The sequence below is a fragment of the Leucopleurus acutus genome, assembly GCF_964270905.1.
Source record: "Leucopleurus acutus genome assembly, chromosome: 6".
Classification (NCBI taxonomy): Eukaryota; Metazoa; Chordata; class Mammalia; order Artiodactyla; family Delphinidae; genus Leucopleurus; species Leucopleurus acutus.
Window position 1 is genome coordinate 11,503,435 of NC_139149.1, and position 72,089 is coordinate 11,575,523.

The window sequence follows — 72,089 nt, forward strand, 5'->3', positions numbered from 1 at the left end:
TGATACATCCTAGAATCTCTAAACTGATTTTCCACATCTTATTATGGCAGCAGATTTATCAAGATCCTGGAGAATAATGCTACTGCATTTGACATTTACAGTCACTATATTACCTATAATGGGAGCAAGCTTTTAAGAATAGATAAGGTGGGCTTCCCTGGTGGCGCAGTGGTTGAGAGTCCGCCTGCCAACGCAGACGATGCGGGCTCGTGCCCCGGTCCGGGAAGATCCCACATGCCGCAGAGCGGCTGGGCCCGTGAACAATGGCCACTGAGCCTGCGTGTCCGGAGCCTCTGCTCCGCAACGGGAGAGGCCACAACAGTGAGAGGCCCGCATACCGCAACAAAAAAACAAACAAACAAAAAGAATAGATAAGGTGACATAAAATAACATGAGCTGACAGGTTGCCCCAAACTGTCTCCCAATCCACTCTGCCATTATTTTGAACCTTTATTTTTTTAAATAAATTTATTTATTTATTTTTGGCTGGGTTGGGTCTTCATTGCTGTGTGCAGGCTTTCTCTAGTTGTGGCGAGCAGGGGCTACTCTTTTTTGCGGTGCACAGGCTTCTCACTGCAGTGGCTTCTCTTGTTGCAGAGCATGAGCTCTAGGTGCACAGGCTTCAGTAGTTGTGGCACATGGGCTCAGTAGTTGTGGCGCATGGGCTTAGTTGCTCTGCGGCATGTGGGATCTTCCAGGACCAGGGCTCAAACCCGAGTCCCCTGCATTGTCAGGAGGATTCTTAACGACTATGCTGCCAGGAAACTCCTATTTTGAATCTTAAAGCCTATTCAGTTTTCCAAATTTACAGAAATTTCATCAGGATTAAAATATGGCTGTTCATGTTGCGTTTTTAGTTCAGTGTGTAGGTGCTCAGTAAATTTAACACTTATTAAACACTATTTCTGAACCCTCTCTCTTAAAAATATGTATAAATAGAAATAGGAAGAGAATTCTTGAAATTACCAATTTAGTTAAGACATATATTTCCTCCATAATAGAAAGACCTTTATGTTGAAATCACTTAGTAAATTAAGATAGCTGTCTTTATAGACAGCTTTTATAGCTAGAGAGCTAGCTAGATGGTAAATATATGTTTGGTAGCATAATATTCCCAAATATTAACCCTCATGCTACCTCACTGATAAAAATCTCTTCTCATGTTCTCCTTTTATCATCTCAGGAAGCTGGACATGAATTAGCCACCGAGTTTGGAAGAATGGGTCACAGTAGGACCAAGGAATAAATCAGGCATACTTCAACTTAACTTTTAAAAGCATGGTCAAAGATCACCAAAATTTGTGTGTACAATTGGAGAGAGACTTTTTTTTTTTTTTAACCATTCTCTGACTCAATAGGAGCTGACAGAAGAGATCAGGAAGAAAAAGGGAGCCACACAAATGGAGACAGCAGGGAATACATGTGAAGATTCTGTGCACTGGGTGTGCCAGGGAGCTGTGCAGAGCTTAAGTGTCATCCAGTTTTCTTTCTGGACACTGTTAGATGGGGGAACACTAGGCAACAGCAACCACTTGATCTACTGGGGAACTCACAGAAGGCAATTAGGCTCCTCTGTTATCAAAGACTCATCCCCAGTGGACCGGCCTTCTATTTAATAGCAGAAGATACTTTAAGCTCTCTTGTGATAGAATCCAGGGTCTGAACACCTAGAGGTTCAGGTAGTAAAGAAAAAAAAAAAAAAAAGATTCTCTGCTCCATCTGAACAAAACTGGACAAAGCCAACTGCTGGAGACCTTTGCCAGGATAGTGATGGGTTGATTAATCCTACCGTGTATTCAAATCAGTGATATGGAGACTTCCAGAACAAGGAAATCTGCTCTCTTTTGGATTCATAAGCAGCGTGATCGTTTGGAACTCTAATTTTAATCACTTCTCAAAGAGTGGAAAAATAATGGATAAGGACCATAAATCCAAGGTTCAAGGTCCTCTATGGCTGCGTATTAACTGACTACTTGCAAACAAGAGGACTGTCATCACTAAATCTCCATTTCTTAAGTTCCTTTTCTGTAATTCATATGACTTCCTTACAAGATTAATAAAATATAAAGGAAAACTTTTAAAAAATATTTCTAAGATGTCTGTTCTCGGTGCTCCTGCGAGATGCTTCAGGAGGTGTGTGCTGAGATGAAGAGGCATCCCAGAGAATGGGGCTGGGATAGACCCCCACTCTTTTCACACTGCACGTGAGCACCCTGCTATTAGACTATCTATCCTGAGACTCCAAGTGAGATTATATATGAACAAGTTTCAAATCTAACCAACTCTGAAAATCATGGAAATAATATATGTGATATTATTAATTAGAGGACACTATGTAAAATGTGAGAAAATTTTATTTACATTTCTCTGTAAATGGGGAATCATAACAGTCCCACAAATTATCATGAGAGAATTTTATGGATGAAATAAAATAATGTGTTCAAAAGGTAAACTTTCCCTATAAATGTAAGGATTCTTTTACTGTGTTTTCTAGGCTCACTTAATGGTCACTAACAGTTACAACTGGTTGGTTTGGGATTACTTATGGCAATTATTTCAAAATGCTAGAATCTTAGGGGTTTTGTTTGTTTGTTTGTTTGATTTACTGGCAGATACTAGATGCAGATCTTCATATTTCTAACTTTTATGCTACTTAATTGAAGTCCCATAGCTAGGTCTCTACATACATAAGTGCACTTGTGTATGTGCGTGTCTCTGTGTGTGTCTCTGTGTGTCTATGTATGGTTGTCAAATTCCAACCATGCCATGTTAAGTGGAGCTCTGAACTTTAAAGAAAAGCCCTTTGTAGATACAAAGTAACATTATGAATCCATCTGGGGCTGTTATTTCAGTGGATCAGATTAGGTGTCTAATGAGACCAAGATCAAGTGTTTGCTCCTCTGGAGAGCTGTTAGCCTTGAACATCTGTGTTTATAGACTTGATCTTATCTGGAATTGCATTCAGCTGTCTCTAAACACTAATCAAAGAACCAGAACCCACAGACAGAAGAGGTGAGAGATTATGGCTTTCCAGATATAGTCAATTCCATTTGGTAAAGTTTTTTTTAAAAATACATGGTCCTGAGTGCTTCTATAGCATCACCTTTTCACATAAAATTAATACATTAAAATATAAACTCCTCATAACACTCTTATTGTGTCTGTAAAAAAAAAAAAGGAGGGGAGAACTAACTTAGCTAACGGTCATTATAATGTTTAAATAAAACCATGCATACAATGCACATAAAGACATTTTGATATCTCATCCACTCTAAAAATGCAAAGTATCCATATTATGATTACTTCTGACATAGTTATTGCTGTAACATAGTCATTTTCTAGTATAGTCTTTGGATTATAAGGCCAGAATTCAAATATTTATTAAATTATTAAATAAATTTATAATTCGATAAGCATTTAACTTCTCTTGAGGCTACTTATTAATATCCAATGTTACATACCTATAATGCTAACCAGGGTGTCCTCTGAAAGAACTGATTGTGCTACCCCAGTATCTGAGTTTATCCTCCAAATGGAAATGCTCAAGCACTATGTATGCCTTATCCTTAGAGCTTTCATATAACTTATCATTTGAATTAGGTTATTTTTGACATACTCTTGGTGAAAATATTAATAAAAAACTCCAGAACATCAGATGTAAACTGGAACTGTCTTGGGCAAAAAGAGACATGTGGTTTACCTAGTTAGAGCAGAAACTTCTGGAGTTCACTCTATTCCCTCTAAGGCTTGTTTGAAACTCTGGTCTGGATAAGCGAGAGGTGCTCTTGTGTCTAGCCTTGGTAATATAGAAACTAGACATTAGCCTTGGGAATACAGAACTGAATGACTGTAGCCGAGGAGCTAGACAAACAATTGTTAACGTTCCTGGGGAGAGTTGCCTAGTCACCAGAGTTATTCTCAGTGAAATGGTGACTTGCCCAGTCAATACGTTCCCTTTGAGTTTAGGCTCCTTTTTATTCACAGTCACTTCATAAGTCTGAGGTGGTAGAGAACAAACTCCTTGAACCTCCGAGCTTCAAAGTGCCACTCACTCTCCTTAAAACATCTCAGCAACAAAGTGGCCAATAGGTCTCTTTGTTGGTAGATAAGAAGTGGTTTGGAGAAGGCACAACAATAAAGTTTCCCAAGCAGAATATTTGGGCTGTGGCAAAGTGACCAAATATCCATACAAGTAAGGCTGGTCTTAAATCTGGGCCAAGTTCAGCTGTAGAGCCTGGGTCCTCTCCTCTACCTTCTATCATCCTCAGTGAAGACTAGCTTGTTCATGGTTTGGGCTTGGAAGATAACTCTGAACCAGTCATATGACTTTCAATCTCCACCAAGCCTGAGCTCCTGAAATCATAATTCTTAGCAATCAGTATTGGTTGCTACCATACACTGAAACCCCTCCAGACACAAGAGTACAGGCATACTGAATCCAAACTGGTTTGAATCTTACTACTTTGAAGACCTTAAGACACCTCCCAGGGACTCAGTTAGGGGGGACAAATTTTGTTTTCATTTATTCAGTCACTTATTCACTGGAAAAACAGTAATTGAGTGCTTTGTATGACTCAGACTTCATTCTATACACTGGAATACAGCAGTGACCAAAAATGCAAGATCTTTGCTATCATGGTACTTATATCTTATAGTAGAAGTCAGACAAAGAAAAATAAATAAATAAATGGATAATTAAATGAAAAGTAAATGAATATGTAAAAATGTTTCATTTGCTCTCATTAACAGCCATCTTCAACTCCTTTGGCTTTCCTCCCTACCTAAGAATTTGATGATGGAATGGCCTACAAAGACATTCATTTGAACAAATGACTGTTACATTCATGCCTAACCCTCCATTTCACTCCCCCTGTAAAACAGCATTTTGCATGAATTAAGATTAATTACTGGTTGGTTTGGATTTACATTTTTCCAAACTGAAGAAGACATTATTGGGATCTCTACTACATTCTCTCCTCACTTGGTCAATGTCAAGGACTATTTATCTGAGAATATTAAAAGGTCTATTTTGTGATCTAGTAGGTTATTTAATAACTTAGTTGTTTGTCTTTATTTTTATCATGAAGAAGAAATTGACTTTTTGTTGTGTATCCCTTTACTTTTCACAAGGAAACAATGTATTCTTCTTAGGTGGAAAGAATACTCTGCATTTCAGCAATTTTTCAAGAAGTGTTCCCACACATTTTGAATGATTAGTTAAACCAGGAAAAAGTTGGACTAATGTGAGGAAGACCTTTTTTTCATTGCCTTTAGTTATCACACAATGAAAAATACTACAGAGGATGCTGAGAAGGTTTAGGAAGAGCAAATAATCTTGAAAATGACTTATTTCATTATATGAAAAGACCCTTAACTTTTGTAGACCTAGATGTTTAAATAATTGTGAAACTTAAATTTGAAATGTATTCTACTCTTGGTAATTTCCTTCTCAGTGTGTTTGAAATGGTTGGGCTGTTATCTGTTCTTGCCACCTTTTTTGTTATGGCATAATACTCCATCCCCTAGCAAAGGAGTTTCATACCCTATTACCTTCCTTTCCAGTTTATTACATTGTTCACAGCAGTGAATGACATAGCTAGCGTTGCAATACTGTTTCTCTTATAACTTTTGGGGTTTGATTCTTCTCATGTGTGTTTTCTGCAAAAAGTGTGTTGTATGTACAGTTGACCCTTGAATAACATAGGTTTGAAATGCATGAGTCCACTTATACACAGATTGTTTTCAATAAATATATTGTAATTTTTTTATATTTGTGACAGTTTGAAAAAACTTTCAGACAAACTACATAACCTACAAATGTTGAAAATATTAAGAAAAAGTTCAGTATGTCATGAATGCATAAAATATTATAGATAATAGTTGATCACTTACTACCATAAAATATACACAAATCTATTATAAAAATTTAAAATATATCAAAATTTACACATACACTTACACACCATACATGGCACCATTCCCAGGTGAGGGAAATGTAAACAAATAAGATGCAGTATTAAATCATAACTAAATCAAATTAACTGCAGTACACACTGTACTACTGTAATGATTTTGTAGCCACTTCCTGTTGCTAATGCAGTGAGCTCAAGTGTTGGGAGTTTCTGATTAAAATACCATGTGACAGTAACCATCTCTGCATGAGCAGTTTCTCTCCAGTTAATTGCATATCACAGCAAAACGTGATGTCTCATGGTTCTTGTGTATTTTTCATTGTGTTCAGTGCAATACTGTAAACCTTATAACATAATGGGACCCAAACAAAGTGTCACTAGTGATGCTGAAAGTGACCCTAAGAAGCAGAGAAAAGTCATCACATGACAAGAAAAGTTGAATTACTTGATACATACCATAAATGAAGTCTACAACTGTGGTTGCTTATCATTTCAGAAGAAATAAATCCAGTGTAAGGACCACTGTAAACAAAGAAAAAGAAATTTATGAAGCTGTGGCCAGTAGGCACTTTAAAAGCCTTGCCCTTTTTGTGAAATACCTTTTTATCTCATATTGAAAATGTAGCTTTATGTGGGTGCAGGATTGTTATAAGAAAGGCAAACCTATAGACTCTCATATGATTTGAGAAAAAGCAAAGTCATTATATGAAAACTGATAGCAAAAGGAAGGTGAAGGATCTAAAGCTGGAGATTTAATGCCGGCAAAGGACGGTGTGATCATTTCAGACAGAGGTTTGGCTTTAAAAAATGTCTAGATAGGGCTTCCCTGGTGGCGCAGTGGTTGGGAGTCCACCTGTCGATGCGGGGGACGCGAGTTCGTGCCCCGGTCCGGGAAGATCCCACATGCCGCGAAGCGGCTGGGCCCGTGAGCCGTGGCCGCTGGGCCTGCGCATCTGAAGCCTGTGCTCCGCAACAGGAGAGGCCACAGCGGTGAGAGGCCCAAGTACTGCCAAAAAAAAAAAAAAAAAAGTCTAGATAACAGGAGAAGCAGATTCTGCCAATCAAGAGACAACATATAAGTTCCCAGACACCATTAAAAAAATCGTTGAAGAGGAAGGATATCTGCCTGAACAGATTTTTAATGCAGATGAAAGTGACTTATTCTTGGAAAAATAATGTCATGAAGGACATTTAATAGTAAGGAAGAGAAGTGAGCATTAGGATTTAAGGCAGGAAGGGATAGGATAATGCTACTGCTTTGTGAAAATGCAGTTGGGCTTATCATCAGGACTGTCCTTATATAAAGCTTCTAACCCCCGAGTCTTGAAGAGAAAATATAAACACCAGAAGCAAGTCTTTTGGTTGTACAATAAGAAGGCCTGGACAATGAGAGCCCCTTTTTTGGGTTGTTTGTATTGATGCTTTGTCTCTGTAAGGGACTGCTTTTTAAAAGTTCTTTTGATATTGGACAGTGCCCCTGACCACCCAGAAACCCATGAGTTCAACCCCAATGGCATCAAAGTGGTCTACCTACCCCCAAACACAATGTCTCTAATTCAGCCTCTAGATCAGGGGGTCATAAGGACCTGTAATGCTCACTACATATGGTGCTCTATGGAAAGGATTGACAACACTATGGAAGAGAACTCTGACAGAGAGAACATCATGGAAGTCTGGAAGGATTACACCAGTGAAGATGCCATTCTTGTCATCAAAAAAGGCATGGGGCTTCCCTGGTGGCACAGTGGTTGAGAGTCCGCCTGCCAATGCAGGGGACACCGGTTCGTACCCCGGTCTGGGAAGATCCCACATGCCGCGGAGCGGCTAGGCCCGTGAGCCATGGCCGCTAAGCCTGCGCGTCCGGACCCTGTGCTCCGCAACGGGAGAGGCCACAACAGTGAGAGGTCCGCGTACCGCAAAAAAAATAAATTAAATTAAATTTAAAAAGGCATGAAAGCCACTAAGCTCTGAACAATATATTCCTGCTGGAGAAAACTGTCCAGATGTTGCACATGACTTCACAGGATTTACGACAGAGCCAAGCAAAGAAATCATAAAGGAAATTGTAGATATGGCACAAAAGGTGGGGTTGGGTGGGTGAAGGGTTTCAAGATATAGATCTTGGAGAAATTCAAGAGTTGATAGACACCATGCCAGAGAAATTAACAGAAGACGACTGGTGGAGATGAGTGCTTCCCAACCAGTGACAGATGATGATGAGGAAACCTAGAAGAAGCAGTGCCAGGAAACAAATTGGCATCAGACAATCTAGCAGAAGGATTATGATTTTTCATGACTGCTTTTAACTTCTTTAAGGACATGGACCCTCCTTCTGATACAGACACTAAAACTAAAGCAAACAGTGGAAGAAGGATTGGTTCTGTATAGGAACATTGTTAGAGAAATGAAAAAGCAAAAAAAGTCAGAGAGGTTACATGTATTTTGATAAAGTTACACCAAGTGCACCTGCCTCTCCTGCTTCCCCTTCCCACTCTACCTCTTCTGCCTCTGCCACGCCTGAGACAGCAAGACCAACCCCTCCCCCTCCTCCTGAGCCTATTCAAGGTGAAGACAATGAAGATAAATACCTTTATGATGATCCACTTCACTTAACTAATAGTAAATAATCATCAGATCGTACACTTAAAAAACTTACCTGTCGTGTGTGTGTGTGTGTGTGTGTGTGTGTGTGTGGGTGTGGGTGTGGGTGTGGGTGTGGGTGTGTGTGTGTGAATGTCTTTGTGCGAAAATCTAATAACTATATGGCAAGAACTGTGTTAAATGTTTTCCTGTGTCATCATCATTATTACTGCCTAAGTATTTATCATGTAGAACACCGTGTGCCGGACTTGTACTGGAGTGGATAGCTTACCATTGCATAGGCATGAGTGACATTTAATATTTATAAAATTATTTAATAAATTTAATAAAGTTAAATGTGTTAGTTTTATTGCTCTTTCATAACTTTGCTTTCAAAGAATTACTTTACCATACAGTATTCTTTCTGTGTCAATTTCCCTCTCTTATAACTGGAGAAACTGTGTATCAGCCTATCATCAGAGGTAAGTTTTATTTTTAATGTAACAACGTTTCTAATAGTTTATTATGAATATGATTGTAATACTGTATGCCATAAAAATTTTAGTAACAATTCATTTATTAGTGTGTAGCCTAGGCTACTATGAAGCAATTGTATCGATTACACTAGGTGACCATAAAGCAGTCATATTGCTGCTTCTTTGTTATCAATGCATGAATTGCTATGCCTGTAAATAAACATGAATTTCTTTTTCACATTATCTTTTCATTTTTGATGTCTAGTGTTAGTAATACATATAATATCCACATTGTTTTGTATTATATAAGACAATATTGATGTAGGTACTGACAGACAATTCATCTGTAAACAGACCACATAAACTTATGGTATTGATAAATGCAGTACAGCACTATAAATGTATTTTCTCTTCCTTATGATTTTCTTAATAACATTTTCTTTTCTTTAGCTTACTTTATTGTAAGAATACAGTATTTAATGCATATAACATACAAAATGTATGTTAATTGACTGTTTATGGTATCGGTAAGCCTTCCAGTCAACAGTAGGCTATCAGCAGTTAAGTTGTTTGGAAGTCAAAAGTTGTACATGTATTTTTGACTGCACGGGGATGTTGGCACCCCTAACCCCTACATTGTTCAAAAACCAACTATATATTTAAGAACAATTTGGCAAATTCTTCAAATTATGAAGAGATCAAAAATCAAAGGGACAAATTTTTATCACTGCTAACCATAATCCTTCAATTTGTAGAAATTTCAAGATAACTAAAAATTTTTAACTAAGCACTTACTAGTCCCTGAGGTCAATCTATTTTAATTATGTGTACCTTATGTAATTGTTACAAACTTAACTTAATGTTAACACTATGAGAATATTTGCTATAGAGGTATTACTATAATCTTCCAGAAAATATGCTAGAATGTTAGATGGACATTCTCAAAGATTATGACAATTCTGTCATAAAAAAATTAGAAAATTCTGTAGAATATATACACCAATACTTTAACCATGGCTATCTCTGTTTAAGTGACAGCAGTGTGATAATTTACTCCTAATTAATTTTATGATTTATGGCAGCAAATATATATTATTTTATAATTCTAAACAATATTGTTACCAAACTCAGGTTCAGCTGCTCACCACTCAAAAGCCAATACTTGATAGTCAAGTGTTGGTTGGAAGGGAAAGGTTGCTTGATTCAGGAGGTCAGCAACCTGGGGAGAAGGTAGACTCATGTCCCTAAACCAACTCCAAAGATTCTGCTCAACCATGAAAGTTTTTAAAGGGAGAATCATTTGGGGAAGTGGTCAGAGTCTTCATTATCTTCCGCTATGTGCAGACTTTCTTCTGCTTGGCTGGTGGTGAGATAACAGGGCGGTGCTCCAGGAATCTTGTGCTCGACCCAAAGTTACCTGAGAGGGGGCCTTACTTCCTACAGAAGAGCTCAAAGGTATTGCTATATACATCCCTTGAGTAGGGACCAGGACCCTGCTCCAAGGCTGCACCATTGTTTCTTGAGTGCTCCTCCCTTGTTTCTGCATCCCCTCCCTTCCCTGATTAGCAAATGCTCGAATCTCCCCCTTGGAACTCAGGGAAGGTCAAAGAGGCTGAATGAAGCCTATTTCCTACAAACAAGAAATGGGCGGCATGAAAGGGATTTGTACCCAGGAGGGCCTCACAGGGTCCTGCTTCATTTCAGTATGGTTTACGTATTTAATCACTATTGAAAGAATGATCTCAAGTGGTTTTCTGTATCATTTCACTGCACTATTTAATATCCTTTAAAAGCTGGTTACAGGCTTGCAAATGAAGTCCAAATTGTTGGCATTGCTCAAAATTCTATTCTGGACTGTCTTACTTATCCAGCCTTTTTGTCACAGTGTACTTCCTTCAATGTTGGACTGGATTTTCCTCTTGTTTTCCTAGACACCGACCTTGGGACCAGCTAGACCCAACCTCCAAATGACCTTGACAAAATTCCCCACCTAATAAAACATGATTCAGGGAATTACTTTTAGCTGCAGTTTTAATTGAGAGTATTACTTAAAGAATTATCTCCCTTAGCTTCATCTGCAATTTTTTTTCTCAAGAAACTTAACTCTGATATTTCCAATATTTTTTTCTATGAATTCTTCCAATTGAAACCATGCACCTCAGGTTGGGACTTGAACCCCCATGCCAGGACTTGAACCTGGCCAAAACCCAGATTGAGACTTGAACTCACGCAGCCGGGACTTGAATCCGGCCACAGTCTACCAACTGAGAACACACACCTGGTTTCAGGACTTAAAGAAGCTCAGGTTCTTGATGTCTCTTTGCAGAAAGAATTCAGTGAGAGACAAAGTGATAGGTAAGAAGTGGATTTCTTTAGAGAGAAACACACTCCACAGAGTGTGGGCCATCTCAGAAGGCGAGAAAGGCACCAGGGTATGGGGTAGTCACTTTTTATAGGGCTGGGTAATTTCATAGGCTAATGGGTAGGAGGAGTATTCCAGCTATTTCAGGAAGGGGCAAGGATTTCCAGGAATTGGGCCACTGCCCACCTTTTGATCATTAAGGTCAGTCTTGGAAGTGTCATGGCGCCTGTGGGTGTGTCATTTAGCTTGGTGATGTGTTACAGTGAGTGTATACTGAGGCTCAAGGTCTAGTGGAAGTTGACTTGTCCTCCATCTTGGACCCATTTTGTTCTAATTAGTTTATATCATGTCCTTGGGCTATATCATTCTTTCAAAGGTTGTGCCCTCCCCCTTCCCTCCTGTTTCACAATGATTAATCAACTGAAGATAATTCAGTGCAATTTAGTCAATTCATATATATATATATATATATATATTTTTTTGGCGGTGCAAGGGCCTCTCACTGTTGTGGCCTCTCCCGTTGTGGAGCACAGGCTCCAGACGCGCAGGCTCAGCGGCCATGGCTCATGGGCCCAGCGACTCCGCGGCATGTGGGATCCTCCCAGACCGGGCCACGAACCCGTGTCCCCTGCATCGGCAGGCGGACTCTCAACCACTGCGCCACTAGGGAAGCCCCATATTAATTTTTTAATGTTAATAAGTTACAGATACTATACTGTTTTTTCTTAAGGAGTTTACATTAAACTTTCCATGAAAATAGGGCAGAAGGAAGGAAGGAAGGAAGACTCATAAGAAGTCTGTTCCACAATTACTCAGCTCTCTGCTTTGGGACAATTTCTAACTGCAACAGAGAGCTAGAGTCCTTGCGGTTCATGACAGTGTTGAGGAGTAGTGGATGCAGAGATGAGGGCCAGAGAGAGGTGAAGCAGCCATCATTTCAAGGAGCTGAGCAGAGAGTAGACCCCAGAAGCTCATGTCTGGGCCACTGTTGAGCTGAGGGCAGTGCTCCACACAAACAGAGGAAGACTGACGGAAGCTTTCCAAATAGCAGCTACCATGAAAACTATGAAGTTGAGAATGGTAATGAGAAGACAGAGATCAAGCATTCTTGGAGGAAGAACATCCTGTTCTGACTCATCCAAAACAGATGGCTCATTTTAACACTGCACTTACATCTTTGATATCCAACTAAGACATGGCAAAGGCCTGAACCTTAAAAGCAAGAGCCATGCCTTGATTGCAGATACCTGCCAACTAAAAATTGGCCCTTGCCATCTACATCTACTAGGATTAAATCATGAGCCACAGCAACTGCTGACCTTCAACACACCCTGAAAGGAGTTCAGGGTGGAGTTTAAGAATGAGACACTCTGTGCTCTGGAAAAAGCTGGCAGAATAGGCTTTCAGATAGTTAGATATTGTCAAGAGAAGAGTTTAGGAGCTCAATTCTTGCATCTCCTGTGCCTAGAAAAGCATCAAAATCCTTCATGGTGACGTCTGCTCCTTGGGATTAGCAGTAACTTTCACGAGACTACCAGAAACCTTCAGCAATAAAATATGTGTTTGATTACATGTACTTCCCCTTCACTAAAATCACATATATACTGACCTGCCCCCCGCTACCCCTTTGGAACCATTCCTCAGAGCTATCTGAGAGGCTGTCTCTTGACAGCCTATAGTCCTCAGAAAGCCCCAAATAAAACTGAACTCATAGCCCTCACATTGTGCGTGTGTGTGTGTGTGTGTGTGTGTGTGTGTGTGCGCGTGCTCTGTGCTTTGTTGTTGCTTTTCAGTCCGCACCCCTGATGTCTTAAGTGTTTCTTCTTGCATAACTTTGTCCCACTCCTTAGGTGAGATGGGGGGTAGAGTGAGAGGAATACCTTCTCTTGTTGTTCTGGAACATGACCCTGTAAGGGCTTTCTTCCAGAGAGTATGTCTCTGTTACGGAAAAGGCTCTAGGACTATTTCACAAGGATTACTCTTTCCATCCCCCTGCCAGAGACATGAGGGGTTATTTACTGCATCTTCTCTATGAGAATCTGGTAGGGTTCCTGAAAATACAGCCAATAAAAGTGCAGGGCCTCTCCAAGATGGCACCTCCTAGGAGTGTCTCACTGCCACGTTGGTACTCTATTGGCCTCTAGCAATTTGTCAAAATTATCATTGTAAGTGTTTCTACCAGTTTATGACTCCAGGAGGTTTTGCTCCAGGAAACCAGTTCTCAGCTGTGTCTCTTTGGATTCTCTGTCTCTTGATTTCAGGGTGGTAGCATTCCCTGAAAACTCAGTTCTTTAATGTGTAAGGGAGGAAATATAATTTTTCCTCTACCCTTCTGAACTCTTGGCTGACACCCCTTTTAATAAAAGACAGACTAATAAGGAGAAAAAAACCACAAGTTTATTAAATATATACCTCAATATGGATGTGTAAATGAAAAATATTGCCTGCCATATCAGTAAACAAAGGATGTTGCAGACGACAAGCCACCACATTACAGCCCTGACAGTGAGCCCCAAGGGAACTCAGGATGGAAACAGAATGCTGCAACCACCCCCAAAAGTGCACCTTGAGGATACTCAGGATGAGAAAGCATGGGACACTGGCCCAAGACAGCTGAGGTGCATATCAAAGGAATGATTTCAATGAGCCCAGACTGCATCTTCCCAAACATAGAAAAGCACTAAATTCAAAAGAAAGACAAAAGAAAGATGCTGGGAGGGAAGCAATTAAGCAAGTAATTAGGTGAAAGGAGGAAATATTTGGTAAACAAAGCTTGCCAAGGCAAGCAGGTAAGTCAGTCTCTCAGGTGAAAAAGTTGTCTCTGGTAATAGCTCTCTTCCTGGTACAGGCACCTTTCTAATGTAAATTGCCTTTATAAATGTAGATTTTTCTTTACAAAAGGGTAAAAAATCTTCTACTGTTTTCAGAGTTTTTTTCTGTCTGCACAGTTTTTTTCTGTGTCTCAAAAATAATCAGCTCAAATAATCCTTAGGTCAAAGAGGCATGTTTTGGGATGGCATATTCTTCTACCTTTCAACTGCATCCAAGGAAAATTGTTGTTCAGTCCAGGCTTATGTCAGAGCTGGAAATTGAACTCTCATAACTTAATTTTTAAATTTCATTTTCCAACTGACTGTTATTCATATACAGAAATGTGACTGATTTTTAAAAAATTGACCTTATATTCTGCAACCTTGCTAAATTAGTTCTAATACTTTTCATTTGTTGAATCCACTGAATTTTCTATGTATGCAAACATATCTTCTGAAAGCAATGAGAGTTTTTCTTTGAATCTACCACTTAATGATTCTAAAGCTGATGCTTGGAGAATGAAAAGTTTAGAAGAAATCGAAGGTGAAGATGCTGAGTTTAAACAGAGGTTTTGATGGTCTTATGGGAGACAAAAATTGGATAACAGATTCTCTCAGGCTTTGAATGTCACTCTGAAGGTCTAGATTTCCTAAAACTAACATTCTATTCTTAATCTCAGGTTGTATTATAATTATTTGTCCCCACCTTAACCGGCTGTCACAAACAAAAGTAAATCATTATAACATTTTTCAGTATCTCAAATTATTTATACATCATTTCATTCACAGAAGTATTTGGTTAACAATAATCAGGGTCAAATCACAAAACTAAAACAATTTAGTAACAAGTTTGTCCATTATTCAAGGGAAAGCATTCCATGGATTGGGGGAATACAGTGCCTCACAAGCAGTGGTTCATTCTTCCTGAGGGATTTTGGGCAAGAGTGAGTTTACAGAGAAGTAGAACGGGCAACATGGGAACAGGCCATGGTTGGCTGGGTTTGCATATCTGACCTTCTTTAGAAAGACAAAGGAACAAAGAATTATGGAGCCTAGAGTTAGCTTGGCATCTGGGGATTGGCTGACTGTATAAACTATGTTTCTGGTCAAGTGGAACATTTAGAGGAACATAAAAGTTTGGTTTGCTGAGGTACCACCTGGGGCAAGAGCAGTTCCATCTTGACCATAAAAATTCACTTCAACACCAGGAATGTAAAAAGATAAAATCTAATGCAGAAATCTAACGAAAGCCGATAAAAATGTACAAAGACTATAGGAGTCAAATATTATTCTTATAAGAAATGGACTTTATAATATCTGTGATTAATTTGTTTATTAAACAAGGTGACAAAATGGATACATAATCTTGTTAGAAAATTGGATACTATATAAAATTTCAATGAACATTTAAGAACCAAAAAATCCAATAAATGAAAATAACATTTTACCTGGGGGTTTAGAGAGCAGGTTGGACAGTGTGAAAGAGAGGAGTAGTTTACTAGCATATAAATCAGAATAAAAATATTCTGATTGAAACAGGATAGAAAATAAAAGAACTAAAATACAGAAAGAAGAACATATGTTCAAGAGATGGTAAAGAGACCTAATTATCTATAACACAGATATGTTTCCTGTCCAAAAACTCTTTAAACTTCAAGTTTATGAAAACAGTCAACTATGGTTATAAAGTCAAACAAGTCAATTTCAAAAATTGATTCAAGACATCAAGGCAAAGAAGCAAACGTTTCTATAGATACATTATGGTAAGCTTACTGAAAACTAAAACAAAAAACCTTAAAAGACGACCAGAAACAAAATAAATAAAAAACAACATTGTTTTCAAAAAAGGACCAATATAAGCTCTGATGATAAGGGTCAAGGATAATTTTAACAAGAACCCCATGAGATACTTCTATACCCCAAAGCTTTAAAACCCACTTATTTTGTGACTTAATCAAGAAGAAACTGGACTTATTTGTTTGAAAAATTAGAGGACAGGTCTTAGGTACTTGGAAAGACCCCCTTCAGTCCTTATATAGATGATAATACATTTATTTTAGCTCATTAAAAGTTTTTTCCCTTCCACATCTTGTACTGTGCACTTTTTTTTTTTTCCTATTCCATAATGCTTTTTATGGCCACGGAGAACAATTATAGTAAAATCCTCCTTCTACTGCAAATCATTTATGAAACCTGCTTAAGTACTGTGTCATGAGTGGATTTATGGATTGCTAAGTCATTCTGTGGTTTCTGTTAAACTCAGGAGAGATTTGACCATATCCGAGTGTTACAGTATTTCAAAGAGCAAATTGCTTTATATATTTTGCAACAGGATATCTTCATGATTTATCAAAAAGCTTAAGAGTTTTGTTATTTTTATAACATCTGCATTTAGTCATTATGTATGTCACTCATTTTGTTCTGAATAAATCTGTTCATAATAAGAGTGGAAGACATTTTATATTTATCATATATTGGGAGGCATACAATTTTTCTCTGTAAATATACCAATAACACACAGGCACACGCACACAATCAACCACATACACTTACTACTTGGAATATACTCATACAAACACATTTTGAGTAAAATATGTAGGAAGTCTTAATGTCAAGTATCCTAGTGGGGCATGCACTTTTTCTTTGAGTACCAATAACACCCACCTTTACTATACAATTTCAAAAGCATTTTAAAAAATACTTCCTGCTTGCTCTGAATTGCAATTCCATAAATTTTATGCAATTATTCCCATCTTCAGGTTAAAAAACCTGAGATACTATGAAAATAAGCAACTTCCCCAGGATCACAAGGCCAATAATTGACAGTTGCATTTTTTAAAAATATTGTTCTATTTTAGAAGAATTTTAGCATTACCAAAATCTGCAAGAACACTACAGAGTTCCTATATACCTCACACCCAGGTTTCCTTCTGTTAACAGTACCTTAGTGCATCTGTCACAACTAATACAACAATAATGATACATTATTGTTAACTAAAGCACATACTTTTTTGTACTTAATTTTTTTCTTTTTTTTTTTTTTTTTTTTTTGCGGTACGTGGGCCTCTCACTGTTGTGGCCTCTCCCGTTGCGCAGCACAGGCTCCGGACGCGCAGGCTCAGCGGCCATGGCTCATGGCCTAGCTGCTCCACAGCATGTGGGATCTTCCCGGACTGGGGCACGAAGCCGTGTCCCCTGCATCGGCAGGCGGATTCTCAACCACTGTGCCCCTAGGGAATCCCCAAAAGGAAGCACTTTTTGATTTAAATTTAAATTTTGATTAAGCCTAGTGAGGAAGGCATGTTGAAAGCTGAGACAGGCCAAAAGCTAGGTCTCTTGTGTCAAATAGCTAGGTTGTGAATGCAAAGGAAAAGTTCTTAAAAGAAATTAAAAGTGCTACTCCAGGGAATACACATATAATAAGAAAGCAAAACAGCCTCATGGCTGATATGGAGAAAGTTTTAGTGCTCTGGATAGAAGATCAAACCAGCCACAACACTCCTTCAAGCCAAAGCCAATCTAGAGTAAGGTCCTAACTCTCTTTAATTCTATGAAGGCTTAAAGAGATGAGAAAGCTTGAGAAAAAAATGTTTTGACCTAGTAGATGTTGGTCCATGAAGTTTAAGGACAGAAGCTAACTCCATAATATAAAAGTGCAAGGTAAAGCAGCAGGTGCTGATGCAGGAGTGGTAGCAAGTTTTTCAGAAGATCTAGCTAAGATCATTCATGAAAGTGGCTACACTACACAACAGATTTTCAATGCAGACAAAACAGCCTTATATTGGAAGAAGATGCCATCTAAGACTTTCACAGAGAATAGAAAACAGTGCCTGGGTTTAAGGCTTAAAATTACAGGCTGACTATCTCGGTAGCAGTGTTTTCAGAAATAATCAATAAACAGTCTATGACAAACAATAAATGCTGGAGAGGGTGTGGAGAAAAGGGAACCCTCTTGCACTGTTGGTGGGAATGTAAATTGATACAGCCACTTGGAGAACAGTATGGAGGTTCCTTAGAAAACTAAAAATAGAACCGCCCTATGATCCAGCAATCCCACTCCTGGGCATATACCCAGAGAAAACCATAATTCAGAAAGACAGATGCACCCCAATGTTCATTGCAGCACTATTTACAATAGCTGGGATATGGAAGCAACTTAAATATCCATCGACAGATGAATGGATAAACAAGATGTGGTACGTATATACCATGGAATATTACTCAGCCATAACAAGTAACGAAATTGGGTCATTTGTGTGGATGGACTTAGAGACTGTCATACAGAGTGAAGTAAGTCAGAAAGAGAAAAACAAATATCGTATATTAATGCATACATGTGGAATCTAGAAAAATGGCATAGATGATCTTATTTGCAAAGCAGAAATAGAGACACAGACATAGAGAACAAACATATGGATACCAAAGGGGAAAGGGTGGGGGGCCATGGGAGGAATTGGGAGATTCGGATTGACATATATACACTACTGATATTATGTATAAAACAGGTAACTAATAAGAAATACTGTATAGCACAGGGAACTCTACTCAATGCTCTGTGGTGACCTAAATGGGAAGGAAACCAAAAAAAGAGGGGATATATGTATACATGTAGCTGATTCACTTTGCTATACAGTAGAAACTAACACAACATTGTAAAGCAACTATACTCCAATAAAAATTATTTAAAGAAAACAATCTATGCTATGAATGGAAGTGAGTTTTCATCAAAGCTAACTGAAGACCATAACCCGGGAGACAAAGATATAGAAACATTTGAACTGTTTTCTGCTGGATTACAAAATAAAGGAGGCTCATATAGGCAAAACACACAAAATAACATAACTTGTTGGTCCAGCTTTAGGATTGAAGCTCCAAAAAGTAAGGGTGCTTGTTAAGCAAGGATTGACTGGGGTCTGAAATGCTTGCATAGTTATAAGGAGAGACCCTGTGACCATAAGGTTGCAGCTGGCAGTTGCTGGCAGATATTATTTTTAGAATGGATGATGGTATCCTTGAATCTAACACAGTTCAGAAAATTTAAGTTCACAGTGATAGAGCAGCGTGTCTGAAACCACATTCACAATGGCCTCTTAGCTCCACTTTGAATGCCTGAACCACCGTTACTCCATTTTGACTTAAAGTGCATTATTTTCCTTAATGGTTAAAGCAGATGTACAATATATGTTTAATAGGCCACAAAACAGTCTATTCTAGTTAGCATAAAGTTTAAGTTAAATCTTATGTAAGTCAGAATGACTTCTTCATACCTCCATATGTGAAAACTTCTTCCATCAGGGACTGATTCAGCTGGTGGCTTAAACCTGAAGCCAATGCTCATTGACCATTTCAAAAATCCTAGGGCACTTAAGAGTTATGCTAAGTCTACTTTACCACAGATGGAATAACAAAGCTTGGATGACAGAGCATCTGTTTACAACATGGCTTACTGAATATTTTAAGCCTGATGTTGAGATTTACTGCTTGTAAAAAAAAGATTTCTTTCAAAATATGACTGCTCATTGACAATGTACCTGGTCATCCAAGAGCTCTGATGGAGCTGTACAATGAAATGACTGTTTTTTTCATGCCTGCTAACCCAACACTCATTCTGCAGTCCATGGGTCAAGAAGTAATTTTGACTTTCAAGTCTTTTTACTTAAAAAATACACTTCATAAGGCTACAGTAGCTATAGATAGTGATTCCTCTGATGGGTCTGGGCAAAGTAGATGGAAAACTTTCTGGAAAGGATTCACCATTCTAGATGTCATTAAGGATATTCATGATTCAGGGGAAGAGGTCAACATATCAATATTAACAGGAGTTTGGAAGAACACGATTCCAACTCTCATGGGTGACTTGGAGGGGTTCAGGACTTCAGTAGATGAAGTAACTGCAGGTGTGGAAATAGCAAGAGAACTAGAATTTGAAGTGGAGCCTAAAGACGTGACTGAACTGCTGCAATCTCATGATGAAAGGTTAACATATGAGGCTGAAGAGTTGCTTGTTGGGCTTCCCTGGTGGCACAGTGGTTGAGAATCTGCCTGCCAATGCAGGGGACACGGGTTCGAGCCCTGGTCTGGGAAGATCCCACATGCTGCGGAGTAACTAGGCCCGTGAGCCACAACTACTGAGCCTGCGCATCTGGAGCCTGTGCTCCACAACAAGAGAGACCGCAACAGTGAGAGGCCCGCGCACTGCGATGAGAGTGGTCTCGCCGCAACTAGAGAAAGCCCTCGCACAGAAAAGAAGACCCAACACAGCCAAAAATAAATAAATAAATTTTAAAAGATTTGCTTGTTATGGATGAGCAAAGAAAGTGGTTTCTTGAGATGGAACCTACTCCTGGTGAAGATAATATGAAAACTGTTGAAATGACAGCAAAGGATTTAGAATATTACATCAACTTAGCTGGATTAGCAGTGGCAGGGTTTGAGAAGATTGACTCTGATTTTGAAAGAAGTTCCGCTGTGGGTAAAATGCTATCAAACAGCATTGCATGATGCAGATAAATCACTCCTGAAAGGAAGAGTCAAGCAATGCAGCAAACTTAATTGTTGTCCTATTTTATGAAATTGCCACGGCTACCCCAACCTTCAGCAACCATCAACCTGATCAGTCAGCAGCCGTCAGCATCTACCAACAAAAAGATTACAACTTGCTGAAGGCTCAGATAATGGTTAGCATTTTTTAGCAATAAAGGATTTTTTAAACTAAGGTATATGTATGTACATTGTTTTTTGTAGACATAATGCTATTACTCACTTAATAGACTACAGTATAGTGTAAGTGTAACTTTTATGTGCACTGAGAAACCAAAAATTCCTTGCTTTATTGCAATATCTACTTTATCGCAGTGGTCTGGAACTGAACCCGCACCATCTCTGAGGTATGAGTGTATACGGCTATAGTGATTACAGTGGGATATGGGACTAGAGAAGGAAACAGGAAACATTTATGTTGAAATGTAGATATTTTTCAAGTTTTAAATGTGTGCATCACATTTTTTTAACACATAAAACCAAACTAATACATCTCAAATTTATACTTATGGTACCAAAAGCATTAGCTGCCAGGACCAGACTTTTACCTTAGGGGTACAGATGACCAAACCTGAGGGATGAGCATAAAGGGTTGACAAGACCTCCAAGCGCTGATCAGTCATTTTCCAAATGGGACCCAAAACCCATATGATTGAAAATGCAATATTTTCCCACTGGATTGCACACTGCTGTTCTTCTGCTTCCTCCTGTAAATTATGCCTTCTGGGAGCCATGACATATTTTAAGCTTTAAGTCCTCTGTTTCATAATGCACCATGCATCCTGCAGCACAAGACTTTTGGACTGCTATAACAACAAACCTCAGACTGGGTAGCTTATAAACAATAACAATTTATTGTTCACCATTCTGGAGGCTGTGAGGTCCAAGATCAAGTCAGCATCGTCACATTTTCTGGTGAGGACCCTCTTCCTTACTCAAAACTGCCACCATCTTACTATGTCCTCACTTTGGCAGGAGGGGTCAAAGACCCCTCTGGAGCTTCTTTTATAAACACACTAATCCCATTTGTGAGGAATCTACTTTTGAAACCTAATTACTTTCCAAAGGCCCTAATCCCATCATCTTTGGGAGTTAGGACTTCATATATAAATTTTGGGGGGACACAAATATTCAGACCATAATCACAGGAGCACAAAGATAATGACACAAAGGAGACACTACTAATGGAAAATTTTGTGGAACTTCTTAATTTTATAAAGGCTAGCTTTTTAAGAAACATAAATTCATCTGTTCTAGCCAAATATGTAAAATTATCATCAACTTTCATATAAAATAATTGTAAAGCTACCACGTATATAGTAATATTTTATCAGTAAACTATACATAGAATTCTAAGTATTCAATGAAAAATGGAAATGTTCTCTAATGCTGGACTGAAGTAGATTGGCCTCCAAAGACACATATACTCAATTAAAAAAAAAAAATTGCTGGACTGCTGTATTTTGAACCAAGGTGGTTTATAGAAAACTCGAGATACTGCACAATTCAATTTATGTCTTTAGAGACTTTCAAAGTCCTAGTAAATATTTTACTGACCATTTAATGTTTTTTTAGTAAATGAAGTGCATAAAGCACCAGAGAAACCAGAAAAAAATTGTTATTCTATTTCAGTTTTATAACCCCTCTCACATTAGTGGTATATGAGTTTATCTATAATATGTAATGATACAGTACATCAATTCTAATAGGATGTATTACAATATTCAGAATTCTCAAAGCGCAGAGTAATAAAAATGCCTCCACTACATCTATAATTTGAAACTTCAACATGTAAACAGGATTATATACATAATAGAAATAAACCTTTGAAGATACTCATATCTGGTGCTTTGATAAGCAAGAAAACTTTTATACTGTCAGGGGTTTTGGAGTGTAAAATTAAATTTTAATATTAAAACGGAAACACTGTTGATGCAACAGCTGAATCAACAGGACTACAAAATAATTCAGGTAAAATACTATCCTAGAGCATGAATGTAATTTCTTTGTATAAATAGCTAGCATTGAACTCAAACAACAGTATATAATCATTTTTGAAATAAGTTGTCTACTTTATCATATTTCTTGAACAAGGCATTGAATAGTTATCAATGTTAATATCTCAACAATAAGATTCCTGACTACTGATATTATAATTTTCAATAAATATATTCTATACAGCACTACACAATAATAATATTGTTTTTATTTTTTTCTTTTATTTTTTCTCTCTACCCAGTCAATTCCCAATAATATTGTTTTTAAAAGAAACATAATCATCAAAATGTTAGGGAGGAATAAGGGGAAAAGAAAGTGTTTCATTATGCGGAAAGAAAACTTCCAGGCAAAGAGAAGAAGAAATGTAATGTTCTTAGCACTGAGTTCAAGGAGTCCTAGGCAGGGTTTTTGTTTATTTGCTGCATATAAAAAAACACAACTCAAAAGCAGCTAAGTTGAAGAGAAGTGACTCAATATTCTTTTTCAAAATTTATGATTTATGTCTACCATGTTTTCTGTTTTCCCTTTCTTTCTCTTTCTTCCCCCCTTCCTTCCTTCCTTTCTTCCTTCCTCTCTCTCTCCCCCTCTCTTTCTTTCTTTCTCTCAGTCAGACCTGAGAGTCTTGTCTTAGATATGTGGGTAGTCATGACTAAGCCATCAACTCTTATCAAATAAATCAAGTCAGTGCTACATAATTATTTCTAAAGAATAAATATCATGCTCTAGTACTAAAGGGTTTCATCAACCAAATTCCCTGCTTACTTTCCAACTTTGGCAAGGGTCAGCTTTAAAATATGCCTCTCTCCTGAATGGCTGTATTCATGTTAATATCAGGCAAAGAAGGCGAGTCATATTAACTGCAGCAACTGGCTGTGGACCTTGAACAATTATTTAACCAATCAGCTTCTCGATGCCTCAGTGATGTCCTGTCAAACTGGGGCAAATACCTACTTCAGAGTGTTTTGTGAGAATTAAATAAAATGCACACAAAGCACATTGCCCAGAGCTTCATACATGGTAAGCAGTGAATCGAAGTCTTCTCTTAGTGGAAGTGTTAAATTATGTGTTTATGAGGTAAGAAAATGGCCTCTTTTTTACAGGGTAATCTAGAATGTACAAGAAAATACAGAAAATAGCTAGGCAGTCTTGTAACACAGTGAAGGTCAGGTGTATGACCAATTTGGCTGTGAGTGATGGCAACTGGCTTGTAGTATGAGGCTGGAGAAATATTTTGGAAACACACAAGGGAAAGAGGAAAACATTGTGGCTTTTGTAGTATGTAATCAGATGCTCATACACACTCTGCCATGAATATTGCAATACAGCCTTGTAACAATACTGTGAGGATTTCTTCTTAAATAATATTCTCTCTGTGACTCAATGTGGCTTTCAAAATGCCCCAGGATGGCTACATAAGACACTGAGAGTTACTTAAGCAAAAGTTTCCAAGATTTCTCAATGCTACAACCCCCACAAGTTAGACAATGGAAAGACATGTAAGTGTTCTTCCTTCCCTGCAATGTAAAGAAACTACTGGGATATTGGCTTGTCTCCTCCTGGGACAGAAAGGCAGGATACATGAATTTTAATGTGTTTCTTTGTTCATGGCATGAAGACTCTTCCTATCTACATTTCTATGCATTTCTAACTTCAGATGTCTTGAAAGTGTTCTTCTAAATACGTCCATAGTAACACCAGAAGAGTTCTGTGTCATTCTTGTAAGACAGGCAGTAGTAACAGGTGTAGGAGCAAATGAAGTATGCGGACAATAAGGAAAACTGGTAAACAGATAGGAGACAGGAGACCCAGGTCCCGGGACTGGTTCTGATACTAACATGATATGTAATCTTAAGCATATCCTTGGGCTGTTCCACTACTGGATTTATTTTTCTTAGCTGTGAAGTGACCACTGGTCTCTGACAACCCTTCTAGTGCTTTAATTCCACAATGAGAATGAGTCTGTGTTAGTCCTCATTTATAAGCATAGTTTCCTCTAGCACAGGACTGTTTCTCAAAGTATATTCTGTGTATCTGGGGTTCTTGTTATCATGGCATTCCTGGAAACCCTAAAGTTACTGAACCAAAAAGTCTGGTGATTCTGATACACATTGAGTTTTAGAACCACTGCTTTGTCAAATGAGGTAGTAGGGAATCTAAATTACACCCCTTAGCCTTTCAACATTGCTAGCCCAGTTAAGCAGCTAGGCAGGGAAAAGAAAGGAGCAGTAACAATTTGTGCTATCCTTCCTCCAACAACAGTCTTCCTCTAGTCTTATCCCTAACTCGTATTCATCTAAGCTTCATTTATTCTTATAAAATCATCATCATCACCGTCATCATCACCGTCTCATCACCATCATCATCACTGTCATCATCATCATCACTGTCATCGTCACCGTCATCATCACCATTATCATCATCACCATCACCACAGTCATCATCATCACAATCATCATCACCATCATCATCTCAATCATCATCACAGTCATCATAATCACCATCACCATCATCAAAGTCATCAGCACCATCATCATCACAGTCATCATCATCACCATCATCATCACCATCATCAGTCATCATCATCACCATGATCATCAGTCATCATCATCACAGTCATCATCATCACCATCATCATCACCACAGTCATCATCATCACAGTTATCATCATCACCATCATCATCACCATCATCATCATAACCATCATCATCATCACAGTCATCATCATCACCATCATTATCATCACCATCATCACTGTCATCATCATCACCATCATCATCACAGTCATCATCACCATCATCATCACAGTCATCATCATCACAGTTATCACCATCATCATCATCACAGTCATCATCATCACCATCATCATCACCATCATCATAACCATCATCATCATCACAGTCATCATCACCATCATCATCACAGTCATCATCATCATCATCACCATCATCATCACCACAGTCATCATCATCACAATCATCATCCCCGTCATCATCATCATCCCCGTCATCATCATCACCATCATCATCACAGTCATCATCACCATCATCATCACAGTCATCATCATTACAGTCATCATCATCACCATGATCATCAGTCATCATCATCACAGTCATCATCATCACCATCATCATCACCACAGTCATCATCATCACAATCATCATCACAGTCATCATCATCACCATCATCATCATCGTCATCATCATCATCCCCGTCATCATCATCACAGTCATCATCACCATCATCATCACAGTCATCATCATTACAGTCATCATCATCACCATGATCATCAGTCATCATCATCACAGTCATCATCATCACCATCATCATCACCACAGTCATCATCATCACAATCATCATCACAGTCATCATCATCACCATCATCATCATCGTCATCATCATCACCATCATCATCATCATCACAGTCATCATCACCACAGTCATCATCATCACCATCATCATCACCACAGCCATCATCACCATCATCATCACAGTCATCATCATCACAGTTATCATCATCACCATCATCATCATCACAGTCATCATCATCACAGTTATCATCATCACCATCATCATCATCACAGTCATCATCATCACCATCATCATCACCATCATCATCATAACCATCATCATCATCACAGTCATCATCATCACCATCATTATCATCACCATCATCACCGTCATCATCATCACCATCATCATCACAGTCATCATCATCACAGTTATCATCATCACCATCATCATCATCGTCATCATCATCACCATCATCATCACCAGTCATCATCACCATCATCATCACCGTCATCATCACCACAGTCATCATCATCACCATCATCATCACCACAGTCATCATCACCATCATCATCACAGTCATCATCATCACAGTCATCATCATCACCATCATCATCACAGTCATCATCATCATCACCATCATCATCACCACAGTCATCATCATCACAATCATCATCCCCGTCATCATCATCATCCCCGTCATCATCATCATCCCCGTCATCATCATCACCATCATCATCACAGTCATCATCATTACAGTCATCATAATCACCATCACCATCATCACCACAGTCATCATCATCACCATCATCATCACCATTATCAGCATCACAGTCATCATCATCACCATTACCGTCATCATCATCACCATCATCATCACCATCATCATCATCACAGTCATCATCATCACCATCATCATCACCATCATCTTCACCATCATCATCATCACCACCATCATCATCATCACCCTTATCCATTTAACAAAAACACTGAACAGGCTTTAAAGAGAGGTTACATGAATTTCCCATAGGACACTACTAATATTTCAAAATCTGGATTTGAACTTGGGTCCATCTCACCTCAACTTCTGGGCTGTTGACAACTACATGAGTCCCCCAGTCATTCAGTCATATATACATCTACTGAACTTTCTCCCAGAGATGCAAATGGCCAAGAGTAAAATCTAAGCCCCTGAACTTAACTGATGAGGACCCTGCTTTCCTTTCCAGACTGTTCAAGAATATATGGAAGGCTTCCTTGAGAAAGTGAGATTTGATTACCTACATGGAAGATGGTTAGGTGCAAATAAAAGTGTGATGTGTTTGGGGGTAATTTTCCATGCAGAGTTAACAGCATATGTGAAGGTCCTCAGGGGTGATGGCTTATCACACTGAAGAAGCTGAAGTGAGAATAATATGGCTGGAGCATAAGAAAAATATGATAAGCATAAAATATTAGAGTGAAGATAAGTGTAGAGAGAAATGGGTGGCATTGTATGATGTGGTGACAATTTGGGATTTTGACTTAGAAGCAGTGGGAACCCAAGATTGGCATCACATTCACGTTTTAAAGCAAAATATGATTATTTACATGAAATAGCAAATAGCATGCTAACCTTACATTATTATTATTATTATTTTCAGAACATAATCATCTTACTGTTGTCTAGCACCTGTGACCTTTTCATGTCTCTCTAAGGAGGCAGGAATTTTGGAGGCTTATTAGCCCTTTTAAAGGAAAAGAGAAGTTAGTGGGCACCCCAGTGGTGAGTGAATATCTTAACATATGAGAATGTGCCACTAGAACAACCAAGCCCACACCTAACATTCTCCCCACTATGGTCTACTTAAAAAAAATCTCAAACAATGTACAGCAAAACAAATAAATTTATTTCCACCTTTCAAAAAGCAAGTTCAAATGTTGTTGAAGCCATCTAGACCAAGCTTCTGGATAGGTGCCTACAAAGAAGAGAGCTTTCCTTTTCACCTTCCTTGGCTTCACCCAGTGAGAGGCAAGAGACCGCTGCTCTCCACAACTCAGGATCCTGGGTGGTAAACACTACTTTAAAATAACATATTGCACACTTTCACTCAGTGAGGTGTTTTACATATAATGTAATGTATTTCTTCTTTCCCAATTAGAAATGACCTGTATAATTAAGAACACACTATTTTCCATTGCAAATATTGTGTCTAAATTCTATGTCTTCATTTAGAACTCAAGAAGGAGCCGCCCTTAGGTAGCTGCTACTTAGGAAGTACCAAGGATTAGAGTGATGTGGTAAACACACCAGGCTTAGTTTTGTTATCAACACAGCACTGGGGATTACAACCATCTCCTCCCTTATCCTGGCTATTCCCAAAGCACATGCATGAACTGAGATTTCTTTGAATGTGATACAAGGTTATGGATTCAATATGATGACATATGTTTGAGGACTGGCCAAACAGATCTGTAGCAAGAAGCTTTGTTATACAAAAAAGGAAGATATTTTCTTTTCCGTGTCAAGTACAAGTTGTATTAATAGGAATATTAATAAGTTTGGTACTGCATAACTGAATCATAGAACAGGTAATGCATTTGTAAGCCACTCCAAGGATCTTCTGTGAATAATTTAAATCTTCATGCTACAGTCTTTAATGCTTAATTATATATTTTGAGAGTTTGAAAGCAATTCATTCACTTATTAAGCCATGTTCAAAACAGCTAAAGAGCTGTTAACTCTCCTTATGATTAAAAAATATATTTAAAAAATCTATTTGCTGACTGAACTCTTTTTATTTGATAGTATTGTCTCATGGGGATAGCCAAGTGAAGAATGTGATAATAAAAGGTATTTCTATCTCTTAAAAGTCCCAGGGTGGACTTCCCTGGTGGCACAGGGGTTAAGAATCCACCTGCCATTGCAGGGGACACGGGTTCGAGCTCTGGTCCGGGAAGATCCCACATGCTGCAGAGCAACTAAGCCCACGAGCCACATCTACTGAGCCTGCGCTCTAGAGTCCGAGAGTCATAACTACTTAAGCCCGTGCACCTAGAGCCCATTGTTCACAATAAGAGAAGCCACCGCAATGAGAAGCCCGTGCACAACAATGAAGAGTAGCCCCCATTTGCTGGAACTAGAGAAAGCCCGTGCACAGCAATGAAGACTCAACACAGCCCAAAAAAAAAAAAAAAAAAAAAAAAGTCCCTGGGTATTCTCTTGATATTTTTTAAAGTGAGGATTCTACATTGTTTTTGACAGCAAGTCAACCAAATCAACCAATGCAAGCAGCAGAGAAGTTGGACTTTTACTTATTTATTGGTAAAGGCGAGAGACGATTGTCACCAGAAATAAGGTATACGTGATGTAAAAAAAGCTGCTTAATTTTTGAATTAAACAAATTTGTCCTCCTAGGAATTCTTTCCAGACCCCCATACCCAAACAAGGTAGAAATGGGAATGCCCTTCTACAAGCCTCTATTATATACTGAAATAAATTTCTATCCTAGCGCCTCTAATACAGCATATGTATTTCCTATCTCATCAATTTCACTGTAATATCTTTGTAATTCCAAGACCAAGACCAGGTGTTGGTCACTGTGGTTGATGCTCTCATGACATTTCTTCCTGGACTTAACACTCCCTTGGTAACTCTGTCCAGAATACAACTCATTGCTCTACGAAAAATAAAGAGAATAAAACATTCAATAAATCTACAATGAATGAAGTAGAGTGTGTTAAAATATACTCTGGAGAGAAGGCCATGGGTTTCCAAGAAAATGGAAACTGAAATTGTAGACAAAGCAGCACAAGATAGCTGAGCCCAGGGTTGGCACAAGGGGCTTTGGGCATGTCAAGGAAAATTGTTCACTCCAGAATTTCCCACCTTCATCTACATGAGGAGGAGTATATAACCAAGATAATGGTAATAATAATCACAGCAGCTAACCCTAATTGAGTTCTTTCTATTTGAAAGGAACTTTGCATATATTTCTTTTTTAATCTCCCTGACAGTCTATGAGGTAATACCACTCTTGTCTTCATTTTACCATAAAAGAAATAGAGGCATAGAAAGATCAAAAGATAACGTACCTTAATTATCAGTGATGAGTCCTATATTTTAAAAGTTAGAAAATTAATACTTTTGTTTACACCTCTCCTATTCTAACATTTTAGTCAAAGCAATTGTAACATTAATGCATCAGCAATATTCACCTCAGATGTGAACTGACTTACAGGGAGCAGCACACTAGTCATTTAACCAGAGGCAAGTTCCAATCCCAGCCTTTGCATTTACCTGAACTTTAAAGTTACTCAGTTTGATGAACTTTTGATGAACTGCTGTCACCGTCAGCTACCTCATCTTGAAAAATGAAATAAATATGGAGCTCATATGGTTCTTGTCTGAATTAAATGTGATACCCTAAGTAAAGATACTGGCACCTAGGAAATACTCTAAACAGAAGCTAGAAGAGATTATAAGAAGCATAGGATTGTGAAGATTTTTCCAAAAAAGATCAGAGTTAGATGTACAGAAGGGAAGACATCCTGACACAGGACTATAGCAGTCTCAAATGGTTCATGTTTTTCAAAAATCGTAATCCTGTTTTTAATTGGTCAGTGAGAAATAATGAATACTTATGTGCCCCAAAACAATCTACATCATTTTTATTGTTTAGAGTAACTTAAGTGAAGTGATACACGTTTTAGACTCCTCACACGCCTCTTTGAGGTGACCTTCCTCCTCTCTGATTGGATGCATGGTGTGTTAATTTCTTAGTTTCATTCTCAGCAGCAGCCAATTATATTCCCCTCTGTTTACAGGACCGTGCTCTTTTGTCCTTCATGCCCTAATGGTCATCACAGGAGAAAGTTATGATAGTGAGTACAATTTTATGTTTTAAGGATAGAGCACAGCTGCATGATAGGATACATGAAAATAGCCATGTAAATTTAAGGCATGAATGAGAATCCCCTTTTTTTCAGTCCTGTCAATGAAAGCAGTAGTAGTGGGTGTAGAAAACATTTTTCTAGGACTCATTATGAACCAAGCACTCTTTTAAGAGCTTTAGGTATGTTGACTTATCTAATTTTTACCATAATTCTTTGAGATAGATAATATTATTATCCCCATTTTAGACCTAAGAAAGCCAAAGTGTAGACATGATTATGAGCTGCCTGAGGTCACATAGCTGGTGGCAGAGCCAGGATTCCAACAAACCCATGCTTTTAACCACTGTGCAAAATCTGAAGTAGCACTAGTGTCCAATTTGTACATGAAAGTGAATGAACTAAAATGAACTGTGGCTTCCCCGGTGGCGCAGTGGTTGAGAATCTGCCTGCCAATGCAGGGGACACGGGTTCGAGGCCTGGTCTGGGAGGATCCCACATGCCGCAGAGCAACTAGGCCCGTGAGCCACAAACTACTGAGCCTGCGTGTCTGGAGCCTGTGCTCTGCAACCGGAGAGGCCGTGATAGTGAGAGGCCCGCGCACCGCGATGAAGAGTGGCCCCCGCTTGCCACAACTAGAGAAAGCCCTCGCACAGAAACTAAGACCCAACACAGCAAAAATAAATAAATAAATTAATAATAATAAAATGAACTGTTAGTCTCTAATACTGACCACTACAAGGGAGCAGGCTGGGCTGCTCTGCACAGGTGTGCAGTGTGTGTACTACACAAGGGCATATTGCTGCTTCAAGCCCCAAGATCTGGTAGGAAGCTGTGTTTACCTGGAAGAAACACCACCTTTTTATAATATTCTCAAAGGTTCTCTATAGGTAATAGTGTACCTAGAAGCAGGGATCTTTGGAGAGTAGACTGAAATCTTTGGATGGGCATAGACTATCCTATCATTGCCAAAATTCAAGGACACACTCAAGAGTGTCAGGAGAACACTGAAAGGACCAAGGAGGTTCTAATGGTTCTAAAGTGCATCATTAATAATAATAACTGACAGTAATAACTGAAATATCATGAATTTATGATAATATGAAAAATGCAAAAATATATGGAGTATATAAAAGTAATTATAATATAAAAAGTGGTTGAACATTATAGGGATAAAAACACACATACTTAACAATAATGAATACTAGAGTGGTGATCATTTTTCTTTTCCTTTTAGGGTTGTGCATCTGTACATGTGTGCAATTAGAAAGGAATGAACATAATAAGTTGTAATTGAGTCAATTCTTCTCAGTAAAGACTAAGATCCCCTAGCGCCAATGATAATATAAAATAAGAAGGTTGAAAAAGGATATGGCCAGTGATCACCATTGATGGTGATGTACCAAGAAGGTCTGATGGTGAGTTCCAAAATGAATTTCCCAGTCGTTTCTTAAATGATTGCCCAAGAAGATTTAAACCCTCATTTCCTAGTAGATGACACATCAATGAGATCCTACTCTTTATATTGATAAAGCTTTCCAGAATTTTCAACTCCATAAACCAGTAAGTCCATATATCACAATATACCATATCACCATGATGAGTTAGTAATTAAATTATGGTAAAAATTCCAAGCTTCAAGAACTAAGTTCTATATGAAATGTGTTACTAAATTTTACTTTATATAACAAAGACCTAATTATAAACGATTGATAGTTCAACTCTGAACCATGTTTTACTGGGCACCAAGGCCTCTGCAAAGAGGTATTAGTGCATTCACATCCCCCAGATCCAGAACCTGTGCTAATCTGACAGTTTATTTTTTTCCTTTGATACTAGGAAGATTACTGAAATTCTAAAAAGGTATAAATGACCTCTACGATTACTCTAACCTTGGAAATAAAAAGAATAGTGATAATGATGAAATTGGCAATTACAAAGAAAACTTTTAAACCTCAGGAGTTAGCAAATTTTACAATTAATATAACTGTAAGTGCATTAATGAGGTTTCAATTATCTCATGATTTTTGTTTGTCTATTTAGGGGTAGTAGGACATTTTATTTTAATTAATTTGCTTAGAAAAATTTGGTTAAATATGTTTATAAAAACTTTTCAGTCCAAAGAAATTCAGTATCTTTCACTTTGATTGATAACTTGTACAGTGCAAGATATTTGGATTTTGATAATTTAATATATGAATAAGTGTTATATTGTTAAGAGTTCAATATAAAATGAATATTACCTGTAAAAATAGATTTGTAAGGTAATTAAACCAAATGCACACAGTGTGACTGTTTCTTCACACACAAAACCCCTCAGACATTAAAAGAATCTGAACAATTAAAACATTTGTTTATGGGCTGAGGAAGAAAAGGAAAAGCTTCCATGGAGTTAAGGTATGAATTTGATGCAAATGCTGAATAAGGGTCAAACATAGAAGTGAGAAGAAGAAGGCCAGGGGTTTAGGGATATAAAGTTAAAAGATTTATTTCTTGACGATATAAGTCTGAAATACGTAGGTAGTAAAAAACTCAGGAATAAATGTAGATAAAGTGGTACAGGAGGGCAGCTGTGAATATCAACTTATTTCTTTTTCCCTTTTTAATTATTTTGTTTATTTTTGTTAATTTGGTCTATTCAATATACTGAAGGTGGAATTGGAGTTAAAGTTTTGAAAAGATGATATTAGGTAATAGGCAGAGATAATCGGAAGACATTGAGAGAGACCAATTTGAAAGTTATGCAGTAATTACCAAATGTGGTATAGAACCTCTGGCTTGGATAGTAAAATGGGACACCCCTGCACCAAGGAAAGAAAGATATGAACACCATTCCAGCAGAAGCCTTGGCAAATCTCTATGTGTGGGGAGGGGATGGGCAGACAAAAACTGCCCTTAGATTTGGAGCCTGGAAAATAGCTATCCAGAGGTCCATTTATTTCCAAAGCAGAAAGTCCCTTATTATTCCTCAGAAGGATTTATCTTTGCAGCTTGGCATTCACAACAGTACATATTTAAAGGCACACAAACAAGTCCCTGTCATTGTGAGCCACCCTGGGAATTCCAGGTACCCCATCACACAGTCAATAGCCCAGTAAAATAAATGTCTCCCTTTATTCTTTAACTGCACAAAGAAAGGTTTATTATGTCAGGGAAATAACATTTTTACTTTGGGTCTGTGAGTTCATGTTGTGGACGATCGTTTCCTAGGGTGCTTGAGTGTGATGAACTATAATTGTGAAAACCATGACATTTTAACAAGAAACAGCCTAGCAATTGTTTGCCCTACAATCTCCTACATGTAGAGCTCAGGTCTTAACAACATGGGAGTTTTGGGAAGGTCCAGGGGCCTCATGACATGGAGCCAATTAGGAGATAAAATGAATTTTAAAGACCTTAAAAAATGTTATTTTGGTAAAACACTTAACATGAGGTTTACCCTCTTATATTTTTAAGTACACAGTGCATTATTATTGACTGAAGGTACATGTACAGCAGATGTCTAGAACTTACCTTGCTTAAATGAAACTTTATGCCTATTGATTAGTAACCCCCCATTTCTCCCTCTCCCAAGTCCCTGGAAACCACTACTACATTCTTTGATTCTATGGATTTGACTATTTTAGACATCTCATATGAGTGGAATCATGCAGTATTTGTCTTCCTGTGACTGGTTTATTTCACTTAGCGTAACGTCAAGGTCTATCCATGTTGTTGCATATTGCAGGATTTCCTTCCTTTTTACGGGCTGAATAGTATTTAATTATACCTATATACCAGCAGATCAAAACCACAATGAGACATTACCTCACACTTGCCAGGAAGGCTATTATCAAAAACAATAAAAGACAAGTATTTGCAAGAATGTGGAGAAATTGGAAAGCTTGCACACTGTTGGTAGGAATGCAAAACAGTGAAGTCGCTATGGAAAACAGTGTGGCAGGTCCCCAAAAAATTAAAACTAGAACTATCATATGATCCAGCAGTCCCCTTTCCAAGATAGAAAGAGAACTGAAATTAGGATTTTGAAGAGATAATAGCACTCCTATGTCCATTGCAGTACTATTCACAATAGGCAAGATGTGGAAACAACCTAAACGTCCATCAAGTGGTAAAATAAATTTAAAATTGGCCTGATCCCACACTACATCAAATCAAGCTCACCTCAAAGGATAGGCTTTTTTTTTTTTTTTTTTTTTTTTTTGTGGTACGCGCACGTCTCACTGTTGTGGCCTCTCCCGTTGCGGAGCACAGGCTCCGGACGTGCAGGCTCAGTGGTCATGGCTCACGGGCCCAGCCATTCCACGGCATGTGGGATCTTCCAGGACTGGGGTACGAACCTGTGTCCCCTGCATCGGCAGGTGGACTCAACCACTGCGCCACCAGGGAAGCCCAGGATGGGCATTTTTTTTATTGTTTTCTCACTCCACGTTTCCTCCATAACCCTATCTTTCAGCCAAATTCTATCATCCTTTCAAGCAGAAGTTATTACTGTTGGCTCTCAGCTTGGATCAGGAAAATAAAGCATGTTTTGAGTCCAAACTGTTAAAAACTAAGAATAATAATTTTAGAAAATAGTCACCAGCATGTGAAAATCAGAGAACTTCATGTATAAATATAAATTTGTGGATTCCTTTGAAAAAATTGAAGATCTGGCAACATTTGTACTCCTTCCTGGAAACAACGGCTGATCATGAATAGTGGCCATCATTGGAGGTATAGCATAGGTGCGGAGTCCAGCTCCAGGCCAGAATGCCATCTGTGATTTTTCAAACCTGACCAGGGCAATTACAAGGCTTTGCCAGGCAAGCCTTATGAAGGGAAGCTACTCTCCCCACACTAGACTTGGTACACCAAACTGTGCATTGCAGTTTTCTGGAGTATGTCATTGTCAAGGACTCAGGCTCCCCTCCTCCCAGGTTAGCCATCCTAATGTGCGTATCTGCATGTCCAGCCCAGGCACTCCCACATGGAAGCCCCTGTAGGGGCCTCAGCTGAAGCACTTCTCTCTACTTTGATGTAGTGCTTTTCCTAACCTTTCCCCTTCTCACTAACCTCTGTCCATGGGTCCAAAAAAAGGTAAGAGCTTCTAGCTTAGCGCTCTTTGGCCTGAGATGATTCTCCCCATCTGCAATGATCCACCTGATTTAGCCCAGCGCCACTCCATACAAGGAAATGGAACAATGGAGAAATCTGCACCTCTCATTTTGCAAGGATTGATCATTACTTTTAGTTTGGTTCCTTGTTCTAACTATACCTACACTTGATGGCTCAACAATGATACCAGGTTTTAGAGCACTCCCTTTACACCATGTGCCTTTTGTAAGTTATTTGAACTTGAATTTCTGCTTCTGGGCATAGCCCCATTCTCACTTCATTCGGGAATCCTTGACCACACAGCCCCTGACGGTCTCTCCTAAAATTGCATAGACTATTGCTTAATTCATATGGGGTCCATGCACAAAGAGAATATCATCACATGGAAGCTTGAAATAGATGTGGTAACCCAAGCCTCACTCTAGATCTATAGAATCACAATCGGCATTGTACACGATCCCCAGTGGTTTGTATGTGCATGAAAATTTGAGAAACACTGGTATAGAACATCATTCTGTATCATCTGAATTAGCATTGTATGTGTTTGTCTATTTCATTTTGATATAGGAAGTTTTATTAACTAGACTTCAAGCATCTCAATAGTAGAGATTGTATCCTGGGATATTTCTTTGGTGTATTTTGCTAGATGAACGAGTAAAGGATGGTGGACACAGAAATTAAATACAAATTCCTCATCTAAAATAAAATTGTTCATTACCTGGCATCTGTCTTGCCAAAACCTGTACCATATTTGTGACCACAGATACAGACACAAGGCGGACAACTGGCAGCTGAGCATGGCCAGTTGGTATGTATTTAGCCATATCCCTATCTTGACACATTTTGGTGACTTCTGACTCTGGCTTTAACTATTGGATTGGTATTTTAAGTGCATTTTCCTCATTTTGACGCAAAGCACTTGCAAACTTTCTGACCTCTGTATATCTCCGGTAGGATCTCTTACTGTTCTTCCACCAGTACTGAAACCCTAGCATGGGCTCTATTGGGCTGGCATTTCAGTATTTTTTTTTAATCTGTTCAGAGGCATAAAAAAAGTTTGTCTTATTTTTTTCAGATCACAAAATAAGCACAAGTTAAACATTATGTGTGCCTATTTTTTTTTCTTAACAATTGAACTAGACGAGAGATTAGCAAACTATGGCCTATGAGACAGCAGACTGTTTTTGTAAGTAAAGTTTTATTTGACACAGACACAGTTATTCATTTACATATTTATTGTCAATATCTGTTTTTGCCCTATAATGAAAGAACTGAGTAGTTGTGGCAGAAACAATATGGCCCTCAAAGCTTAAAATATTACTATCAACTAGCCTTTTAAGAAAAAGTTGCCAACTCTTGAACTAGTCAATTTGTTTAAAAAAAGTCAACAACCAAACAACGTTTTTGGCAACTGGCAGACAAATGACTGCTTGATTTATTTTTTTCATTTTTTAGCATGCCTTGTGACACTGAATGAAAGGGAAACACAGGAACTGGCATTTCAAAGGAAGCAAACGGTCACCTCATTTTTTTTATCCATGATAGACACAGTCTATCATTCACATGAGTACTGAATGTGTTTTGAGCTCTGAGTTTGCAATTCTTTTCCATGTGTCAAACTTAAATTTTTTTCCAGTCCACTTCTTAAGATTACATCTTCAGAAAAGATGTAGAATATTTATTTTATTTATTCACCAGTTTATTCAAATAGGAAGTTCCATGACTATAATACATTCATCATGCTATGTTAGGTACTGTCAAAATCAAAATTACAAATGTGAGAGCTCAGTCTTAAAAATGTTTACCATCCATGTAGGATTTGGTGAGCAACTGAGCTGCAAAATATGCATCTCCATTGATCGCCAGATTTGATTAACCTAACCTGGCTAATGAATGTCGATTTTCTGTGGGCTTATTCAATTAAAGGTTATCAGGCTGGTAGAAAATAGTGATTCAAGATTTTCTAGGCCTCAGTCAATCATATACAAATGGTTGAATTCCACTGATAGAACCTGGACATTGTCTCCATGGAACAGCACAAAACATACAGAAATGACAGGGCAGTTAGAAATGAGAGTCTATAAATGCATGTCTCCTGCCAAATAAAGAATGCAAATGTGATCCCTAGTCTCCCAAGGCACCTCCCCATCCTCAGCAAACATGGCTGTTGGTTCATGCTCTTCTGAGTTTCTCTTCCCCTTGAATATGGTTGGCATGTAAAACTCACGTTTTGACCCGTGGAATAAGGGAAGATGTTACACTGCATAATTCAGAGTTAGGTCAGAAAATGCTTTGCAGTTTCCTTCCAGGTCTTCAGAGAATTCATTCCAGAGGAAACTAAATTCCACGTAAGAAATCCTATTTTGTGAGGCCATCGTGCTGTGATGGAGAGGTTCTGGAGGATGAGACCCCACTGAGGAGAGGGAAAGAGAACAAGGAACACTGGGCATCCACACGTGAAGGAAGGAACCCTTCATGAAGTGGATGCTCCAGACTTGTCTGCCCCAGCCGCTTCCATGTGGTTCACTGATGGACCACCCAGCAGAGCCCTTCCTAAATTCCTGGGCCATAAAATTGTGAGCAAAAATAAAATGGCACCCCACCCCTCGTCGCGACGTTGACGTAACACGCCTGCGCACTGGGCCTTGCGCGACCTCTATAGGACTTACCCAGCAGGCAACGCTTCTGTCTCGGGTTAAAATGGCGAGTAGGCCTGCCGTTGCAGCATCAAGCAAATGGCTGGAGGGTATTCATAAATGGTATTACAATGTTGTCGGGTTCAGTAAACTGGGCTTAATGCGAGATGGTACAATATATGAGAATGACGATGTAAAAGAAGCCATAAGAAAGCTTCCTGAGAACCTTTATAATGACAGGGTGTTCAGCATTAAGAGAGCACTGGACCTGACCATGAGGCAGCAGATCTTGCCTAAAGAGCAGTGGACAAAATATGAGGAGGATAAATTCTACCTTGAACCATATCTGAAAGAGGTTATTCGGGAAAGAAAGGAGAGAGAAGAATGGGCAAAGAAATAATCATGTAGTCTAAATCTGGATGCAGCTATCCTAAAGTATTTTTATGAAGCTGGTTAAACCTGAAATGTACAATGTAGAACTATCTGGGCTGTAAAAGTATTATTTTAAATAAATCTCTATTATAATTATTAAAAAAAAATTTTTTTAAATGGCAATTTTCAACCAGTAAGTTTTGAGGCAGTTAGTGACACATTAACATAAATCAGAAATGCTGGATGAACAGTTATCAATTTTAGGCTGCTGTGGTCAGGGAAGTATGAATTGGGAAGTAGGCTATGAGGTGGACTCTTAATGATGTTAAGTATAGTAGAGAGCAAAAGGCAATTGATATTAAATGATGACAAGGTATCAAACAGCAAAACATTAGGAAGCAGGGAAAAATCATATAAGTGGGAAATCCTGGCTCCAGGGAGCTTAAATCTTTTAGATGGAGATGGATAAACTCATATAAGTAAGTGTTACTGGCATAATGATGACAATCTGGCCAGAACAGAGTGAAACCCAAAGGACAGAAGTGTGATATTGAGGGTGAGGGGAGTCACGAGAGATTTTTTAAAGGAGATGGCATTTGAGCTAAACCAGATGGAACACAGGTTCAGGGGTGTGGATGAAAGATTAAAGCTCATTAGGAGAAAAATGAGAGAATCAGCCTAGATGGAAGATTTTACCAGTGCTGGGAAGAATACGGAAAACAAAGCTCAGAGAGGCAAGAGAGTAAGACATGAATAAAACCTTCCTGAGGCTGGGCTAGAAATCCAATGGGTATCTTGGTCTCTCTGAACCCTTTTAGACCACATTCACTTCTCCTGTCTGTTCACTAAGGGAAACACCTGAAATGGTTTAAACATGCTTTGAAATTTGAAAGAAATATAGATCAATGGAACAGGATAGAAAACCCAGAGATAAACCCACGCATATGGGCATCTTACTTTTGATAAAGGAGGCAAGAATATACAATGGAGAAAAGACAGCCTCTTCAATAAATGATGCTGGGAAAATTGGACAGCTACACGTAAAAGAAAAATTAGAACACTCCCTAACACCATACACAAAAACAAACTGAAAATGTGTAAAAGACCTAAATATAAGGCCAAACATTTTAAAACTCTTAGAGGAAAACACAGGCAGAACACTCTTTGACATAAATGCAGCAATATCTTTTTTGATCCACCTCCTAGAGTAAAGAAAATAAAAACAAAAATAAACAAATGGGACATAATTGCAGTCAAAAATCTCTGCACAGAAAAGGAAACCATGAATAAAATGAAAAGACAACCCACAGAATGGGAGAAAATACTTGCAAATGAAGCAACAGAAAGGGATTAATCTCCAAAATATACAAATAGCTCATGCAGCTCTGTCAAAAAAACACACAACCCAATCAAAAAATGGGCAGAAGATATAGACACTTCTTCAAAGAAGACATACATATGGCTGAAAAACACATGAAAAGATGCTCAACACCACTAATTCACTAATTATCAGAGAAATCCAAATCAAACCTGCAATGAGGTATCACCACACACTGATCAGAATGTCCATCATCAAAAAGTCTACAAACAATAAATGCTGGAGAGGGTGTGGAGAAAAGAGAACCCTCCTACATTGTTTGTGGGAATGTAAATTGGTACCACCACTATGAGGAACTACATGAAGTTTCCATAAAAAACTAAAAATATCAGTAGAACTACCATATGATCCAGCAATCCCACTCCTGGGCATATATCCAGAGGAAACCATAATCCAAAAGGATACTTGCACCCCAAAGTTCATAGCAGCACTATTTACAATAGCCTAGACATGGAACTAAGCTAAAAATCCATCGACAGAGGAATGGACAAAGAAGATGTAGTACATAAATACAATGGAATATTACTCACCAAAAAAAAAGAATGAAATAATGTCATTTGCAGCAACATGCATGGACCTAGAGATTATCATACTAAGTGAAGTAAGTCAGACAGAGAAAAACAAATATATGATATCACTCATATGTGGAATCTAATTTTAAAAAAAAGACAAAAAAACAAATGAACTTATTTACAAAACAGAAATGGACTTAAAGATATCAAAAAAAAACCACTTATGGTTACCAAAGGGGAAACGTGGAGGGTGGGGGGAGGATAAGACAGAAGCCTGGGATGGACACACAAACACACTACTTTACATAAGATAGGTAACCAACAAGGACCTACTGTATACCACAGGGAACTCTACTCAATATTCTGTGATAACCTATATGAAAAAAAGAATCTAAAAAAATGAATATACGTACATGTATAACTGAATCACTTTGCTGCACACCTGAAACTACTACAACATTGTTAATCAACAATACTCCAGACAGATACACTGGAAATACATCTAAACGTGGAACAACTGCTACAGAACACCTACTGAACGCTGGCAGAAAACCTCAGACCTCCCATAAGGAAAGAAAGTCCCCACGTACCTGGGTAGGGCAAAAGAAAAAAGAAAAAACAGAGACAAAAGAATAGGGACGGGACCTGCACCAGTGGGAGGGAGCTGTGAAGGAGGAAAGTTTTCCACACACTAGGAAGCCCCTTCCCAGGTGAAGACTGCGGGTGGCGGAGGGGGAAGGCTTCGGCGCCGCAGAGGAGAGTGCAGCCACAGGGGTGCGGAGGGCAAAGCGGAGAGATTCCAGCACAGAGGATCGGTCCCGACTGGCACTCACCAGCCCAAGAGGCTCGCCTACTCACCCGCCGGGGCGGGAGGGGCTGGGAGCTGAGGCTCGGGCTTCGGTCGGAGCGCAGGGAGAGGACTTGGGTTGGCGGCGTGAACACAGACTGCAGGGGGTTAGTGCACCACGGCTAGCCGGGAGGGAGTCAGGAGAAAAGTCTGGACCTGCCGAAAAGGCAAGAGACTTTTTCTTCCCACTTTGTTTCCTGGTGCGCGAGGAGAGGGGATTAAGAGCGCTGCTTAAAGGAGCTCCAGAGACTGGCGCGAGCCGCAGCTAAAAGCGCGGACCCCAGAGACGGGCGCAAGCTGCGGCTAAAAGCGCGGACCCCAGAGACGGGCAGGAGATGCTAGGGCAGCTGCTGCCGCCACCAAGAAGCCTGTGTGCGAGCACAGGTCACTATCCACACCCCCCTTCCGGGGAGCCTGTGCAGCCCGCCACTGCCAGGGTCCCGGGATCCAGGGACAACTTCCCCGGGAGAACGCAGCACGGTGCGTCTCAGGCTGGTGCAACGTCATGCCAGCCTCTGCCGCCGGCGGCTCGTCCTGCACTCCGTACCCCTCCCTCCACCCAGCCTGAGTGAGCCAAAGCCCCTGAATCAGCTGCTCCTTTAACCCTGTCCTGTGTGAGCAAAGAACAGACGCCCTCCAGCGACCAGCACGCAGAGGCGGAGCCAAACCCAAGGCTGAGCCCTGGGAGCTGTGAGAACAAAGAAGAGAAAGGGAAATCTCTCCCAGCAGCCTCAGGAGCAGCGGATTAAATCTCCACAATCACTTGATGTACCCTGCATCTGTGGAATACATGAATAGACACCGAATCATCCCAAATTGAGGAGGTGGACTTTGAGAGCAAGATTATTTTTTCCCCTTTTCCTCTTTTTGTGAGTGTGTGTATGTATGCTTCTGTGTAAGATTTTGTCTATATAGCTGTCCTTCCACAATTTGTCCTACGGTTCTGTTTTTTTTCTTTAAAAAAATTTTTTTTCTTAATAATTATTTTTTATTTTAATAACTATTTTATTTTATATTACTTTATTTTCTTCTTTCTTTCTTTCCTTCCCTCTTTCCTTCCTCCCCCCTCCTTTCTTCTTTCTTTCCTTCCTTCTCTCCCTCTCCCTCTCCCCCTCCCCCTCCCCCTCCCCCTCCCCCTCCCTCTCCCTCTCCCTCTTCTTTTTCTCCCTTTCATTCTGAGCCATGTAAATGAAAGGCTGTTGGTGCTGCAGCCAGGAGTCAGTGCTGTGCCTTTGAGGTGGGAGAGCCAACTTCAGCACACTGCTCCACAAGAGACCTCCCAGCCCCACATAATATCAAATGGCAAAAATCTCCCAGAGATCTCCGTCTCAACACCAGCACCCAGCTTCACTCAACGACCAGCAAACTACAGTGCTGGACACCCTATGCCAAACAACTAGCAAGACAGGAACACAACCCCACCCATTAGCAGAGAGGCTGCCTAAAATCATAATAAAGCAACAGACACACCAAAACACACCACCAGACGTTGACCTGCCCACCAGAAAGACAAGATCCAGCCTCATCCACCAGAACACAGGCACTACTCCCCTCCACCAGGAAGCCTACACAGCCCACTGAACCAACCTTAGCCTCTGGGGACAGACACCAAAAACAATGGGAACTACGAACCTGCAGCCTGCAAAAAGGAGACCGCAAACACAGTAAGATAAGCAAAATCAGAAGACAGAAAAACACACAGCAGATGAAGGAGCAAGATAAAAACCCACCAGACCTAACAAATGAAGAGGAAATAGGCAGTCTACCTGAAAAAGAATTCAGAATAATGAGAGTAAAGATGATCCAAAATCTTGGAAATACAATACACAAAATGCAAGAAACATTGAACAAGGACCTAGAAGAACTAAAGATGAAACGAACAATGATGAACACCAAAATAAATGAAATGAAAAATACTCTAGATGGGATCAATAGCAGAATAACTGAGGCAAAAGAATGGATAAGTGACCTGGAAGATAAAATAGTGGAAATAACTACTGCAGAGCAGAATAAAGAAAAAAGAATGAAAGGAACTGAGGACAGTCTCAGAGACCTCTGGGACAACATTAAACACACCAACATTTGAATAATAGGGGTTCCAGAAGAAGAAGAGAAAAAGAAAGGGACTGAGAAAATATTTGAAGAGATTATAGTTGAAAACTTCCCTAATATGGGAAAGGAAATAGTTAATGAAGTCCAGGAAGCACAGAGAGTCCCATACAGGATAAATCCAAGGAGAAATACACCAAGACACATATTAATCAAACTGTCAAAAATTAAATACAAAGAAAGCATATTAAAAGCAGCAAGGGAAAAACAACAAATAACACACAAGGGAATCCCCATAAGGTTAACAGCTGATCTCTCAGCAGAAACTCTGAAAGCCAGAAGGGACAGCTGGACATATTTAAAGTGATGAAGGAGAAAAATCTACAACCAAGATTACTCTACCCAGCAAGGATCTCATTCAGATTTGATGGAGAAATTAAAACATTCACAGACAAGCAAAAGCTGAGAGAGTTCAGCACCACCAAACCAGCTTTACAACAACTGCTAAAGGAACTTCTCTAGGCAAGAAACAGAAGAGAAGGAAAAGACCTACAATAACGAACCCAAAACAATTAAGAAAATGGGAATAGGAGCATACATATTGATAATTACCTTAAATGTAAATGGACTAAATGCTCCCACCAAAAGACACAGATTGGCTGAATGGATACAAAAACATGACCCATATATATGCTGTCCACAAGAGACCCACTTCAGACCTAGAGACACATACAGACTGAAAGTAAGGGGATGGAAAAAGATATTCCATGCAAACGGAAACCAAAAGAAAGCTGGAGTAGCAATTCTCATATCAGACAAAATAGACTTTAAAATAAAGACTATTACAAGAGACAAAGAAGGACACTACATGATCATCAAGGGATCGATCCAAGAAGAAGATATAACAATTGTAAATATTTATGCACCCAACATAGGAGCATCTCAATACATAAGGCAAATACTAACAGCCATAAAAGGGGAAATCGACAGCAACACATTCATAGTAGGGGACTTTAACACCCCACTTTCACCAATGGACATATCATCGAAAATAAAAGTAAATAAGGGAACACAAGCTTTAACTGATACATAAAACAAGATGGACTTAATTGATATTTATAGGACACTCCATCCAAAAACAACAGAATACATATTTTTCTCAAGTGCTCATGGAACATTCTCCAGGATAGATCATATCTTGGGTCACAAATCAAGCCTTGGTAAATTTAAGAAAACTGAAATTGTATCAAGTATCCTTTCCAACCACAATGCTATGAGACTAGATATCAATTACAGGAAAAGATCTGTAAAAAATACAAACACACAGAGGTTAAACAATACACTACTTAATAATGAAGTGATCACTGAAGAAATCAAAGAGGAAATAAAAAAATACATAGAAACAAATGGTAATGGAGACACGATGACCCAAAACCTATGGGATGGAGCAAAAGCAGTTCTAAGAGGGAAGTTTATAGTAATACAATCCTACCTTAAGAAACAGGAAACATCTTGAATAAACAACCTAACCTTGCACCTAAAGCAATTAGAGAAAGAAAAACAAAAAAACCCCAAAGTAAGCAGAAGGAAAGAAATCATAAAGATCAGATCAGAAATAAATGAAAAAGAAATGAAGGAAACGATAGCAAAGATCAATAAAACTAAAAGCTGGTTCTCTGAGAAGATAAACAAAATTGATAAACCATTAGCCAGACTCATCAAGAAAAAAAGGGAGAAGACTCAAATCAATAGAATTAGAAATGAAAAAGGAGAAGTAACAACTGACACTGCAGAAATACAAAAGATCTTGAGAGATTATTACAAGCAACTGTATGCCAATAAAATGGACAACCTGGAAGAAACGGACAAATTCTTAGAAATGCACAACCTGCCAAGACTGTATCAGGAAGAAATAGAAAATATGAACAGACCAATCACAAGCACTGAAATTGAAACTGTGATTAAATATCTTCCAACAAACAAAAGCCCAGGACCAGATGGCTTCACAGGCGAATTCTATCAAACATTTAGAGAAGAGCTAACACCTATGCTTCTCAAACTCTTCCAAAATACAGCAGAGGGAGGAACACTCCCAAACTCATTCTACGAGGCCACCACCACCCTGATACCAAAACTAGAAAAGGATGTCACAAAGAAAACTACAGGCCAATATCACTGATGAACATAGATGCAAAAATCCTCAACAAAATACCAGCAAACAGAATCCAACAGCATATTAAAAGGATCATACACCATAATCAAGTGGGGTTTATTCCAGGAACGCAAGGATTCTTCAATATACGCAAATCAATCAACGTGATACACCATATTAACAAATTGAAGGAGAAAAACCATACGATCATCTCAATAGATGAAGAGAAAGCTTTTAACAAAATTCAACACCCATTTATGATAAAAACCCTGCAGAAAGTAGGCACAGAGGGAGCTTTCCTCAACATAATAAAGGCCATATATGACAAGCCCACAGCCAACATCATCTTCAATGGTGAAAAACGGAAAGCATTTCCACTAAGATCAGGAACAAGACAAGGTTGCCCACACTCACCACTCTTATTCAACATAGTTCTGGAAGTTTTAGCCACATCAATAAGAGAAGAAAAAGAAATAAAAGGAATCCAAATCGGAAAAGAAGAAGTAAAGCTGTCACTGTTTGCAGATGACATGATACTATACATAGAGAATCCTAAAGATGCTACCAGAAAACTACTAGAGCTAATCAATGAATTTGGTAAAGTAGCAGGATACAAAATTAATGCACAGAAATCTCTAGCATTCCTATACACTAAAGATGAAAAATCTGAAAGTGAAATCGAGAAAACACTCCCATTTACCACTGCAACAAAAAGAATAAAATATCTAGGAATAAACCTATCTCAACAGACAGAAGACCTGTATGCAGAAAATTATAAGACACTGATGAAAGAAATTAAAGACGATACAAATAGATGGAGAGATATACCATGTTCTTGGATTTGAAGAATCAACATTGTGAAAATAACTCTACTACCCAAAGAAATCTATAGATTCAATGCAATCCCTATCAAACTACCACTGGCATTTTTCACAGAACTAGAACAAAATATTTCACAATTTGTATGGAAACACAAAAGACCCCGAACAGCCAAAGCAATCTTGAGAACGAAAAATGGAGCTGGAGGAATCAGGCTCCCTGACTTCAGACTATACCACAAAACTACAGCAATCAAGACAGTATGGTACTGGCACAAAAACAGAAAGATATATCAATGGAACAGGATAGAAAGTCCAGAGATAAACCCATGCACATATGGTCACCTTATCTTTGATGAACGAGGCAGGAATGTACAGTGGAGAAAGGACAGCCTGTTCAATAAATGGTGCTGGGAAAACTGGACAGGTACATGTAAAAGTATGAGATTAGATCACTCCCTAACACCATATAAAAAAATAAGCTCAAAATGGATTAAAGACCTAAATGTAAGGGCAGAAACTATCAAAGTCTTAGGGGAAAACAGGCTGAACACTCTTTGACATAAATCACAGCAAGATCCTTTTGACCCATCTCCTTGAGAAATGGAAACAAAAAAAAACGTAAACAAATGTGACCAAATGAAACTTCAAAGATTTTGCACAGCCAAGGAAATCATAAACAAGACCAAAAGACAACCCTCAGAATGGAAGAAAATATTTGCAAATGAAGCAACTGACAAAGGATTAATCTCCAAAATTTATAAGCAGCTCATGCAGCTCAATAACAAAAAGCAAACAACCCAATCCAAAAATGGGCAGAAGACCTAAATAGACATTTCTCCAAAGAGGATATACATACTGCCAAAAAACACATGAAAGAATGCTCAACATCATTAATCATTAGAGAAATGTAAATCAAAACTACAATGAGATATCATCTCACACTAGTCAGAATGACCATTATCAAAAAATCTAGAAACAATAAATGCTGGAGAGGGTGCGGAGAAAAGGGAACCCTCTTGCACTGCTGGTGGGAATGTGAATTGGTACAGCCACTATGGAGAACAGTATGGAGGTTCCTTAAAAAACTACAAATAGAACTACCTTATGACCCAGCAATCCCACTTCTGGGCATATACCCTGAGAAAACCATAATTCAAAAAGAGTCATGTACCAAAATGTTCATTGCAGCTCTATTTACAATAGCCAGGAGATGGAAACAACCTAAGTGTCCATCATTGGATGAATGGATAAAGAAGATGTGGCACATATATACAATGGAATATTACTCAGCCATAAAAAGAAATGAAATTGAGCTATTTGTAATGAGGTGGATGGACCTAGAGTCTGTCATACGGAGGGAAGTAAGTCAGAACGAGAAAGACAAATACTGTATGCTACCACATACATATGGAATTAAAAAAAAATGTCATGAAGAACCTAGGGGTAAGACAGGAATAAAGACAAAGGCCTACTAGAGAATGGACTTGACGATACGGGGAGGGGGAAGGGTAAGCTGTGACAAAACGAGAGAGTGCCATGGACATATATACAGTACCAAACATAAAATAGATAGCTAGTGGGAAGCAGCCACATAGAACAGGGATATCAGCTCGGTGCTTTGTGACCACCTAGAGGGGTGGGATAGGGAGGGTCAAAGGAAGGGAGACGCAAGAGGGAAGAGATACATATATACATATGTATATATATAACGGATTCACTTTGTTATAAAGCAGAAACTAACATACCATTGTAAAGCAATTGTCTTCCACTAAAGATGTAAAAAAGAAAAAACAATACTCCAATAAAATTAAAAAAGATAAAAAATAAAAATAAATTACAATTTAAAAATTAATAAATAAATAAAATGAGCATTTTCTCTGAAATCTACTGTAGCACCAAATATGTTTACATCAGCACAAGAAAATGTTTGAAGTCATTTTTTATTAGGCACCACAACATATTAATATAGAAGAAGAGAGAGAAGGTAGAATTGCAAATCTGTGTGAATCCCCTTGTCTACCCTGCAGTGTCCTTCCTAAAAATTGCAGCATTAAATACATGGGGACAACTGAACTTTATAAATACTTCCATTGTGCACAAGGGCAGAGGTGAAAAATATTACAGGTAAACTGCCTAAAACAGAAACCCTAAAATCCTTTTAGGGTTATTCCACATAATATAGTGATAGAAAACAATCACTCTACTTTTCTGAAGGGACATTTAAAAATACCATGAGCAGAGTGAAGCAAAACAAGCTTATTCTTCAGATATCAAATCCAAAAAGAAAAGATAGCTAAGAATACAGCAAATCTTTCTATTATAATTGCAGCACTACCGTAACAACAGCATATTTTGTATGAAAGAGCTTCTGGTCAGAAAGATAATCAACCTACCTGATGGTCAATCTCCATCCAATTTTGTTCTTGAACTTCAATTTGGTCTCCACACTAAAGCCAGAGGGATGTTTTGAAATGGAAATGATATGGCCTTACCACTCATAAAACACTTGTATGAAAACTGCCAAATATTTTAAAGGCAGACAAGGCCCTACATGATCTGGTTTCTATCTACCACTTGACCTTCCACTTGCCCTAACACCTCTCTTCTCCCTCTCTCCCTCTCTCCCTCTCTCTCTCTCTCTCTCTCTCTCTCTCTCTCTCTCTCTCACACACACACACACACACACACACACACACACACACACAATATCCATACACACTTCAGCTCTACTGGCCTTTTAAAAAATATTCTCCAGTTTACCCTGCTTCTCTCTTACTGTGCGGCATCTACAGAAGATGACTTCTTCCACAGAGAACTCCTCTCTCCTCCCTTCATTTAGTAAACTAATTCTAAACATGTTGGCTCAATCTTCACTTCCTCTAAAAGGTTTTATTCTTGTCCCCCGGACTAGAACAGAGCCTTCTATTATATGATCTCATGGTACCACACTTCCTTCTTCTGTTTTTTTTAATTGAAGTATAGTTGATTTAAAATGTTGTGTTAATTTCTGGTGTACAGCAAAGTGATTCAGTTATACATATGTATACATTCTTTTTCATATCCTTTTCCATTATGGTTTATCACAGGATATTGAATATAGTTTCCTGTGCTATACAGTAGGACCTTGTTGTTTATCCATTCTATATGTAATAGTTCGCATCTGCTAGTCACAGACTCCAAGTCCATCCCTCCCCTGCGCCCCTCCCCCATGGCAACCACAACTCTGTTCTGTATGTCTGTGAGTCTGTTTCTGTTTTGTAGATAAGTTCATTTGTGTCATATTTTAGATTCCACATATAAGCAATATCATATGATATTTGTTTTTCTCTGACTTACTTCAATTTAGTATCATCATCTCTAGGTCCATCCATGTTGCTGCAAATGGCATTATTTCACTCTTTTTTATGGCTGAGTAATATTCCATTGTATATATGTACCACATCTTCTTAATCCATTTGTCTGTTGATGGGCATTTAGGTTGCTTCCACATCCTAGCTATTGTAAATAGTGCTGCAGTGAACACTGGGGTGTACGTATCTTTTTGAATTATAGTTTTGTCCAGATATATGCCCAGGAGTGGGATTGCAGGATCATATGACAACTCTATTTTCAGTCTTTTGAGGACCCTCCATACTGTTCTCCATAGCAGCTGCACCAACTTACATTCCCACCCACAGTCACACTTTCTTCTTTACAGAACTTATTTCTGCAGTTATTTTTCCATTTAAACATGTGGTTATTTAAATAATGTCTTAGAGATGACTGGATTGTATGCTCCATGAGGGCAGGATCTTTTGTGTTTTGTCTGGCATTCAAAACAAAATTATTGATTGAAAAAACTGAATGTTTGATTCAATATCAATGGCTCTGGGACAAAACACAAGCAGGGAGCAAAGAGCTGGGTTAATTATTTAACCTTGCTGATGATTTCACATTTGTTGAGTCTCAGTCATGGACTCTAATCTTATTTATTTGATCCTAAACACTGAGGCAAATGTAAAGCAGAGATTATTAGCTCTTTGCTCCCTCTGACAATGGAAGCTGAGGCAGGGCAGAGGAAAGCCATTTTTGGAAGGTCCTTCAGCAAGGAGAGTCAGGTACACATGGAGACAGGACTCCTACATCTGAAACCTACCCAAGTTTCTTTCTTCAGTGCCTAATTTTGAAGCTTAGTTACCATGTTCTTACATTTTCTTCATTGTCTCCAATGTAAAAATCAACCAACAAACCAACCAAACAAAATAACCCATAAAATGTTTCTCTTAGAACTCCTAAAATGTATTCATTAGGCATCAGAAAAAAGAATGGTAAGGAAACCAAAGTGGGGATCTTAGGGTAGGTGCAAATAATACGGACTTTGAAAACATACAATGCTGAGGGTAACTCTTAGCACTACCCTTTACTGGCTATCTGATGTTACATAAATTAATTCATTTCTGTAATCGAGTTTTCTTCAATTATACAATAGCCTCCATATCTTGTATGGATTGGGAGGAAAATTAAATAAATTCCAATTACTACTGTAGATGCATAATCAGTTCTTAGTATATGTTAGCATTCTGCCACTGCTGTTTAATGTTATAACCACCAGTTATTTTTCCTGGACCCTATGGTCAGAGATTCATGCTGAAACCAAGATAAGCATGTCATAATGATGAGCTGCACCAGTGGGATTTGCACTTGGCGTTGACAGAAGGATACACTTCATGTGCTGCTTCAAACAACACTGAGTTAACAGGCTCTTATTTGTAAGCGAAAGGATCAGTCGTATACTGAATAATTTCTATTGACTTTCGAGTAAGAATTTGTCTGACCCATTTTTTTTTAAGGTATTTGGACAACTGTGAATCATGTTTCTTGATTAATTTACTTCTTTAGGTACTTAGAGAAGGAGCAGAAAGCCCTCCAGTGAGCCACAGCTGAAAGGAATTTGCACTTTTCTAAGTCTAAATACTTTTGAAGACCTATGGAAGAAGGACTCGAAACTATTTTAGGAAGGATATGGCCCATTATTTATCAATATGTACATACATAATATGTTTATAAAACAAGGTTTACTGGAGACAGCATCAGAACATTTCCTGGGTCATCTGCCTGTGCTTATTTATTGCTAATTTAGAAACAGCCTGAAGAGTCTGTTTTCACATAAGTTCAAGGTTACTTCATTTTGGTAGAAACAAATGGATTTGTTTTTCTCTCAAGCCCTTAGTGTTGAAAAGAAATTAATATTTTTTTCAAGTGTTATTTTTACTTTTATAAAGCAAACCAGTATTGAGATATTTAATCTCAAAAATTTACTTTTCCTTTTTCATAAACATTTTTAGGAGCTGTTGAATAACCAAATTTGACTGTAAGTTTGTCTTAAAAGTAAGGAGCACAACATTTTAATACATTTAAAGCATAGATTATAATTGTTTCTTCCAAACTGGACAAGTTTATTCAGTCTCTGAGCCCTCATTTGTTCTCTGCCACCCTTTGGAACTCTGTTCTCAGTATGTCACTGACCGACTTTCCTTTTTTCTGATGGTCCCTGTAAGATGTCAGGGTCCCAAAGAAACAGTGAAGATGTGAAATCAGAAATGCAAGAAGCTGAAAAAGCAAGAGTCTGAGGACTGATTGAATAAAAGCAAATATTTATTGAAGCCCTCATGAAATCATGTGTTTATAGCAATCTCATGATTGCTTATAGTAATCTCATGAAATAAATGTCCTCCATATTTTACAAATTAAAAAACAAGAAAACAAACTTTGGCTATTCTTGTGAATGAAGAGAATGAACTGCAAACAATACGTCTAAAAGGAGGCTTCGCAGTGACTAAGCTTACATTTTAAGAAATCCACAATTATTAAGATCAGTAATTATGATAGACATAAATTAATTGAAATAACTGATATTCTTCAAAAATACTGGTATTCGGGCTTCCCTGGTGGCACAGTGGTTGAGAGTCCACCTGTTGATGTAGGGGACACGGGTTCGTGCCCCGGTCCGGGAAGATCCCACAAGCTGCAGAGCGGCTGGGCCCGTGAGCCATGGCCGCTGAGCCTATGCGTCCGGAGCCTGTGCTCCGCAACGGGAGAGGCCACAACAGTGAGAGGCCCGTGTACCACCAAAAACAAAACAAACTGGTATTCAGGCAGATATTATCAAGTTGGATAACAAAAGAGTAAAAATAATACCCGTGGTCAGAGGATGTTGCCTTACAGAAAAGCTACAAAACTCCATGAAATGTCAATATTCAGTATATATACCGGATCTGAATGAGAAACATAAATTACAGTCAAGTGGTTGGGCAAAATTGTAGGGGCCACAAGATCCACAAGAACCAAAAGGGTTGTAAGACTTTGCTGCTAACAAAGAGATTATAAATTATACAACCAAAGGCAAGATTTGGACCAGGAATTGCACCCTGACATGTGCCTTCCAGTTTACTAGAGGTAAATTGAGGGAATGGTTAATGTACCAGTGAGCACTGGAAAGTATGTGTCATGAATAGAGGGATCTTAGATGCTGTGTTCACTGATACAGCCCAGGCACCTACAATAGTGTCTGATGCAGAAAGGATGCTCACTAACTATTTATTTAATGTATGGATGTTTATGCTAATACACTGGACATCTTTAGAGAAAAAAAAAAACTCCTAAGAAAAGAAAACCTCATAAATATAATTTTAAAAGAAATAGAAAACCTAAAAGATCATATGAACATGAAAGGTATACAGTCAGTTGTATATATTCAGTAGTAGAAAATCTAAACATTCAAGAAAGAGATAATTCAAATTTTACATGTTCTTTTAAAACAAATAATCCTCCACACTACTGTATATAAAAGATAACTAATAAGAAACTACTGTATAGCACAGGGAAATCTACTCAATACTCTGTAATGACCTATACGGGAATAGAATCTTAAAAAGTGTGGATATATGTATATATATAACTGATTCACTTTGCTGTACACCTTAAACTAACACAACACTGTAAATCAACTATACTCCAACAAAAATTAACTAAAAAAATAAAATAAAATAAAGTTACAGTTCAAAGGGAGAACACACACACACACATACACACAATACTCAACTCATGTTATAAGCAACTATAAACTTGATACCCAAATCAGAAAAGAACAGTGTGAGAAAGAAAAAAAATTGTAATACAAGCTTACTCATGGATATACATAAAAAAGTTCTAAACAGCAAGCATCCAATTATGAGTGACCAGAGACTCTGAGGAAAATTTCTTGCTTCACAACAACCAAACCCAACTGTTGAGAAATAGCTGAGCTCACCTAAATTAGGATGGTTCTCCCGGAACCACCCAAAATATATGAACAAACAAATAAGAAAGCCAGTCCTTCAGACATGTGACAGCTGGGGTTTATGGTAGCTGGTACTGTATCTTAGGTGTCTTGAGAGCCATGCAGGGATACCCGGGACCCTGATGAGAATGGCAGATGCCAGAGTCACAGAAGCTAGGCATGTGTTCTAAGAAGCTGACTTGAATTAGAAAGCAAAAGGAATTTTTCCACCCTGGGGCCAGATTATTGAGACACCCAATTACTGAGATATTTATTCTTCGAACAAGAGTCAGTAAAGGAAAATAAGTCTGAGACAACCAAACTTAGGCGTGGTAGGCTGAAGTGGGCAGAGGATGGATCTAGTTACCTAAAGAATTTAGTTTTTTGTTTTGTTTTCTTTTTGCAAAAAATTTCCACAGATCTAGGCACAGAGGACTTCCTTAGATTATGGTCAAACTTGATCTTAAAAACAGTTTGGTAATAACTTGTTAAATGAATATGCACATACTCTATGACCAGTATTTCACAACATTGTGTGCTTAGCATTCATGCATAAGGAGATATGTTTAGAAATTTTCATAGCAACATTCTTCATAATTTTATAAAAGTGAGAGGTTATTCGAAGTGCCATCAACACTGGAATAAATAAATAATTCATGGCTTGTATAATACTATACAGCAGTGCAAAAGAACTGACTAACATATAGATAAATCATATGAGCATAATGTTGAGTAAAAGAAAAAAAAATCAAGTAACAGGATAGCATATACAATGTAATTCCCTTCACAACAGCTAAATCTACATTGTAGCATGCGGATGTTAACACAAAGTATAAGATGATGTTAGGGAGTAAGCAGGGAGATTTCAAAGCGGCAGGTGCACAAGAGACCTCAGAAGTTGGGGCAAAATTCTTATTCTTGAGGTGGTATGCACAGAAGTATTTACTTCTCATTGTTTTATTCTTTACAATATGCATGTATGTCATGTGTGTGTGTTCTTTAGCATGTATGTATATTTTACTGTTTAAAATATTTTATTTTTTGTAGATTTTTTGAGGATAGCCATTCTGACCGGCATGAGGTGATATCTCATTGTAGTTGTGATTTGCATTTCTCTGACAATTAGTGATGTTGAGCATCTTTTCATGTGCTTTTTAACCATCTGTATGTCTTCTTTGGAGAAATGTCTATTTAGACCTTCCACCAATTTTTGGATTGCACTGTGTTTTAGATACTAAGCTGCAGGAGCTGTTTGTTTTTTTTGGAGATTAATTCCTTGCTGGTTGCTTCATTTGCAAATCTTTTCTCCCATTCTGAGGGTTGTCTTTTCATTTTGATTATGGTTTCCTTTGCTGTGCAAAAGCTTTTAAGTTTAATTAGGTACCATTTGTTTATTTTTGTTTTTATTTTCATTACTCTAGGAGGTGGATTGAAAAAGATCTTGCTTTGATTTATGTCAGAGAGTGTTCTGCCTATGTTTTCCTCTAAGAGTTTTATAGTATCTGGCCTGACATTTCAGTCTGTAATTCATTTTGAGTTTATTTTGGTGTACAGTGTTAGGGTGTGTTCTAATTTCAAAATCTACAAACAATAAATGTTGGAGAGGGTGTGGAGAAAAGGGAACCCTCCTACACTGTTGGTGGTAATGTAAACTGGTGCAGCCACTATGGAGAGCAGTATGGAGGTTCCTTAAAAAGCTAAAAAGAGTGCTACCATATGATCCAGCAATCCCAACTCCTGGGCATATATCCGGAGAAAACTCTAATTCAAATACATACATGCACGCCAAGGTTCACTGCAGCACTATTTACAATAGCCAGGACATGGAAGCAACCTAAATATCCATCCACAGGGGAATGGATAAAAGAAGATGTGATACATATATACAAAGGGATATTACTCAGCCATAAAAAAGAACAAAATAATGCCATTTGCAGCAACATGGATGGACCTAAAGATTGTCATACTGAGTGAAGTAAGTCAGATAGAGAAGAAAGACAAATATCATATGATAATGTTTATATACGGAATCTAAAAAAAGGTTACAAATGAACTTATCTACAAAACAGAAACAGTTACAGATGTAGAAAATAAACTTACAGTTACAGGGGTTAAGGGTGGGGGAGGGATAAATTGGAAGATTGGGATTGACACATACACAGTGCTATATAGAAAATAGATAACTAATAAGGACCTACTGCACAGCACAGGGAATTCTACTCCATAATCTGTAATGGCCTATATGGGAAAAGAATCTAAGAAAACTGGATATATGTATATGTACAACAGATTCAATTTGCCATACACCTGAAACTAACACATTGTAAATCAAATATACCCCAACTAAAATTTTTTAAAAATGATAAAATAAAATAAAATAGTTTAATGAAGAATAGTTTTTAGCCAGACTATGACAGCAACACCTGAATATCAGATAACACATTTGAACAAGTGGTCATAAGCTCCTATTTTCCAGGGTAAGAGAAATAAGGGACGGAGTGAAGCTGGGTGTCCATACATGTACATGCATGTCCTGCATGACTGACCAGACATGTGGACTGGAGACTGACAGCCCCTGTGAAGGACTCCTCTGCTCCAACTGGATCAGGATGGCCAGGTATTACTACATTTTTCTGTATTTCAAAAGATAAACCAGAAATCTGAATTTTTATTTGAACTCTTTGATTTGTTAAAGGTTTCCATTTTTACAAAGCTTTTTTTTTTTTTTTTTTTTTTTTTTTTGGTGGTACGCGGACCTCTCACTGTTGTGGCCTCTCCCGTTGCGGAGCACAGGCTCTGGACATGCATGCTCAGCGGCCATGGCTCACAGGCCCAGCCGCTCCGCGGCATGTGGGATCCTCCCAGACCAGGGCACGAACCCACGTCCCCTGCATCGGCAGGTGGACTCTCAACCGCTGCGCCACCAGGGAAGTCCTACAAAGCATATTTGAAATAACCTTTGACCAGATCTGACCTGAAGGTTGCAAATTTGCTCCCTGTTATTTGATCTTCATCCTGCATGGGGTAATCTGAGGGGAATGCCAGGCACCTAAACTACGACTGGGATCAAATACTGAGATCATGTGATGACTTAAGAAGGACAAGACAGAAGTCAGGCTTCAGAGCATGCCAGCTGATAAAAGTAAATGGATCAGCAAGTGGGTGAGCAGAAGGTGATCGCAGGAGCTTAGGTAAGATAGAGTGAGGAACCGAATGGGCCTGGGCTCATGGGAATTCACTGAAGAAATCAGGTATTAGGAATCTCACGGGGCTGGAATTTAGCAGCACTGATGTGCTGTGTTCCTGAGAGGAGGGCCTTGCAAACTTCGTGACTGACTGGTGATGCGATGAATGGGTTCTGGAAACAAGAAAAGACTATTATCGATCGTATAAATAGAATAACCCCTTTCTTCAAGATTTCTAAGTGTCAACCACTAAACTTTATGTATTTTGTTTTACTCATTCTTCATACTACTATGAATTTAACATTGTTTCTATAATGTTTTTGCATAAGAATAATGAGCTGTGAAGCTCTTAGATAAATTTGCGAAGTAAATCTAGCTAGCCTAGTCATTTGAGCTACTGTGGTTATGTAATATATTGCCCCCAAAATTACTAATGTAAAACAATCATCTATTATGCTCACAGATTCACACATTCTATGGGTCAAGAATTTGCACAGGGCATAGTGGGGGTGGCCTTTCTGTGACCCACAGGGTCAGAGGCTCAGCTAAAATCATCTGAAGCTCACTCACTCATACGTCTGACTGACTGTTAGTGGAGATGTCAGTTAACCTCCACACGGGCTGTTTGAGCTTTTTCACACCAGAGTGATTGGGCTCAAGGGCAAGAATGCTAAGGGAGATTAAGGTGGCATCTGTGCTTAGATAAAGAGGATGTGGTACACATATACAATGGACTATTACTCCGCCATAAAAAAGAATGAAATAATGCCATCTGCAACAACATGGAGGGACCTAGAGATTATTATACTAAGTGAAGTAAGTCAGACAAAGACAAACATCATACGTTATCACTTACATGTGGAATCTAAAAAAATGATGCAAATGAACTTATTTACAGAGCAGGAACAGACTCACAGACTTAGAAAACGAACTTATGGTTACCAAAGGGGAAAGGGTGGGGAGAGATAAATTAGGAGTTTTTAATTTACATATACACACTACTATATATAAAATAGATAACCAAGAAGGTCCTACTGTATAGCACAGGGAACTCTACTCAATACTCTGCAATAACCTATATGGGAAAAGAATCTGAAAAACAACGGATATATGAACATGTATAAATGAATCACTGTGCTGTACACCTGAAACTAACATGACACTGTAAATCAATTATACTCGAATAAAATTTTTCTTAAAAGTGGCATCTACCTTGCCCTTTATGACCTAGCCTTGGACATCACGCAATGTCTCTTTTGCCCCGTTCTGTTCGGCAAAGTGGTTACAATGCCCCTCTGGCTCAAGGGGAGAGGAAACAGACTCTGCCTCTTGGTAGGGAATGGTACGCTTCTAGAAGAACATGTGGAGCCAGGAGTAGTGTTTTAGACATTTTTAACTGAAGTTTTTAAAATAATTGCAGATTCTCATGTAACTGTAACAATAATACAGAGAGATCCCACTCTTCATCCAGCTTCCTCCAATGGTATCATCTTCAAAATAATAGTACACAACCAGGATATGGCTATAGAAGCAGTACACCCATCTATTCAGATTTCAGCAGTTTTACTTTAGAGTGATATTTTTGGAAATTATACTCTACCACACAAGTCGATGTAAAGCTGGGCCAAGCCCATGTCTGTCTGGCCCAAAAGCTGAACTCTTAACCACTGTGGGATAAAGTTATCTGACCACTGTATTTTTGCAAAATCTAAAAAAGAAAAAGCATGCTGGCAAGCTCAAATCCATCACTGCTTAGATTGAATAGTTTATTTCTGTGGTTCCAACAAGTCCAAAGAATGGACTCCACCGATGCCTTTCACTTCTAATCATTGCTGTTCATAGCTATGTCTAATCGATAAATTAGCCTAATAAAGAAAAAAATAGGGAAAATAAAACTACAACCGATATACAATCATTTACCACATTCTTACCATGTTCCAAGCTCTATAATAAATACTCAGTATTCACAATCTCTAATCTTTGCAGAAGCTCCTAATGTTAGATATGATTATTCATTCCCATTGTACAAGTAAGTAAATCAACATACAGAGAGTTTAAATACTAGATAGTTTTAACACTGCTAGTTCATAATCTGTATTAGAGCCTCCATTAATCTAAAATCAAACCTCCTAATGTGAAAATTTTGTACCTTTCCTTCTGGAGATAAACTGCCAATTAACAGAACGAAGAAAAATTGACTTAAGAAGAGCCCACTATCCTATTTTCTGCCTGATATCCATTTGGCCCATTTTGAGTCACTGGAGGTAAAAGTTACTAGTTGATTTCTGTAGGTCATGTTAGAAATTAGTGACCTTTGTATATTAGGTGTCTTTTCACAGAACTTCTCAGCCATTAAAAACTGAATCCATCCTCGAATGAAATTTGAAATTGTAGTTAAATCTCTAGATGCATGTGTTAAACCATGGCAGATTAATTTTCCTCAAAAAAATAAAAATATCAGCAAAAAACTTCACTAATTAATTGGGATGATTGAGCACTGCCTCTGACCATATTCTGGGATTTATAATTGGGTAAATTTTAAAGATTATGTATATTTTGTTGAAAATATGTCAATTAGAGAACCCTTAAGTAAAGTAAGTTTTCTGAAAATCATTATGACATTCCAATGGGTTATAATTCCGCCAAGTAAATAAAATTCTATCTTTGTAGCTAACTTGACCTTTTTAAGAAAACTGTTTTTAACCATTCATGTTACAGGGAAAAGTTTTAAATTAATCAATTAACAAGCATTTATTGAGAACTTGAAGAATTGTTCTACAAGTGAAGAGCACACTAAATATGATTCTTATTAACTTAAATTCTTATTAAATAAATCCAGGATATACAAATAAAAAATGCAAACCAGCATATCAATACAGACTATAATTCCTTAAGTACTTCAAGGTATAAGAGTGACAGAGGAAAACTGTTCATCAGAAAACTGATATTTATTTGAGGTTCTTTCCCTTCCACCCCTGAAATGTTGACATACTTTCAGGCACTGTCTGCCACTCTTTTCTCATTTTACATTCATCCTCTCCTGTGAATGAAATCAAATCAAATGATGCCAGCACATCTATTGCTGGCTCTGATGGAAGAGCATGAGTGCCAGACTTACAAACTCTTAGCCAAAGTGGGAATGGGGTAGTTTATCCGGCTTTGTCAGGGGAGCGGTGAGCCAGTGAACCACTCCATCAATCACCCCCACCCATCATGTGTCTCAGTCACTCATCCATGACTTGTGAATGAGCTCTGTTCCTAGGCAACCCCTGTAACCTTGTTGCTATAGCTAAAGTCCTAAAGACTGGTTCTACTTCCTTAGATATCCTTTACATCTTTAAGAAAACAATAGGTTCCCTAAATGAAGGGGTCTTCTTTTTGTGAAAATTCTATTTCTTATTTTATTGATGGCTTTAATTTTGTATGTGGTTCAGTTCATAAGTAGATTTTTCATCAACAACAGCAACATAACTGCTTATTATTTAACAAACTATTGGTATGTGTGTAAAAAAATTTATATCTCCAAATCATAGCAGTATTCTGATCTCCTTTTAAGAGAAAGTATTTAATTCCTCTCTGTATTCTACCTTTGTGGCATACAGTAGGTGCCTGATAAAACAGTGAATTAAAGATTAGACTTCGCTAACTACGTGACATCAGTTCTTTAACCTGGGTTACCTCATCTGAAATGTAACAGGATTAGACTGGTTCGTTCCTATAAGTTCTTTTGCTATATAGTAGTTCTAGTTCCAATTAACTAAATATTTAGTAACTTTTATATCAAATAGTCATATTATATAATGCACTTCCTCAGTACTATGAGCATTATTTTATACCTTAGCTAACGATAAGGTCCTAAAATAATATGAAGTAATCAACTCTAAACATTTTGATAATTCTCAGTTAAGTAATAACAAGAGGCATAAACTATTGTCAGAGGCATTCTCTGAGATTCTTCTACTCAGCTAAGAACTTCATGACGCTTTGGGGCTCGATGGTAATGTTTTCTACTACACGGAGGATAAAAATTGCTAACATCACACATTGAGTTATTAGACCACTGTTGAAAAAACATGCCCCACATTAAAAATGAAAATAGATGTGCTGCAACTTCACCCTCTTAGGAGTTTTATAAATGGATTTAAAAATGACTTTGTCATATTTAATAGGCTCTGTTCATTTATGAGACAGAAGGAGTTCAGCTGTTCATAGACCTTTCTACTTTGCTATCACTCAGTGGCCTCCAGTCAGTTTCCCTCTGCCTAATTCATTCATTCCATCATCATGGAAACAGATAAAGCAGTATTTCTTAAAGTAAGCATCACTTTAATGCCTCCTATAAGGCATATTTTAATCACTTTATTTTCTTATTTATCATTCATATCCACTCCTGCAAGCAATTGGAAAATACTCTCCTAATTCTTAGAGAGATCTCAAAATAGTTACAATCTAGTACAAGAAGCAGCATGCACAAAAACAAATCTAAGGCAGTACATGTTTAAATGTCACACGAGAGCAAATATTACTGAGGCTTTTGGGACAAAATATGAAGAGGAGACCCTAGAACAAAATTTCAGAATAGTGAAGGAGAGGAGGTTTTTCAAGCTATACTCCCTTAAGCTAAATTGCAAGTATTAACCACTGCATATTGACAATCTATAATAATATTGTAAGCACATAATTGTATTTTTTTTACTATCTATAAGGCATAAAGCTAACTAGATTAAATATATCATCTCAATTAATCATTACAAATCTTTTTGAGTTTGAGCACCACTGTTAAATTAGAACCCTTCCCCTTGATGGTTTTGAGGTGGAGGAGACCTAGCCCAGGGGTCTTGCTTAAAGATGGTGATCATGCTGCTTGCAAGTCAAGGACAGAATCACAGGCAGCTGGATTCTAAGCTGAATCAGTCACTGATGGGCAGGGCTAAGCGGTGGTTCAGGGCAGTGACTCGACGGCGGAGAATCACATGGTGAGCTTGTTGGATTTCCCTTTTCTGGGCACCAAACCCCAGCGATGTTGCTTGTTCAGTAGGATGGATTGGGGCTTGTGAATTTACGTTTCTGTCAGGCTCCCAGATGATTCTAAGCTTCTGACTTGAGGATCCCACTTTGGGTAACCCTGGTGTGTGGCTCTGAAGTCAGTCTAGTGAGGTTTGAATCCCAACTCTAGCATTAACTACCTGTGTGAACTTGGGCCTTGGGTTTTTCATCAGTAAAATGGCAATAATGTCAGAAACTACTTCACAGGTTGTTATGAGGAGTCCATGGGTCAATACAAGTAAAGTGGTGTCAAAAGGTCCTACTATGCCCACCGTAAGTGGTGCTATACCACCACCAGCACCACCACCACCATGGGTCATTTTCAATAGAGCTATGTCATCAAAGAACATATGTGGAATCTAAAACATGCTACAAATGAACTTATTTACAAAACAGAAACAGACACAGAAAAAGAACTTATGGTTACCAAAGCGGACGGGGGGTGGGGAGGGATAAATTAAGACTTTGGGATTAATATATACACACTACTATGTGTGTATATATTATACACAACAAGGACCTACTGTATAGCACAGCACAGGGAAATATATTCGATATCTTGCCATAATGGAAAAAGATAATGGAAAAGAATGGAAAAAGAATAGGCATATATATAAAACTAAATCACTCTGCTGCACACCAGAAAGTAACACAATATTGTAAATCAACTATAATTCAATCAATCAATCAATCAATAAAAGAACATGCTAGAGTTAGGTGGACAGACAGACAAGAAACTGAAAGAGAGAAGGACACAAAGCTGACTATAAAGTGAATTATCTCTAAAGAGCTTCAGTGTTTGCTCAAAAGAGAATGTTGATAGCACGGACGCAAAATAGTGTTCTGTCAGTGAGTGATTTGACCTCAAAACACAAGTATACCAGGTGTTCCCTGAAGGCAGGACTGCATTTCTCTCAACCCCATACAAGGTCTGGTATGAAACTGGTGCTCATTTATTGACTGAATGAACCAACAATCTCTGACTTTGTAAAGTCACTTTACAACTCAGTTTGCAGTTCCATTAAATAGGGAAAATGCTTGGTTAAAATGTGTGCGTGCCCGCGTGCGCGCACGCGCGCGCACACACACACACACACACACACACACACACACACACACACACACACAGAAATCTCTGAGATGTTGCTTTCTCCAGATTAGAGAGAAAATTCCAGAGGCACAGAAAATTTAAGTGATTGCCCTTCAACAAGGAAGAGGTAGAGTCAAAACTGAACTACCAAAAAAAAACAAACAAACTGAACAATTACCATTCTCAGTCCATTCTGCCAAGTACAGTCTGTATGTGGGAGCAGAGGTAATTACATATTAATTTTTCTTTGTAACAATGGCATTTATAGTAGGAGATAATATAATTTATATGGTATGCATCAGCATCTTCTTAAAAGAATTTCTGAAACTATCTCTTCTTTATTCCCACTGCCTAACTGAGCCTTTATCAGTGGAGAATCCTGCTGCAGAAACTGTTAAAAGACTCCATGAAGACTGAAAACTTAAGTAACTGCTAATTAGAAATTGTTTTTTATTTTTAAATTAAAATAGAAAGAAAGAAGGGAACATGTTTAAAGGCTGGCAGTTAATCTATATGTTTTTTAGCCATTTTAAGAGACTAGGAATCTGAATCTTTTGTGGAGGTTCTAGACCTGTGTGAAGACTGGAGGGAATGGCCTAGAGTTTTCACTCTAGTTTTCTCTGGGATGCTGGTAATTCTTTACAGCATATGACATAGTTATAGATGTAGTTATAGATACAGATACTCCTATTTAAATACTTTTCTCCTGACACATTCAAGAAAACTCCATCAGGTGGATGTAGGTTCATTGTATTTTTTTTTTTTTTTTGGTTGGGTACTCATCATCTTCTGTATAAAATATACATCTTTCTTCTATCCATATCATAAACCCAAAATATCCCCCAAGAAATATATTGAATAAAAAAACCTAGACCGGTAAGTGACCTTATCAATCTCAGCCCTATGTCATCATTTAAATGATAACCATCACATCCACTCTTCCCTGCAGACTTGTGTGAGCTGCATGTCATGCCTGTGGTTCACTGACACCGTAACCACTCCTCACTGACGCTCGAGGACATTGCCTTTCCTTTGCAAATGACAAAGCTGAAGTGCAGAGACTTTAAATAAGGTGACATTTAATGTCCAGTCATGGACTGGACAAATGATGTTTAACTTCTCCGTCTCTGATCTTTCCAGTATATCAAACAATAACTCACGTAAGCTCTATAAAGGTCACTCAATTCTCTCAAGGTCAGGAAGTTATTTAACACCAGAGCTACAATTAGAAGGCTGCTACTTATTGCAAGTAAGCTCAATTTGTTTCTAAGAAGGGGATGTAGATTTTTCATACCACTCTTTTTTAACTCATTCCAAAAAGTAAATATCTCAGATCTACAAGCTTCCTTCATTGAAGCATTGATAACACTCCTTCCTATCAAAGGGCTGCATTCCACTCTGGTCTCTAAGGGCTTGTATGCCTTGATGACAGCTCATCTGAGTCACCCAAACCACTTATTTGTAACCAGCTCCTCTCATTTTGTCATACAGCAAAGCCTGTCATCTCTTTCAGTCTTTAAACTGTCTTGCATTTCAGTGCTCCTGACTTTTCAGAAATTAATACCACAACCAAATGCAGCATGATCACAGATTCCTTTGAACGCTGGGTCAAAGCTGAATGTGGGCTAAGACTTTGGTTATATATGAAAAGCCTTCCAAGACTTATAATTGGGATTGTTTGGGAGAAATTTGCACACAAAGAGCAAGGACAATTATTTAAATTCAAAAAGCTAATTTAGTAGTAGGACTGAAATTCTAGCCTATTCACTTTCAATTTAGTATTTTTCCCTCTCTCAGAGCTGGAGCTATATACCTAAGAAGTTAAATCATGTTTCCATTATCCTATCCCAATTGTTAGCACACCTCCATCACATCCATAGAGAATACTTAATACATAATTTTTAATAAATGTGTGCAAGGATAAGTGGCCATGAATGAGTAACACAGAGAGCATGGAATGAGAGCATTAGTATGCATTGCTGCACAGATAGTCCTACTCTCATGACACCAACCATGTCCTTCACATCCCTGGATGCATAAGATGTTGTCCCTATTTAGCAATGCAACCACTTTGAGTCCTGAAAATGACCAGATAACTTAGAGTTAATTTATGAACGGTTCTAGACAACACATAAGTTCTTCTTCTTCTTTTTTTTTTTTTAAGGCACCTGTTTTTTGTCTTTTGTTTTGTTTAATTTTAGCCGTACCGTGTGGCTTGCAGGATCTTAGTTCCCCAACCAGGGATTGAACCCAGACCCTCAGCAGTGAAAGCACGGAGTCCTAACCATTGAACCACCAGGGAATTCTCGACAACACCTAAGTTCTTTTTTTCTTTTATCTTTTATATAGAGATGGGTATACATGTAAAAAAATTGTCTTTCCTGCATAGTTTTTTACATTGTCCTTTTATCTTAAAGAAAGGAATTGTGAAAATAAGCAAAGACCAACCAAATGAGAACAAGCAAAAGTTATTTATTCAGAGGTGCTGTAGCAAAGAAGTCAGCTGCCATGGCTTGTGATCTGGCAGAGACCCAGGAGAAGTCAGAAGAGTGAGGAAGCGTTACAGAGGAAAGACGGGAAGACTTCAAGCATGCCCTGATTGGAGGCTGTTGCCATGGGGAAGTGGGAGGAAAACTAAGCAGAAAGGAGGCTTCCTAGGTGATGATGTGATTGGTCAGGGGTGCATATTTGGCTTTTTCTATTTGGTCCTCAGTTGAAAATGGAGACAAAAATTAGGGAAGCTGTGAACTATTAATCAAATTCTGGCCATTTTGAGCCAACTTTACAGGAGTTATTGTTTTAATTCCTTGATTGTTACTAGAGACTATGGTTTTTTTTTCTGACTCCTCACACGACTGACTTAGAGATTGCAGGTTGGCATCCTGGGTTGGTTACTGTAGCTAATGGGTTGGTTTCCTGGGCTGGTTGCCACAGGTTGTGGGTTGGAGTTCTATTTTTATAAATGGTCTATCTATTGTCTATTTGTATATTCAGTTACTCAGAATGGAGAGTTATTGAATGTTTTCAATGTTTTGAATTTTGTTTTGTGCCTTTAAAACGGGTCTCTGGAGAGATGTAATGGCAGCACAAGACACCCCTACTTTTTGTCCCCCATTTTAATATTTAAAATTTGGTATCTGTGCGTGAACAAAGGTGCCTCTGTGGAAATTGTAGAATCCAGCTGCATATGTGAAGGGACTCACCCATCACTGGGTAATAGGTAGCCAAACCTGGGTACAGGCTATGGAACCAGCAGGAGCCTGTAAGCCAGCCTCAGCCATTCTCAGCCACAATCAGGGAATATCTGCAGAGTGCTGACTTGGGCAGACATGAGCAGTCAAGAGAGCCTTTGGCAAAGAACTCTGCCAGCACCATCCCTGCCCCAATGTGATAGGGCATAGGGCTGAACTAGCCAGCAATGACTTCCCTCATCAGAGAAAAGGAGACCAGTGAGTGAGTGCCAGCCTTCTCTGGCTTTGCAGGACACAGCTAAAGAAACATTTCTCTGCCAAAGCACTCAGAGTACTGAAGCGAGCCCTCCACTGTGGGCCGGGGGGTAGGAGGGGGAGGCAGGAGATCAGGAAAGAAGCAAATAAGAATATCAGAAAGCACAAAATGGACATGGTTCCTGTTGACTGTGTTAAGGACTCCAGCAGGAAAACTACCCATAGCTGCTAGGAAAACCTCACCTGAAGATCCCTCCACCTGGCCCTCAGGCAGCCCCAATACCTCAAGTGCTAAGCCCACACCAACTCCCACTCTGTAGCTGGCTTTTTATGTGCATTCCCCAGGGCTGGAGCAAGAACCAGCTCCGGTAGTTACAGAATGCTCTCAGAGAATAGACCAGAATCCGTAGGAAAGAAAGGAAACACAAAAATGAGCCCTAGCTCCACCATCAGCAAAACAAAACAGAGGTTTCCAGCAGCTGGTGGCTGGTAATCAAGAGAAGATTTACAAGCTTAAGGATTCTGCCACAAGAGGGAGAAAGAAGCATGGAGCAGGTGAATCCACAAAAGGGCAGAGTAAGCTCCAGATATAAGCAGCACCAACAAAAGTATTTCCTACCTGAAAGCAGCTAGTAAAGATTGGAGAAGGCAACTGCTACTTCAAATGCAAAAACGACAACACAAAACTACAAGAAACGTGGGGAATAAAGGAAACATGCCATCACCAAAAAATAACAATAATTATCCAGTAACCAAGCTCAAAAATGGGCAATTTTGTGACTTAACTGATAAAGAATTCAAAATAGCTGTTTTGAGGAAACTCCAAGAGTTACAAGAAAACAGAAAATATGATTCATCAAAATCAGAAAAACAGTACATGAACAAAAGGAGAAATTTAGCAAAGAGATATAAATCATTAAAAAGAACTAAACAGAAATTCTGAAACTGAAGAATTCAATGACGTTGCAAAGAAAGCATCAATATCAAAGTAGATCAAACAGAAGATAGAGACAATGATCTAGATGATAAAAAGTGGAAATAACCCAGTCAGAGAAGAACGAATTAAAAAGAATGAAAAGAAAGAAGAAAGCCAACATAATCTATGAGAAACATCAAAAGAATAACTCTCAGAATCACTGGATTTCCAGAAGAAGAAGAGAGAAAGAAGGGCACAGAACGTTTATTTAAAGAAGTAATAGCTGAAAACTTTCCAAACCTGCGGAGAAACTTGGACTCCAAGTTCATAGGGCTAAAAGACCACCCCATCATTTCAGTTCAAAAAGATCTTCTCCGAGACATATTATTTAAAAAACTGTGAAAATCAAAGACAAAGGAATAACCCTAAAAGGAGCAAGGAGAAAAGATTGTAACCTACAATGGAAAATCCATTAAGCTATCGGCAGGATTCCTAGCAGAAACGTTCTAGGCCAGAAGAGTGGGATGATATATTCAAAGTGATGAAAGGAAACAAATCCAACCAAGAATACCCTATCCTGCAAAGTTACCCTTCAGAAATAAAGGAGAAATAAAAACTCTCCCAGACAAACAAAAGCTGAGGGAGTTCATAACCCCTGGACTTGCCTTTAAACACTACAGAAAGAAGTTTCAAGCTGAAATAAAAACATGGTAATTAGTAACATGAAAACATATGAAAATACACAACACACAGGTAAAAGTAAATATACATCACACTTAGAAAATAATAATCCTGTAATACGATGGGGTGTTAACAAATTAACTTTAGTATAAAGGTTGAAAAAAAAGATTATCAAAAATAACTATTGCTACTATAATTTGGTAATGAATGCAAATATAAAAGAAGATAAATTATGGCATCAAAATCATAAAGGTAAGAATAAAAAGGCAGAGTTTTATACACGATCAAAGTTAAATTGTTATCAGTTTAAAGTGGTCTGTTTTATCTATAAGAGATTTTATGTAAGCCTCATGGTAACCACACAAATAAAGAGAAGGCAATTAGAGCATACCACCATGGAAAGCCACCAATTCACAAATGTGGGCAATAAGACAGGCAAAAGGAAAAACTGAACTGTAAAACAGTCAGAAAGATATTAAAAAGATGTCATTAGTAATTCTTATGATATAAGAATTACTCTAAATGTAATTGCATTGAATTCTTCCTTCACAAAGCACAGAATGGCTGAATGGATAAAAAAATAAGAACCAACTGTATGCTGTGTACAGGAGATTAACCCAGCTTAAAGGACACATGTAGATTCAAAGTGAAGGGATGGAAAAAGATACTTCATGAAAGTAAAAACCAGAAGAAAGACAGACAAAATACACTTTCTATCAGAATATAACATATTACACAGAATACACTTTATGCCAAAAATGGTAACAAAGACAAAGCAGGTTAGTATATAATGATAAAGAATTGACAAATCAACAAGATAAAACAATTGTAAATATATATGCTCCTAATATCAGAGTACCTATATATATTAAGCAAATACTAAGAGTCCTGAAGGGAGGAATAGACTACAATACAATAATAGTAGGGGACTTCAATACCCCAGTTTCAGCAAAAGATACATTATCAAGAGAGAAAATCAATAAGGGAAGATTGGACATGAATCCTATTTTATATGAAATAGACATAACAGACATATATAAATCATCCCATCCAACGGCAGCATACACATTCTTCTCAAGTCCACATGAAACTTTCTCCACAATAGATCATACAAGGGCCACAAAAACGTCTTAGCAAATTTAAGAAGATTGAAATCATACAACAAGTTCCAGTTCAAGATGGCAACATAGTAGATTCCTGAATTTTCCTTTTCCCATGGATAACTTGAACCTATAGCTACATATGGAATAATTCCTTTTGAAAGCAAGCCAAACTAGTAGAATGGCTCCTATACATCAGGTGAATGAGAAAAAAATCCACATCAAAATGGGTAGGAGAGCCTAGACACAATCTCACCATAAACCCCACTCCCAGCACAGTGACAAACAACTGAGAGGGAACTCAAAATTCCCAGCTTCTACTGTAAAAGCAAAGGGCTTGGACCCCATGACTGGCAATCCAACTTACAAGACTTCCACCTGAGGGACAAGATCCCAGAACATTTAGCTCTGAAAGCCAGTGGGGCTTGCATCATGAGACTCACTAGGCTATAACAAACTATGAAACAGTTCTTAGCAGGCTTGTGTAGACTCACTGTGGCTATCCATCCACTGTGCACTGCAAAGGCAGCATACCAAAATATCCAGTTTTTCCAAGAAATAGGCCTATTTGCTTATCTTGAAAGGGGCAAGCTTTTACCTTAGCATCTATGGGCCAACTGCCATTCTTTCCAAAGACCTGGGAGACTGGTAGGTGCCATCTTAACACGCTTCCTCTGCCTTGCCCCAGGTCACTGATGTTATGAAAGGAGCTTGTGCACACATCTGGTGCCATGGCTTTTGTGGCTACCACGCAGAAGACACATCCCTTTATAGCCTGGCTCTGGTGGCCAACAGGGCTTATGTTCAAATATTCAACCAGGTGGCAGGGGCGTTGGTAAGCAAACAAAGAAATAGTTCTTAACTGGCAGTTCCCCCAGTGCTCAGTGCAGGAGCAAACTGAAATGCCCATCTCCCAGTCTTCCCCTGAAAGAGGCATATGTACATACTTTAAAAACTGCTGCTTGGGACTTCCCTGGTGGCACAGTGGTTAAGAATCCACCTGCCAATGCAGGGGACGCAGGTTGGACCCCTAGTCTGGGAAGATCCCACGTGCCGCAGAGCAACTAAGCCCGTGCGCCACAACTACTGAGCCCTCGTGCCACAACTACTGCAGCCCGGGCACCTAAAGTCTGTGCTCCACAGCAAGAGAAGCCACCACAACGAGAAGCACATGCACCACAACAAAGAGTCGTCCCCCCTCTCCTCAACTAGAGAAAGCCCCCACGCAGCAACAAAGACCCAACACAGCCAAAAATAAATAAAATGAATAAATTTGTAAAAAACAAAAACAAAACTGCTGCTTGAGGGTCTGGCTTGCAATCAGCCTAGATCCGGGTGCTGAATGAGATCCTCCCCTTTGGGACACTGACAGGTCTTGGGACACCCTCAACTCCTGAGAACCACTAAGAAAAAAGGTCACTTGGGCATTCACTAAGGTTTGAAAAACAACAAAGAGCTAGGGCAGGGTTGAACACTAAGGATCATCTCCTCCATGAGGCTACACCTCCAAGACTGGCTTACGTAGCTATTTTATCTACTGTACAGAAACCAACACAGAAAGTAAAGCAAATAAGGAAAAAAAGAGGAATGTGTTCCAAGCAAAAGAACAATGTAAAACCCTAGAAAAAGACCCTAGTGAATCAGACATTAGAAGTTTACCTGATGAAAAGTTGAAAATAATGGTCATAAAGACTCCAAGTTACTGAGGTCATGAGAATAATGTGTGAACAATGAATTTCAGCAGAGAGATAAAAATATAAGAAAGTACCAAACAGAAATCACAACACAAAACATTATATCACATTAATGAATGCAGTTACTCAAATGAAAAATACAACAGAGTTTCAACAGCGGTCTAGATAAAGTGGAAAAGAGGATCAGCAAACTCAAAAATAGGAAGATGAAGTTCATCCAGAGTAGCAAAAAGAATAAAAGAATGAAGCTAGCTTAAGGTACATAGGCCAACTTAAGTATACTAGTACAGTTGACCTGAACAACGTGGGGATTACGTGTGCTAACTCTCTGTGCAGTCAAAACTGCATATAATTTATAGTCAGCCCTTCACATCTGCACTTCCTTGTTATTTGTGGTACCACATCCAGGAATTCAACCAATCACAGACTGTACAGTACTGTAAGATTTACTGTGGAAAAGATCCCCCTATAAGTGGACCCTCCCAGCTCAAGCCCATGTTGTTCAAGGGTCAACTCTATCCACATTATATGGGCCCCAGAATGAGAAGAGAGAAAGAAAGGGGCAAAAAGTTTATTTGAAGGTATAATGACTGAAAAATGCCACAACTTGGGGAGGAAAACAGACATTCAGGTCCAGGCAGCCCAGAAAATTTCCAAATGAGATGAATCCAAAGATACCCACACCAAGACATGTTATCATTGAATTGTCAAAAATTACAGACAAAGAGAGAACCTTGAAAGCAACAAGAGAAAAATGATGTGTTATGTACAAGGAGACCCCCTATAAGACTATCAGTACACTTTTCAGCAGCAATTCTGCAGGCCAAAAGGACATGATATATTCAAGGAGCTGAAAGAAAAGAAAATTACCTACAAAAAACATTCTACCTAGCAAAGTTGTTCTTCTGAATTGAAGGAGAAATAGAGAGGTT

General features: G+C 38.5%; 1 protein-coding gene across 1 annotated transcript; it reads left to right on the forward strand.

Moving 5' to 3' along the window:
- Positions 1-38,635: 38,635 nt before the first annotated feature.
- On the forward strand, positions 38,636-39,054 carry LOC309963019 (cytochrome b-c1 complex subunit 7-like; the record flags this gene model as incomplete). Its single annotated transcript, XM_082841122.1, has 1 exon — positions 38,636-39,054. The coding sequence occupies one exon, from the start codon at positions 38,636-38,638 to the stop codon at positions 38,969-38,971; it is 336 nt and encodes a 111-aa protein (XP_082697248.1). The 3' UTR covers positions 38,972-39,054.
- Positions 39,055-72,089: the final 33,035 nt, after the last annotated feature.